The 58,429-nt window shown below is 34.1% G+C and overlaps 2 protein-coding genes and 1 pseudogene across 2 annotated transcripts; 1 reads left to right on the top strand and 2 right to left on the bottom strand.

Annotated features, from left to right (window-relative positions):
- Nucleotides 1-2,773: 2,773 nt before the first annotated feature.
- Nucleotides 2,774-19,916, top strand: LOC147072579 (myrosinase 1-like). The gene is made up of 7 exons (XM_085947339.1): nt 2,774-2,787; nt 8,162-8,238; nt 11,271-11,846; nt 14,491-14,585; nt 15,024-15,329; nt 19,455-19,693; nt 19,805-19,916. The coding sequence occupies exons 2-7, from the start codon at nt 8,166-8,168 to the stop codon at nt 19,914-19,916; spliced, it is 1,401 nt and encodes a 466-aa protein (XP_085803465.1). The 5' UTR covers nt 2,774-2,787; nt 8,162-8,165.
- Nucleotides 19,917-20,466: 550 nt separating this feature from the next.
- LOC147072578 (myrosinase 1-like) lies at nt 20,467-36,347 on the bottom strand. The gene is made up of 7 exons (XM_085947338.1): nt 36,334-36,347; nt 34,124-34,221; nt 31,358-31,930; nt 26,986-27,080; nt 25,343-25,594; nt 23,253-23,494; nt 20,467-20,578 (listed from the first exon to the last, which is right to left on the bottom strand). Exons 1-7 carry the CDS (start codon nt 36,345-36,347, stop codon nt 20,467-20,469), a joined length of 1,386 nt encoding a protein of 461 aa, XP_085803464.1.
- Nucleotides 36,348-42,854: 6,507 nt separating this feature from the next.
- LOC147072577 (myrosinase 1-like) lies at nt 42,855-52,607 on the bottom strand (annotated as a pseudogene).
- Nucleotides 52,608-58,429: the final 5,822 nt, after the last annotated feature.

Here is a 58,429-nt window from a genome sequence, read left to right as displayed (position 1 = left end):
TTTTCACGGTTCAGTATTAAGTATAAAAGTTTGATCATATTTAAATAGATAGATGTGAGTAATGTCAGTTTAAAAAAAAAGCCGACACGATTGTTCAACATGATAGAAGCTCTTGGTTGAACTTACCGCCGTCGCCGATGGGACTGCTAATATAATAATGTGATTATTTATTAGAGTTTTCTGTTATTGTTGTTAATTAAATAAACCGAAATCTAAGTACGAGTATTACCATATTATGAGGCTCATTGCCAGAAAGAAAATCTGAAGATGATAATACTTTAGTATCTAGCTACTTTACTGGTCCGCAAAAATATATTATGTATTATATATTTTATGACAAAATAAATAATAGTACCCGCAATAGAAAAGCAACCGCGTCTGAATCAGCGTTTGTTGTTTTTTTGTTGTTTGTTTCTTTCAATGCAAGTATGAATCCAAAGCATGCAACCATTGGGTTGATCAAATGGCTAACAAATACTTCTCGTGAATCTAAAGAAACATTCTTGGGGCTATAATAGAATTATAAATGACATAACTTCACTTACATTTTTTCACAACGTCGGTAACAATGAAGGAACCAAAAAAAAAATTCATCCACAGTAATTCAGATATGCATGTTATAATAATACATACCTAGTTAAAATATTGATAATCGCGTACATATATACATGTTTGGCTTTTTTTATTCACAGATCATTATCGGTTTACACAAATACTTCTTAAAATATTCCAATATTTATACCGGGTATTTAGGAGAATTGTGTCGCTAGATTTCAAAATCAGCCAAGTCCATAATAGATGAATAGGATGAAATACACAGTCACAAGGGTAAAAGTTTATATTATTTCTTGTATAGAATATTTAAAATTAATAAATTCCACATTTTGATAATGGATAAATGTTAGAAAGCACTAGTTCTTCAGCAATTCACAAACAAAGTAAAAAATACCTGAAGGTGGACTTGGCTGATTTTGAAATGCAGCGACACAATTCATATTTGTCCATAAAATGTAGAATTTAAAATAAAAGTCCAATGAATATAATACGGGATACGATACAGCGAGTATGTAAAACAACCACATAGATTTTTTTATGAGGGAAATGGATGGATGAAATTTATTATTCAGTGTTAACTTTGGTTAACTTTGATTTTTTAAGTAGATGCTACAGAATACTTTATCATTGACAATGAGCATATTGTGCTAAAAAATATTTAGTATAATATTAGTAAAAATATGCCAGGCGGGGAACATAGGAACAGTTCCTCGTGGAGTAACTGCCAAAAGTTGGTATGCCTCGAAATCATGTTATGGAGTAATTTCAATGCTATTTTTTTTGCTTTATGTGCATGTTCTATATATTGGATAACTTGGTTTTTTTCTAATATATATATATAGACACATAATCCGCTGACCACATAGTCATAACTAGCCGATCCAAACAAAGACTAATCGACCATGCCACAACATTGAAAAAGGAAGCGGAAAAGCTTGGATTAGAAATAAATGCCTGCAAAACAAAATACATGGTATCCACGCGAGAGCAGGGTCCACCTCGAAATATCTGTGTGGAGCAGCAGGTATGGGAAGAGGTGCAAAGCTTCACGTACCTGGGCTCTAACCTAAACACACTCAATAAAACAACAGAAGAGGTGAACATACGACTCATAGCTGCTAATAAGTGCTTCTACGCCTGTAAGGGTCTACTGAAATCGAAAATCCTAAGCAAGAATAGCAAACTGCTTATCTACAAAACAGTTATTCGACCAGTAGCTACCTTTGGCTGTGAGACATGGTGCCTCATTCAAAGGGAAGAACATAAACTGGCCATATTCGAAAGAAAGATCCTCAGGAGAATTTTCGGGCCCACATTGGAAAATGGAAGTTACAGGATAAAAATGAACCACGAGTTAGAAGTGTTAATAAAACATGAAACGGTGGTGAAATTCTGTCGATCCCAAAGACTAAGGTGTGCTGGACACGTTGAGAGAATGCCTGAGCACAGGACGCCAAAAATCATGACCAAGTGGATCCCACAGTGGAAACGGTCTAGGGGCAGACCAAAGAAGAGGTGGGCTGACTGTATCGAAGAGGACTGGAGAAAGATGGGGAGGGCTGGAGACTAGAGAGGAGCAGCCAGGGAAAGGAGCGTGTGGAGGACAATTGTAGAGGAGGCCAAATCCCGCCCCGGGATGTAGTGCCGAGAAAGAAGAAGAAGATACATAATCCATTGTTAACTCTAAATACCTAAATTATCGACTTTTGTGAGCAACCCCATAACTGATGCTGCTCGGCACTGTCTTGCCATCTTTTTCTATGCTGATTGTACAATAGTACAAAGTACCATATATTTAGTTTATATAAGTACAAAAGTTAAAAAAATATAGTGTTTTTGGCATATTTGGCGGTCATGTAAATTAAAATTATTCGTTGAGTCAAAATTATAGTCATCATCATCATCAGCCGGGGTCAATCCACTGCTGGATGAAGGCCTCCCCAAGCTTTCTCCAACTCTCTCGGTCCTGTGTCGTTCGCTGCCTCGTATTTCCGCCGAACTTTACCAGTTCATCAACCCAGCGGCTTTTAGGGCGACCCTGTGGCCGTTTCGTACCCCTTGGGTACCATTGGATGACGGCATTTGTCCAGCGGCCGTCCTTTCGGCGAGCAATGTGCCCCGCCCATCTCCATTTCAGCTGTTTGGCAACGTCTATTACATCGCGTACTCTTGTCTGCTTCCTAACCCATTCGTTTCTCTTGCGGTCCTTTCGCGTGATGCCCAACATGCACCTCTCCATGCCTCGCTGTGTGACTCTTAGCCTTTGGACATCTCTCGTGTTGAGGGTCCACGTCTCGCAGCCATATGTGAGCACGGGTAGCACACATTGGTTGAACACCCTACGCTTAAGACATAATGGTAGGTCACTCTTAAAGACACTATTCAGACGTCCGAAAGCACTCCATCCCAGCTTTGTTCTTCGAGCAATTTCATCGTGCATGCTTCCGTCTATGGACACCTGCTGTCCGAGATAGACGTAGCTGCTGACTTGCTCGAGTTGGGTGCCAGAAATACAGATAATCGCAGGGTCCGAAAAACAGTTCCTCATCACTTTTGTCTTTGAGACATTTATCTTTAGACCGACCGTTTGAGAGAGGGCAAATGGTTGGCTAGGGCCTCAATGAAATGCACTAATGCCAATAGGTACATTTCTATAAAGTGTTGAGACGCTACTCTACAGATGGCCAACAAATCCTATCTCTAGCCTCCACGCGGCGTCCCCTGGGCAATGCAGATGTGGTGTGTCTTGTGACGGTATAACTCATCTGTAGCTAATAGAGAAGGGTGAAAGGCGAAACTCTGGCGCCTTAAAACGAGAGACCCCTTGGCTACGGGAAGGAAAACCCAGACAGAAAACCACACACCAACCCGCTTGGACAGCGTGGTGTGTTATGTCCAAATACCCCCATGGAACAAGAACAAAAATCTCGGCCCTTATTCTCCGGAGGCCAACCTGACACTGATCACGGCAGCAATCAGCAAGGGAAGGCAGAGGGTGCTAAGAATCCCCGGAAAGACGGTAACGGCTGCCTACCGATGACCATTGCCACCTATAACGCGAGAACATTATCCAGCAACGCCAAACTTCTAGAGCTCGAAGAAGAACTCGAAAAAATCCATTGGGATGTTGTCGGGCTCAGCGAGGTAAGACGACAAGGAGACGATATCGTCAATCTCCACAGCGGACATGTACTCTGTTATAATGGGACTAAGACCGGACGCACAAGCGGTGTCGGATTTTTAATCCACAGACTCTGGAAAGATCGCATAGTTGAATTTGATTTCGCCTCAGATAGAGTAGCAAGTTTAACACTTCAGCTCAGCAAAAGATACCAGATTCTGCTTTTGCAAGTTTATGCGCCCACTCAAAACTCACTTGATGAAGAAGTGGAGGATGTATATGAAGAAATCAGTACGTTGAAAAATAAACGGAAATGTCACTTCACTATCATCATGGGGGACATTAATGCACGAATCGGATCTCAACACCAGGATGATGTAGTGGTCGGGCACTTCGGACATGGCTCCAGGGATGGCCGAGGAGACATGTTAGTAGAGTTTGCGGAAAACCACAATCTCTACATCATGAACTCATTCTTCAAAAAGAAGCCTTCCCGAAAATGGACATGGCGAAGCCCAGCAAAACGAACCAGCGAAATCGACTACATCCTCACTAACAAGAAGGATATTTTTCTAGACTGCACAGCCATTAACAGATTTAATACTGGCAGCGACCACCGAATGGTAAGGTGTAAAGTACGATTTAACATCAAACGTGAGAGATCCAAACTGATGCAGAAGCCCAGAGTCCGCAGAGGCTTGAGAAGCAGAGTCGAATTCCAACAAGAGCTGGAGAACAGGTTAGCGGCTTTCCAAGCTGAAAATGACCCAATCTCCCTACAAAACACCGAGGCAATAACAAAAATCATTATAGATTCTTCGGAAGAGACAGTTGCTGCTGTGGTTGAACGAGTAAGCAAACTTTCAAAGGAAACGTTGGATCTTATGAAGCTGCGTAGCAGTACAAAAAGCGAGCAACAAGTAGAAAATGATCTCGAGTACTCCACGCTGTGCAAAACTCTACGTAAAAACATACGAGAAGATCTTCGTAAGTTCAATATGAACCTTGTTGAATCAATTGTTGCGTCAGGAAGGAGCTTACATAAGAACAAGCAGCATCTGTCAATAGGGAGACGGCAGATCACGACACTAAAAGCGCAAGATGGAAGTATCGTGCGTAACTGGGATCATCTACTGGACACTGTTGTAGAGTTTTACAGCGCTCTATACAAAGATGACACTGACATCAATTCAGATCTTCCGGTGAACGGAGAATATGGAGATCCTCTTCCCGAGGTTACTACCACAGAGGTGGAATATGCTATAATGTGCATGAAGAGTGGGAAAGCCCCGGGAGAAGATGGGCTGACTATCGATGTTCTCAAACGGGCCGGGAGGACGGTGAGCGAAGTGCTCGCACGTCTGTTCACGTCTTGTCTGCACGAAGAGAACATCCCAGAGTCATGGAAAAATGCCTCCATTATTATTCTCCATAAGAAAGGAGACACTGAAGATCTGAAAAACTATCGACCAATTAGTCTACTGCCAATTCTGTATAAGGTTTTCACGAAAATACTCTCAAACCGTCTCGAAACAGTTCTAGACGAGAACCAACCAAGAGAGCAAGCCGGATTCAGAAGAGGCTACAGTACTATGGATCATATACAGGTCGTCAGGGAAATCATAGAGCGCTACCAGGAATACAAACTGCCATTATATCTTGGTTTTATAGACTATGAAAAGGCGTTTGATTCCATCAAAAAATTCTCAATTATAGACGCCCTTAGCAACCAAGGAATTTCCAGACGCTACATAAACATATTGAACAGTATATACAGTGATGCCACAGCATGCGTGAAACTCCACAAACGGTCGTGTAAATTCCCCATTAATAAAGGTGTCCGGCAAGGTGATACCATTTCACCTAAACTATTCACCGCTACTCTTGAGGACTTATTTAGGAGACTTGATTGGGAGGAAAAAGGTGTTCCAATTAATGGAGAGCACCTCAGTCACCTGCGCTTTGCAGATGATATTGTTGTACTCTCACAGGACCCGAAAGACCTCCAAGGTAGAATGCAAGAACTCGCGGATGTCAGTCAAAATTATAGTATTGTACTATAAATATATAATAATACAATAATAGTTGGCAACCCTAGCCATGATCGAATTCTTGATATTCAATATGCGGATACAGAGAACGCTTAATGTCACCGAGACTAGTTGAGCTAGTCCAACTCTTTTCTCTCTAAATTCTTTATTTAAGCACCACGAAACATGATAAGTACATCAGTCTCGTGCGGCTCCATATTGGGATAGCAGAGTGAGCACATACAATCTTTTCTTTCAGACACATTTTAAGCATCATTGAGGGCGGCACTGCATATTCACGACTGTATATACCTACATGATGGGTGGAGATTGGGAATCGAAATTCTTTGTGTAAAAAGTTGAAGCAACCACTTATTCATGATTTAAAGATGGCCGATAAAAGTAAGAAAACGTAGGTAGGTACATGGCCAACCAGGCACTTATTTTTGTATTCCGTTTTTTCGTTGACTTTTTCCTGAATCATCCGGTTTATTTACGTATTTTGAAGTATATTCTAATCAATTAATTACTATCTGATAACATCGATGACATCTTCACAAGTTTAGTTATCGTCTGTCAAGCGATAATGAAGCAACTACATGCAATAAATTAATGCACTACAGATGTAAAACATAATAAGTTTTCCATTGCTTGTCATGAAAACATTGATTTGTGGGATATTATTCCTAGCATGTGCCTTGAGGTAAGTAATATTTTATTTAATTTATTTACGTTATGTCATTGAAAGTAATGCATAAACTCAGTTATTAATCGTCGGTATAAATAACAGAGATAGTAATAGTATACTTTGTACACACAAGGTGACAACGTAGCTATAGGTATAGGATTTGGTGAACATCAAGTGACCATCGCCAAACCTACTCGAAAGGGTGGGTTTCCATTGTCCATCAAGATTTACGCGAAACCAAACTTTGTACCACGTCAGTCATAGCGATTCTAATTATGCACAAAATTCTTTTATTCGGCGGGCTTGTTTAAGTATTTCTCCACCGTTGATCCTTTTAATAATTATTCACCTGTTTCATTTAAACGCGCTATCTCCAAAATTTTGAATGAATAGATAGGTATATATATCTATTTTTTATGTTACTTTTTTGTATATAATTTAATTATTTATTATTCCTCCTCATTTTTCTCATGTAATTTTCTTATGTAATTTCTTTATATTTATGTTATTCTTACTCTCTATCTTGTTAGGCTTAACTATATTATAATGTATACATGGAAACTTTGCTGGTTGCAATAACTTTTCATTATTATATTTTAAATTTTTGTAATCAATATGTAACTGTTTGTTTCCTTAATAAATAAAATCAATAAAAATAAATCAATAATGCCATCTTATGGCGTGTCTACACTATGCCGCTATTTGCCAGTTGGCAAGGCCAATAAATTGGCAAAGCCGACACGATGTAGACGTGACCGTTGGCACGTGCCATAGTGCCAACAGTGTGCCAAGCAAAATCGCTCAAGTGTCGGTCTCCTTCATAGAAAGCCAATGAGAACAGTAAAGTGGGGACGTGCCAACCACTGGCCTGGAGCAATTAGTAAATCCTCCTTGGTGAACATTGTGCGACTAAACTAAATAAATGCCAACACAGATGTAGACGTTTTTACAGCCGCTGGCTTTGCCAATTTGGCTTTTCCAACTGGCATTGCCAAATGCAAACCGCGGTATAGTGTGGACACGCCTTTACGATTCTATTACGAGTACATTCAGGCAAATCGTAAAAATGAGTAACACGAGTCAATATATTTTGCTGTTATTTCCTTAAATAGGTTGTAAAAACTCAATAATCGCTCACATTATTATCATTATTATTATTACATAATCAGAGCCGTTTTACATGGGACACCTGTGGCAAGCCAGTGGCATGGCGAGCGGCTGCATTAACACACAACTGAATGGGCGCGTTCAGACGAGGACACACAAATGCTGCGTTCATTTATAATAATTATGTAAATGCTAAATCTCGCCACGCCGATGGCTTGCCACATGTGTCCCGTGTGAAACGGGTCTTATTCAGGCAATGGGCGACTACACAACAGGGTCTCTATCTCGCATTGTCATTCACATATAGTCACGCTCAGTCTTATTGCGTCCATATTGCTTCTTAAAATTCGATCAGGTTTTCAGATTTCCTCAGGGACGGCCAAAAGCTAGGTACCTACTTAACTGGCGTCCTTTACCTCATGTAACAACATGGTATACCCTGGAGGTATTAACTATAGCGTTCTTCAATGGTGTAGCTATTCAAAGAACTCAGCGTTCGTACGGATCTGTCAATTTTAAGTATTCTTCGAAGAATTTTATTTTCGAATAGATACCTACTAAGAAAGATTGTTTCTTCGTCAGGTTTCACACTCCTATAATTGCGTTGCACTAAAGATATTATTTATATTACAGTGGTGGATGCCATGGAAATGCAACACGTAGAATGTTTCCAAAAGGATTTCAATTTGGAGTGGCAACTGCGTCGTATCAAATCGAAGGAGGGTGGAATGCTGATGGTAAATATTAAATAATATAGCATAATCTTAAATAAATCCATATATATACATATATAACACGTCACTAGCTTAATATATTTAAATAACGGGTCCCTAAGCAAAGTTAACACTAGAACCCAGACACAGGGGCGTAGAAAATTATTTTAGCGCTCGGGGCAGTAACGAAAAATGCGCCCATTAAGGGGCCCGTAAACGAGCCACTTTTTACGGCAATTTGACACGGCAATTGTGTCGCCGTTAATAGTTCCCTAAAACACGACAATGTAGTCTACGTTGCCGAAACTTTACATCTATTACCCATGCTCTCTGGCATTTGTTTATGTGATTATTTAGGACGAGATATGGTGCAGAAATTTCATTGCCGGCCGTTGTTGTCACGTGTACGCACAAAATACATCAGCCTCACTTGCCCGACACTGATGACGGTTCATACATTGCCCAGCAACTGGGCAATAGTTACACAATTTTTTCGGCAATTGTACCGGCAATCTGCAATTTTTGATGCTCCTTTATGGGCCCCTTTACGCAATACAAAATTTGTAGGTGCCTATATACACCTACTACCAACATATACATACCTACTAAGTTATCGTATCGTTAACAGAACTACTTAATGCGGATTAAATAACTAATAAAAGGATTTTGAAAAATGTACGCCCTCCTAAAATTGAAAAAAAAAATTGAAATCCACATTTTTTAGTATAAAAATCATTGAACTTTTCATAATTTAAGTACTTGTAGAAAAACAGCGAATTTTCAACATTACATACAAACTTTATCCTTTCAAAAGACTAAACAATCGATACAACATAATCGACAACGTAAATATTCGTATTACTTACTTAATCACATTTAATCCACGAATTGCGCCGCAGGTGATTTTTTACCGTATGACCAACATTATTTTTTATCATATTCACAATAAAGGTTCGTTTCCGTATCGGTAATTTTGGGATGACATTTTCCGGGTCAAGGACGATTCGGCGCCGGGACAACTGGGCGGCACCTTAGACTATAGATACATCTAGAGGCCACCCATTGCATTGCTAAATGAAGCTGCGTGCCGTGCGTTTGGTTTGTGGGCGAGCGAACGCATTCTTATACACAAATGTTTGAGACCATAGACCATTTCGCTAGTGCTCGCCCAAAGTGATCGCACTAGACGCACAGAATTAAAATATAATTTTCTATTTTTTTTTACTATATATTATTTTTAAGCGGTCAAAATGCAACCATTAGGTAAAGATATCCATAAGTGAAGTTATTTTAAAGAAACATAAGGTCACTTGATGTTAAAATACATAATAATATACAAATAAATTATCACGAACATATTGTATAAAATTACATATGAAACGTAATTGTACGTACGTTCTTGCTTATCAATACGGCTACCACATTTTAATACGACAAACAGAACCATCTTTTCTACTTAATTAATTAAAAATATTTACCACTGACTTTAGGTTTAACACAAAAAATAGCAATTTTAGCAACACGGTTATCGACGCTTGGCGGCTACACCGTAGCAAACCATCTCCCACATTTGTAAACCTTGTATCTTACTCTAGCGCATGTCGCGGAGATTATAAGTCTGCCGAATACTTTCTCACTCGCACTTATGCATCGTTTTTGTTCAGATCTTTGGCGGCACGCAATCAAATGACATTCGAAAATAAATAGACGTTCGTGAATTATAGGTACTTTTAAAATATATATTTAATATTATTGTTCATATTTAAATTATATAATTATTTAAGTATGTACACGTAAATAATGATTTAATTGTGGATAATATGGAACTTAAACATATTATTATCATGTTTAAGTTCGAACGAGAATAGAGTTCTTTTATTTTTATATAAAGCCTCGGGTGTGATAATTCTCAATCCGTAATAAAAACATTATGTTAAAAGCAAAAATATTAAAACTACTAAGTATTAGATAGAAACTGTATAAAATTTCTCGTTTACTTTCTATATAAAACGTCTATTTATTTCATTCGACAGTGCAGCGCCCAATTGTCCTGGCGCCCAATTGTCCCATTCCGACATTTCCATTCATTTTTTTTCTTGCACGTTCAACGAAACTACACTTCTGCACCCTGAGCTGTGCCCAGTTCGGATATCTTGTTCGCACACCCTTTGTTACGCCACTGCCTAATTATTGTTTAATTGTCATAATTGAATGGAAACAAATATTATTAGTTTTTATGATTGCATCTATCGGATGCCGGTCAATTTGCTTTACCAATTAAGGAACCTGTCAAATATCTAACCACTCTGTGGCTTCGAATCAAGGTATTAACCGTTTTAACAATACGTACCTATCTCCTCCTAGACTGCTTCAGGATTAAGCATTCAGCAATTTTAGTTTTAACCCAGATTTTATTTTTTAATCCAATGCTTAAGATACGAGTCCTACATTATACAAGAACATTTTGCTACATACATAATTTGGAACATACTGTCCGACAACAAGATCTCGTCGATAACTTACTGGAAGTCGTTGTAGTCGCATATGGAAGACTTCTCAGTGACGTACCTGTCATGGCGGCAACACGTGCTTAAATAATATATCGGCTCTCTTTTTAGATGTGACTCCTTTACTTCTTCGCAATAAACCAAAAGTTTACTAATAATACTTTTAATATCACTCCTGGTCATTTTGTATATATTTTTAACCATCAAATTACGTAAATTGATAGATCCGTAAACCACGGAAGCGTACAATGTAATGATAAATTTAGAAGCATTCCTCATTTGAAACGAAAGAGCAATTAACTGCAAAGAAGGGGCTTGTTGTTTCACTGTTTTAACACGTGGACAAGAAGTTGTTGTTCAACAATACGTGCCAATGTTTTAAAATATGTATATAATTAATAATATTCCTGAAATATTATAAATATGTACTTACCTAATTTATATACATAATTAAGAAAAATAATTATTTTTCATGTTGCTTTTGAATCATTATAGTACTTACCTACCTATAATAAAATCTGTTTTGATTTATCTCGTTGAACTTTTAAGGCAAAGGCGAAAACATTTGGGACCATTTAGTCCATGAAAGACCGGACCTGATAGCTGATACGAGCACTGGAGACGTTGCATGTGACTCTTATAATCTTTACAAAAGAGACGTGGAGATGGTGAAGGAGTTAGGAGTAGACTATTACCGCTTCTCAATATCCTGGTCGAGGATCCTGCCGACCGGTTTCACCACCACAATCAACAAGCATGGCGTAGATTACTACAATAACTTGATAAATGAACTATTGAGTAATGGGATATCTCCAATTGTGACTATATACCATTGGGACTTACCTCAACCTTTGCAGCTTATAGGAGGCTGGACAAATTCTGAGATTATAGAAATTTATGAAGATTATTCGAGATTTGTTTTTGACGTTTTTGGGGATCGAGTCAAGGTTTGGTTGACATTCAATGAACCTGATATGGTCTGTTTGTCAGGGTATGGCGATATAATAACTGCACCGGCTGTTAATCTTACAGGAATCGGTGAATATATGTGTGCTCATAATTTGTTGAAATCTCATGCAAAAGCCTATCACCTGTACGATGAGCAGTTTAGACCAACGCAAGGAGGTAAGACTATTATGAGGTTAAGAGATAAGGTGACACAAGAAAGAAAACATACCATTTTTTATTAGTGCAACAAACTAATTTACTTAACAATTAAAATGCAAAGAAATTTTTGGAAATGTCTCTTGTTATACCGAAATAATATATTTCTTAATAATACGTAGGTACTATTGGTGAATGACGATGACAAAATTTGGTTTTCGTTTTGTCGAGACTAAAAAGGAAGTAAAATAAAAAGTCACCTAATTTCTCGTCTCCAAAATTTATGTTTAAGGGGGGACATGCTCGTCGAAGGTCAAAATTGAGTTTTTATTGTATTTTCAAACCATGATTCTGGACACTCCTTAAACGTTGTAGATAATCTATTTATATAATTTTGAAGCCTTATTATCTTTTATAGTTATTTTAAACATTTGATGACTGCATAAAGTATTTTTGTTACATAAAATAGTATTCTTTTAAACCTCTCGCTCTAATGTTTTAGAATATAGTCATATTTCGGTACATAACTGTGCAGTGGTGTTAAGATTTTTTACATTTATTAATTTTTAAACGAATTTATAAAATCATTAGTATAATTTATTACGAGATAATTTTTGTAAAATATTCACGATAAAAAATTATATTGATAATCTCTGTGATCCCAAATTTGACAAGAATTAGGCATTTTTTTATTCAAAAAAACGGCAAGATTAACACATTTGAAGATGATTCTAAAGATATTTATTATAAGCTATGTCTTTGACCATTCAAGTGTGATAAACATCTTATGAATAATTATTGCTTTATAATAATTATTGACCTAAGAATAAGGTAGTGTTTTTTTGAAATACGCCATTTCTTTTGTCATTCCCCAGTGGTTAAGCTACAACATACGGCCGTAGCCATAAATTGACAAACTATAATTGAAGTAGGGAGTAAAATGATATTGACGCGCGTGTTTGAACATGTACCGTTTAAAAACCTTATTCTTAGGTCAATAATTATTATAAAGCAAGTCTTACAGTCATCAAATTCTTAAAATAACTATAAAGGATAATAAGACTTCAAAATTATATAAATATATTATCTACAACGTTTAAGGAGTGTCCAGGATCATGGTTTGAAAATACAATAAAATTTAAATTTTGACCTTCGACGAGCACGTGGGCCGTTAACGTAGAACAATAAAAAAAAAAGTCTTTATAAAACACTAGATCTCTATTAATTATAGTACCTAGTAGCACCGCCGCATCGCTGTCGTTGTGTCACTCGCCATGTTGGAAAGGTTATAGTTCTGAAAATGCATGATGGTATCCTTTTAAAGCATTATAATACATATTATTACTTTTCCAGCATTTAATGTTTAATATTGATAGAAATTAACAGTGGCACCAGCTGTTAATAAAAACTATAACTATTTTGTCAGCACACTTTGTTCACTACAGAGATGCAAGTTTTAAAATAAATGTCGTCCATACAAAAAAATTAAATTAACAATAGGTTAGTAGCTTGTTGCTAAAAGGCAACATCATGCAATTAAGGATTAATGCAATGCAGTATCTGAAAAAAATTAAAACGTCCTCATAACAAATCTTGCTTATACATTTCCTATCGTTGAAAAAAAAAACCTTTTGTAATAGGTAAGGGTGTTTTTAAATTCACGTTCATGCTTTTGACATCTTATTTTACTTACCGTAAAACGGGGTGAATAGGAACATTTTCAGATTTCAAATTAAATTGAAACCCTATGCTGTATGACTGAAAAGCTAAATTCGCTTGCCAAAACTTGTGTCTGTCATTCAGCAGTATGGTTTGGGAACACTCAATATTCATTCGCCATCGATATTTTCCCAAAATTATGGTCTGTTCCTATTCACCAGCGAAACGGGGTCAATCGGAACGGGGAGTGAAAAACAGCAAATTTTATTGAAACACATGTTTAAATAAAGAAATGTTAATTTAGAAAACAGAAACTGTATTATTTCTTTAATCAGTGGATTAGCAGGAACAAAATTAGGTACCTATTTAATTGTGTTCTGTTCATTCATTGACATAGACACGTTCGACAAAGTTTTTCAGACCTGCAAAACATGCGAATCGCAACAAACTTTTTCACGTCTGATGAATAACAAACGGTCAAGTTTCCTGTCCTATCGGAGTTTCCATAAGGCAGAAAAATAAATTATCTGTCAAATAACATACACATTGGAATGCAAACGATAGCATTTTGGCGATTTCACTACTCTGAATCTTTTTACCGGGAACTGTTTCTATTCACCCCGTTATACGGTACGTCTTCACTTTAATATTGAGAAAGCTGTACGTCCGTTAAATTGAAACGTAACGATTTTGCGTTGTAACAATACGCTATCATAATGTGTTAAGATTTTTTCATTTTAGCAATATCGCTCAGTGTGGCTAGGCCCTAAATAAGATGAAATGAACATTTCAATATTTTATTATTTAATCCAATATCAGATCAACATGACCTACTGTTGAACTGTAGAATAGGTAACCATAATATTGTTCATTTGATAACATTATCAACATTTGACACCTATAATGTACATATAATAAATTACATGTGTACGCAGTCGGTATTACCTATATAATATAATATACATATATCTATTTAAGTGTTTAAATTATTATGATTATTTTTAAGGACAAGTTTCGATGGTTTTAAGCTCGGATTGGTATGAACCAGAGAATAATGCTACTGATAATGTGAGAGCTGCAAAGTTGGCTGTAGATTTCAATGTAAGTGTTAATGTATTATAGTACCTATAGTTATGAACATGATAACCCTATACTCAGTTTACACGTGCATGGATTTACTGGTATTATCACGGCCATAACAAGAAAAAGCACGTGTAAACACGTATTGTCATGCAAGTTGCAAGATTGCATGCATGAATCAAAAAAGTTCGGAAGCTTCTGAATTTTAATGTGACAGTTGGGTGATTTCAGTCTGCGCCTGCGCAGTACAATGACAGTGACGATATCGATATCTCAGATCTAATGATATTGTGTATCTATAATTTTATTTTTAATGATTTACGGGGATTACTAACGCGACGGAGTATATACTTTGATAACTACTGGCAGAAACTTTAGTCTAGTGGGTCACTGTTATAAGGGTTAATACGTAAATATACAATGTATTTAAAATAGTTCTCAAAATATGTTGTATTCTAGGTCGGTTGGTACGCCAATCCCGTATTCTCGAAAGACGGCGACTATCCTACTTCGATGAAGGAAGCAATAGCGAAACGTAGTAGGGAACAAGGATATAAAAAATCTCGCCTGCCAGCGTTTACGAGGGAGGAGATCGAATACATCACAGGAACTTACGACTTTTATGGGCTGAATCATTACACGACTCAGCTTATCAGAGCACTTCCTTCAAATGTAGTGCAAGATGGGCATTCGTTTGAAGATGATTTACATGTTGAGAGATATTTTGACCCAACTTGGGAAACTGGCCAAAGTCCATGGCTGAAGGTGAGTCATACAAAGATTTAAAATCGTATCTATTTAATAGTTTAATATCCATCATTCATGAATATGTACAATATGAATACTAAGCACTAATGAATCCAGGAGATGGTCAAGAAGGTGGCAATTAAACTTGAAAACGAAATTACTTACCTAACAAAAAAATATAAATGCAAAAGTGGGTTTTTTAAAATTATCTATGGTGTTCAATATAAATTAATGATATTTTGATCATCTGAAAGTCCTTAAAATAAACTTCTATAAATATTAAATTTAAAAAACATGAATCATATAGGTGGACTATATTTTTTGTTGTTTTATTAATCAAAATTATATATTTACTTTGACGTAGGTAGAGAGACAACTTTATTAAAAATATTACCCCATTATTACAAACAAAAATCGATAGTATTATGCCTTATGGCACATATGTTAAATCTAAATGACCACACTGACAAAATAAATATTTAAAAGTAGGTAACAAGAAGTAAATATTTAGTTAGCATTAATATTAACTCAGGTCTTAAAGTTTTCTGAACATTTTGTACTATTTTTGAGAAACAAAAATATTTTTTGAAAGTGTGAGACACAAACCAAAAAGTTGATGTATTGGAAGCATCCTGTAGACGAGGACTGACGGATAATGCATAATGTCCGCAGTTTCAAGTATGTAATTTTAGTAAAATGGCAAAGTATGGTAAAGGTAGGAGAAACCGTTGACGAATGACGAGTGGACCATATAAATTGGATAAACAGGACAGCAAGCGATTGGAAAAGCGGTAGAGCGATACATGAGAGGAGCCATTGCCGACTCAAGTAGAAAGCCGATACATTCACAACGACTGGTCCTACCTTTGCCGCCCCTCCCTTCGATGGATGACCTGTAATTGTTATATAGAGTGCTCATACTGACGCGTCTGTCGTGTTCACACAGGGAATGGTTTGATTTGGATAGATGAGTTACTGTTGCATGATAAATAATACACTAGCATTAACACACCTTCTACAAATTTAATGGATATATCAATGCTACATATTTTTTGGAAATCGATATTACCACCGGTTTTTGTGTGAAGGACTAGTCTGACTTTGACAGCTGATGAATAACAAGAATGTATATTATTTATTAATAACACTGATAGTTATATTTGATGTGAGAATTTTTTATAATTCAATTTGAAACGAGAAAGGGCGAATCAATATGTCAAGCAATCTGTGATCTGGTTTTGACAGCTGAAAAGTGGACCACTCGTTGCTTGTGCAAAAAGTTACGCTCAGGCTTTATTAATTTAAAAATGGCAGTGGAGGATCACATCGTAATGTATTTAGCGTTTTTGCAATTTGATTATTTATTTTTTTCAAAACCAATGACGACCTGATTTCGGGTTTACGTCGCGCATTTTTATTTATTTTATATTTACACAATTTTATATTAGGTATCTGTCAGATTTCAAAATTTCATTGATTTTGTATTAGGTACGTATTATGTATCGTTTAACCGTTGTTGGAAATATATTATTTTATATATGTTTCATAAGTACCCGTTATTTTACTGTTTTCTTAAGTTCAGAATCGTTTATGTTTACATTCCAATAGCCAGTCTTCCCCATTAGGATTTATGTACTATATGACATCAAATCAATGATTCTTTGAAATTACATAATTTTAATTAATCCCTAGAACAGCGGTTTCCAACCTTTATGCTACTACGCCTCCCCGAAGAATTTTTTTTTTCCCGCGCCTCCCTTACCTTTTATTGTTTTAATAGATTAAATAATATAGAAACGTTTTAAATAATAAAAACTTTATTATAAAAAAAAAACTGAAAACTACAATTAACAGAATAATAACAAGGTTTAACTATAACATACACATACGAGTAGATTTATTTTTTATAAAAAAATATTTTTAAACATTTAAACCAACTACATCTATCGCATAAAAATTTAATGCGAGGGTTGTTGTTGTTTATTGGCACAAAGTTCATCAAATCTTGGGGGCAATGAGGAGAGTGCCACTCGTAGCTCTTTTTCGACCACTAACCTAGCTCGATATTTGGTTTTGATTGCAGCCAGTGCCGAAAAGCCCGTTTCGCATAAATACGACGTTACAAACGGTAGAAGCACTTGCATTGCTTTGTAATACAAAATAATATTCATACTCTCCGCTAAGATTCATCCAAAATTGAATTAAGGTTTCATTTTGAAACTTTTGTTTTAGTAGGCTATCGCATGATAATTCTATCAGCTTTTCCTTTTCAATGGTTGTCAGCTCAAATTCGTCATCTTCATTGTCGATAAATGGATTCTGTACCCACAAAAACTTTGAGAAATCAAGGTCTTTAAAATAATTTTAAAAATGCAGCACTAAACCATCCAAGTGTTCAATAAATAGATTCTTGCTTGTTTCAATATTCTTTGAGTTCAAATACCCTTTGAATCTCTTTTGCACGAGATAGCCAGCGAACTTCACAATAATACAGAAGTGAGGTATAATTAGCTTCCATATCTACACACAACTTTGCGAACAGCCTAGATCTCAACGGACTGTTCTTAATGTAGTTTATAATTTTTGTAATTTTTGTAAAAATGTTGTTAAGTTCCTCGCTCATATTTTTTGACACTAGAGCTGCTCTATGAAGCATACAGTGCTTCCAGATAGCATGTGGTGCTTTCTTTTTAACTGATGCTTGAAGACCTGCTTTGTGTCCGGACATTGAGTGAGCACCGTCAGTACACAGTCCAATGCAATTATTCCACGTTATGTCGTTTTCTTCAAAAAAACTGTCCATTATATTAAACATTTCAATGGATGTGGTCCTTCCAGGAATGGGTTTGCAAAATAATATATCTTCTAATATATTATTTTCCCCAACATATCGAACATATGCAATTAAATGGGCATCTTTAGCTATATCAGTCGCCTCATCTACTTGTATGGCGAATTTCGAAGTACGCAACCGAGAAACTAATTGATCGCAAATATCTTCAGATATATCATTGATTCTTCTTCCGACTGTATTATCAGCAAGCGGAATTTGTCGCAACTGTTTTGCATATGAGTCGCCGAACATTATTCGAACCATATCAATAGCTGCTGGTAAAATTAGAGTTTCTCCTATTGTATGTGGTTTCTTACATTTTGCGATTCGTAAGAGTGAGGACGGTAAGAGACATGGTACGAAGCCAATAATAATGCAATTGGTGTTACAGAAAATATTTTTTTGAATGTTTGCTTTTGGTTAATTCAATTTTCTTTGAAAAAATTCTATGGGCTTATCAGCATATTCAGAATGTAGAGTTTCATGGTGCCGTTTTAATTTGACTGGTCTCATACTATCTGAAGCCAAAACTTTCGAACACAACAAACACATTGGTTTTTCCAAGCCATCTATACTAACACTAGTGAATCCTAATGATAAATAGGATGGACTGTATTGTCTTTTCTTGGGAGCTTTACTTCATTGTTCTATTTTGGTTTTATTCCCACTAGTATCAGCATCTTTTCTCTTACAACCGCTCAAAAATGTATCCATTCCACTAAAAAATATTTTATTATTATATTATATTAAAGAAATCACGTCAAAAACAATTTAAAAAAACAATATCACACCCTGCCTACACGCTTCAGTTGACACTTTAGCTACGAGTGACATTTAAATTTGAGGTTATTGTTTTCATGCAACCAGCGGTCGTTTTGTGCATTACCAAAACAGAGCGTTTGCAAAAGCGCCATTTTTAAATGTCTCCGCTCCAAATATTTTTTAATAGGATTTAGATATATGTATTATGTATTATATATTAAAATAAACATTCATGCACTGAATTTTCACTGTTACGTTAAGATATGAAGTTTTATTTATTTGTAGATATTATGGTATAAAAATTAATTTATTAAAAAATTTTGGCGCCCCAGGTTGGAAACCGCTGCCCTAGAATATAACACCATTAGAGAAAAATCTGTAACGAAAGTTGAACTGAGTGGCACTTGAACTCAGATTCGTTAATTTCCTGGTAAGTACTGTATTCATTAAGCTATAGATCTGTCCATAATAAAGAATTTAACACTCTTAAATCTTGTGTATATTCAGTATTTATTAAAGAAAATGATAACATCTCGTTGTTATTTCAGGTTGTACCATGGGGTATGAGAAAAATACTCAACTGGGTTAAAGAGAGCTTTGATGATCCTGAAATTATAATATCTGAGAATGGAATGTCAGATGAAAATAAATACGATGACCCCAAGAGAATTAATTATTTCAGAGAATATTTAAATGCAGTACTAGACGCCATTGAAGATGGATGTAGAGTTACTAGATATACCGCTTGGAGTCTGATGGACAATTTTGAATGGAGACAAGGCTATGTGTAAGGATCGTAATATATATATATATACGTTATCACAATTATTATGGAGAACTTGCTTGAAAATTTATTATGAAAACACAAAAAGTAACATTTTTTTTTTTTGATTTTTAGAGAACGTTTTGGGCTATACTACGTTGACTACAAGTCTGCAAATAAAACAAGGATCCCAAAGAAATCAGTGCAATATTATAGTGACATAATAAAATATCGATTTATTAATTGAAATTGTATAATATTATATTGTTTTATTATATATTATCTACTGTAACAATTATATTAGGAAATATGTGAAGAAATTCAAATAGAGAAATTTTTACATGGCATGTTCATTAAGGGCCCAAGTGAATTTTAATTTAAGATTATTTATTCAAAGTGGAAAAATACAAAAATTACAATGTTTTGTTACCTGTATTTGCCATGATATATTTTGTATTTTATAGTGGTTTAATATTATATTATCATAATATCCGTAATTGCCCATTAAAATAGTTCTAATGAAATGAAATCTAAATATAATATTACAAAATCTATTTAAACAAAATTTCAAAAGATACCCGAAAATCTTTTTGATCTTTACAGGATATTATGAAGACCATCAGAATTTTATAACAATGTACATGATAGAAAGCTACATTATTTATGTCGTTTGCAAAATCAATTTATTGAATACATTAAAATATATAAATACAAGTAAGCCTTTATAAAAATAACAATGTTTTATTAATTTTAAAAGTATTGAAATCCTGGCGATTGTCATTTTGTTTGTTGATATTTTATCGAATGTATTTATTTTTTATAAGTTTCTTGTAGAACTTTGCTGAAAGCCTTGGAGTTCGTGTTTGGTTGGAAGAGTCGAAATCGACGTGGTACAGTCCAAATCTTTGTCTGAAATTGTATTAAAATAAGGTAGTATCGCGAAATCGAAATATGATTAAATAGCGGTAAAATTCAAATTTATTTAAACGACAAAATTCCGGGTATAAAATGTGACTGTGAAACCAATCGCTCTGTATGGATATGAAACCTGGAGCCTGACAGAGAAACAAGAGAAAGCTATCCAATTATTACTGGAAAACAAAATTCTCCGAAAAATATTTGGAACAATTTAAAAAAAAAAAAAAAGGTGGCGTATTCGAACGAATGTTGAGCTATTCGAATAATTTAAACCCAATATAGAAAAAGTTTTCAGGGCTAGAAAACTCAGGTGAGTCGGTCACGTTGTTAGACGTGGTGAATTTAGAGTTCTCCATAAAGTTTATGATGCAACCCTTGTCGATGCAATCGGGCCGTGGAGGATAAAGTCAAGCAGTGGTGAAGGGCGGAGGTAGGATGTTAAGATCCGACATAAATAGTGCACACTAAACTTTATCAGTCAAACTTTTTTTTCATTTACCTAAGACTATAATGACGTATAGATAGTGTTTGTTAGTTTTTAAAATTCAATAAAACCATGCCTAATCCAAGCCATAGTAGATTATAGTATAACAAATATTCGTTTATATATTAAATATCTAAAATTATGTCATTAAACCATACATCATTTTAGATATTTTATAGATAAAAGAATATTTTTTTATCGATTATGGTTTAGTTTAGGCATGGTAAAGAATAAAAAAGTAACCACCACCATCTACCTGTACCTAATATCATGTATTCTTAATTCAACGAAAACATATACGTATAACTGACAAAGTGTGCTCTATTTTTGTCGGATCGCCCATAACATTCATAAACTATTATGGTGTGGTTTAGGCAGGGTTTAATTGAATTTTAAAAACTAACCAGCACCACCTGCAAATTGTATTCATAGTTCAATGAAAACAATTAAATATGACCGAAAAAAATTCAGTGTACATTATTTATGTCGAATCTTAACAGCCTATCTCCGTCCCCCGTCACTGCTACCTACTAGGTACTGATAAATCCAGGGTTCCGGTCTAGCTCAGACAAAGTTCAATTCGAACCCTGGTATCACAATTTTTGTTAGTAACTGGTAAACTGTCACTTTTTATTCTTAGTATGGTTTTTTTTAGGATTTGGGCTGGGTAAAATAACGCACCGGAATTAGTTTTATAACGGCAGGGTATATTTACGTCGATGTCATATAATTATTACATAGTTTTATAATTTGTTTTACGGACACAATATGTTTTTTTTAAAGAATTATTATAGGTTATTCATAACACACAATTTTTAAGCGCAATTGATTCCAAAATATTTATATCCCCGAGCTGGTTACTTATAATATACAATAGCCGCGAAATGCTATCGACACGCGATTTTTTTTTAATAGTTTATGTTACCGAGGACGAAAATGCGTGACCCGTGTATTACTGTTCCCGTCATACTCCCGCCATCTTGAAATTCATTCCCAACGGTTTTTTTTCTTGGGCGACGTTGCATATCTCCAACGGTCAAAGACAATGTTGCCGGCCGACTTTTAACATTATTTTCTATTAACTCTTTTTCTTCTCCTTGCGCTATCTAACATTCCTCTCTCTCAATTACAATACAAGTTATTTTTCCCATTCATTCTTTATACATGTTATTACAATTTATTGGCGTTTTGTCTACACATTCTACTGACATGTTTCATACATTATTGTTAGCGACAGTTGGTCACTTTTTATACTGTTTAAGTGGTGAAGCCCAATTGCATTCGTCGTCTCGCATACTTTCTTACTTATCCACATCTGGTCTTCCACGAACCGTGTCCTCAGTCTCAAAGACACGGGCCGTGGGACTTATTTCTGGAAAGAAACGTCCCTCTGGGTGGTCAAGGGTGCGGCTCGGTGCAGTTTATTTGACTACGAGGCCAAGGGCGTGTTCAGGCCACTCTACACCCCTAAAAGGTACTCTAGGTATAAGACCCAAAGTCCGAGGTCGTGACAGTACTTTATATATAAAAAAAAACTTTCGGGAAAACACAATTTAGGATATTTCTTGCCCTTAATCATAATGTAATTACGTTAATACTGTTTTAAGAATTTCGGTTTTCTATAATAATTATTGATGTTCGTTTCAAAAATCAATCCACGAAAACGTGGTAATAAATTTAATGTTCATGCAGCAGAAAAAATGCAATATAGGTACATACCTACTTAAATAAAATCGGTGACATTGTTAATGTGCCTTTTTCCATTTTTTAAATGTATATAATTATTTGGTATTTTAATGTAAGTAAGCAGCTTCGTATCCGGAAACTTGTACGTATGCAATTCGCCGTAACACACTTCACCGTGAAATGCTGTATCGGAAATATAATATGGCCGTATATTCCTCTTTGGGTCGTTTAGTACTGACATAAAATTAATGTTCAAATAAAACACGGCTCTTGTCGGTCTACACTTTACAGGAAGCCAGCAGCAAACAAATTTTGAAAATAGCCGTTATACTGGATTATTTGTTAGGTTAGGTTAGGTTTTCATTCGTCAATTAATGAATTTTGCCAAAATCAATTTTGACTCAAGTCGAATTCAAAAACAGTTTACATGTAACCAGGCAGCTTTCCCCAAAATTTAAACTATAATGTAGATAAGTAATTTAAAGAAGTACTCACGTATATCCGTGACGCCATTCGAAATTGTCCATAAGACTCCAAATGGTGTATTTAAAAACCTTGCAGCCTTCGTCGATAGCGTCGAGAACGCCATTCAAATATTCTCGTAAATAACTTACTCTATATTTGTCTTCTAACACACCCTTATAATCAGCATATCCGTTCTCAAAAATGGCTATTTTAGGAGCGTCGTATTTTTCCGTGATCCATTTTAGAATCCTGGTCATTCCCCATGGCACCGACTGAAAAGCCAATAAAATATACAGGGCGGCTCTCGTGGTGCAGTAAGGCTCTGGCCTATCATCCGGGATCTCCAGGTTCGATTCCCAGTGAGGACGCAATATACTTATGTGATTTTATGAATGCCTGGATGGTTGTGATTGCTCAAATTACTAACAACCACCTTGCATGAAAAAGCAAGGGCATGGTTAATAAAAAATATTATTATGTTTGGTTTTTTTGATAAAAATCGCCAGTTATTTGGGATAATATGGCATTTTTGATTGTTTGAAAATAACATATAGAATTTTGTATAAATACAGCGACATCGCAGCGTTAGCAATATACAATTTTTATATTAAATTTCATTGTTTTCCTTTTGTAAATAAATACCAATATAAACTAAAATCCTAATATGATTATTCAAATTAAATATTCGACTATGTTAAAGAATATTCGAATTTTAATCTATAATTTATAAAATTTTATTTTTTTGACTATGTCCGATCTTAATAACATTATATTAATATGGGCAGTGTTGCCAACTGTCGTTGACAAAAACATGCCAGACGTGGTACAAAAACAAGTTATTTGGCAGGAAAAAACACTACATTTTCTGAAAATAAAATTGCAAGTAAATTTACTTATTCTACCAAGAACGAAGTCAATACATACCTTTCCTTCGTTTCGGTAATCGTCAAACTGATGTCATATACCTAAGCACACATTAAATTATATGATACCATTTCACTATAATAAGGCTATGAATGAATATTGTTTCAACGTATTAAAAATTACGTTGTTTTATTTCTCACGCTGCTAAAGTAGGTATCTACCGACCTAGCTGCATTAATTAGTATGTACTTGATAGTCATAAATTTGATGTGCATGAGAAACTAAATATCTAGCGTATTTTCAGCACATTTAAAGCTGTTGGAGGGATCAAAAAAAGCTATTAAAAACGCCATAGTCCATATGCGTTTTTTGCAAGTTAGATGCATATCGAAAAATGCTAGATCTGGCACTAAAAACGGTAAATTGACAACGCTGCATATGGGCCTCCACTGAGTGGAGATTTGGATTAATTAACAGATTGTGTTTTTACGAGAAATCGATGTCAGCCACTTGCTCAACCTATTAGGTCCGTACTCTGACTCATACACAAAATGAAAAACAATATGTGTACTTGCCAGCATGGCCCCCACAAAGGGGGGCTGACAGGGCTCTAGCCTGGGGACCCGGCGTGGTGAGTCGACCAGATAAGTGATATAAATACACATCACAAATTCTCTCTTATTGTAAAAAAAGTCGCCTGCGGCGCTATTTTTCTTCACTAATGTTAATATTTTAAATTTTGTATTTGTACGATACAGTTTTTAATTGTGTATCGATACTCGACAACTCCATAATTATATTTTTTTTTTTTCGGTTAGGTACATGTTCAAACACGCGCGTTAACATCATTTTACTCCCTACTTCAATTATAGTTTGTCAATTTATGATTATCTACAGCGTTTAAGGTATGTCCAGGATCATGCTTTGAAAATAGAAAAAAGCTCCATTTTGACCCACGCTGAGCACGTCCGCCCTTAATTCTACTGCGTACACCATTTGCAAAACGCTACTGTGGAGCGTTACACTGCCTTTATCCTTAGCGATAGGTAGGGGAGGGGGGGCAAAGATTCTAGGCGGGGGCCATGCTTGCCAGGCCCAGGATTCGAACCTGGGACCCACGGCGTTATAGCCGCCGGGCGGCCATCTTGTATATAATATTATAAGTAATAATAATAAGTCATAAAATATAATTGAATGTTTTTTCTTACGTTCATAATTTCACCTTTTGGGAAATTAGGTATATCGCGATTGTATACGCGAACATCATCATTATAAGAAGGCTTGGTGAAATTATTGTCAGCAGGGGCCTGTTCCGTCATCACTGTGCTGTAATGGTTTAGGCCGAAGTAATCGAAGGTGCCTCTAATGTACTCGATTTCATCTTGGGTGAAAGCAGGTAGACGAGAAGACGTCAATCCATTTTCTTTACTCCTTAGTGCTATAGTTTCTTTCATTATGGAAGGCCAGTCACCTTCTTTTGAGAAAATTGGATTAGCATACCAGCCAATCTAAAAAATATTATGTATTTTTAATATTACTTATTTATTAATTATTAAACAGCTAAACAAATGCAGAACTATTCGGACTTACAATTGAAATTTTTGAGGAGATTTTTTTTAAACAACTTACTGAAGTTATTTATTATATTTATGGATATACCTACGCATCATATTTTAGCAGGATTATTGATGAAAAAAAAATGGTGCATACACTTGTCTATATAAATAATAAATAACTGAAGTAGGCTGTTCAAAAAACTCTTCTGGAAATCATTTCAAATGTGTGTTAGAATAGTTCTACATTCAGCTGAGGAAAAGTTTGTGCCTTCATTCGCGTGAAGTGAGGAAATAAAAGAGAGATATATTATATATTATTATATCAATAAAATTTGTGTGGATCTTGACCGTCTCATGAAGAGGTTTCTTAACATTACTTTGTACATGGAATGGATGTTAACCACTTCCTCAACCTATTAAGTATGCACCTATATGCTTTGGATTTATACACACATTGGAAAACAATATGCGAATGTTGCCAGACCTGGGATTTGAGCCCGAGATCCATGACTTACTAAGCGGATACGTTACGACTCGGCAGTGGCGGGTGCGGGCGCCAAAATAGAGAGATATATTATATAATATATAAAATAAAACAATATTTATTATTAAGATAAGGGGATAGACACGTACAGGTAGAAGACCCGCATCTGACCTCATCACTCCACCACTGCTATCTGACCACTTGCCTAATCCTTATGAATTGTTGCAAATGCGTTTTTTTTAATTTTATTTTGACTTTAGAACCTTTCAAAATTTCAATATATACCTAACTATAATAAACTGGTACCAACGATAATTGTCTATAAGCTATGCAAGTATCACTTATTTTGGTCCAGGAGTTTTTGAGTTATTGCGGTTTGAGGTAACAAAGAAAAAGACAACAATTAAAAAAAAGAATATTCTTAATTTAAATGTCATGGAAATAGTCAAGGCGCTGATCAAAAGGCACATATTTTGAAATCAGAGACATGTTCTTCTATCTATAAAATATTTACAATTATGTATGACTTAATGGCATCATTTTAGATGTTTTATTGATGGGCAAATATTCTTTCACTATTTTATCAATATGGCTTGGTTATGCAGGGTTTGATTGAATTTTAAAAATTAACCAACACTGTCTGCAATTTGTAGTATTATTTCAATGAAAATAAATACGTACGAATACAGCATGTACCTATGCATTGTTATGAGTTGAACCATATTATTTCAATTGCTAAAAATATGGCTGAACTCTGAAGTGTGCGGTTATCTTATATATATAGCGTGTTATCTTGTCCAAATGTCTAGAAAAATTATTTTTACATGAAATGAAAATCACAAAGTAAATTGACACACACTTCGAATTCCACTGCTCGCAGTGCAGCATCGATATTCATTTGTGAAGAATCTGCAGGTTCATGCCAATCCGTGTTGATAGTCATTGATATTAAACCTGAAAAAAATTGTATGCTTTAAAAAATAATCGTAACAGTTATACCTATCTATCTTTGAGTACATAAATAAATAAACTTGATATTATATTGTCAGGGGGCACTGAGGATATACAGCGTCATTTGTGTTAAACATTTGTGCGATTTACTACGGCGGTTGTTGGATACGTAGCTATTATCGAACAAGAACAGGGGGGACATGCTCGTCGAAGGTCAAAATTGAGTTTTTATTGTATTTTCAAACCATGATCCTGGACACTCCTTAAACGTTAAAGATAATCTATTTATATAATTTTGAAGCCTTATTATCCTTTATAGTTATTTTAAACATTTGATGACTGCATAAAGTATTTTTGTTACATAAAATAGTATTCTTTTAAACCTCTCGCTCTAATGTTTTAGAATATAGTCATATTTCAGTACATAACTGTGCAGTGGTGTTAAGATTTTTTACATTTATTAATTTTTAAACGCATTTATAAAACTATTAACATAATTTATTACGAGATAATTTTTGTAAAATATTCACGATAAAAAATTATATTGATAATCTCCGTGATCCCAAATTTGACAAGAATTAGGCATTTTATTATTCAAAAAATCGGCAAGATTAACACATTCGAAGATGATTCTAAAGATATTTATTATAAGCTATGTCCTTGACCATTCAAGTGTGATAAACATCTTATGAATAATGATTGCTTTATAATAATTATTGACCTAAGAATAAGGTAGTGTTTTTTTGAAATACGCGATTTCTTTTGTCATTCCCCAGTGGTTAAGCTACAACATACGGCCGTAGCCATAAATTGACAAACTATAATTAAAGTAGGGAATAAAATGATATTGACGCGCGTGTTTGAACATGTACTTAACCGAATTTTTTTTTATTTTTTTTTAAACGGTACATGTTCAAACACGCGCGTCAATATCATTTTACTCCCTACTTCAATTATAGTTTGTCAATTTATGGCTACGGCCGTATGTTGTAGCTTAACTACTGGGGAATGACAAAAGAAATAGCGTATTTCAAAAAAACACTACCTTATTCTTAGGTCAATAATTATTATAAAGCAATCATTATTCATAAGATGTTTATTGCACTTGAATGGTCAAGGACATAGCTTATAATAAATACCTTTAGAATCATCTTCAAATGTGTAAATCTTGCCGATTTTTTGAATAATAAAATGCCTAATTCTTGTCAAATTTGGGATCACAGAGATTATCAATATAATTTTTTATCGTGAATATTTTACAAAAATTATCTCGTAATAAATTATGTTAATGGTTTTATAAATGCGTTTAAAAATTAATAAAAGTAAAAAATCTTAACACCACTGCACAGTTATGTACCGAAATATGACTATATTCTAAAACATTAGAGCGAGAGGTTTAAAAGAATACTATTTTATGTAACAAAAATACTTTATGCAGTCATCAAATGTTTAAAATAACTATAAAGGATAATAAGGCTTCAAAATTATATAAATAGATTATCTACAACGTTTAAGGAGTGTCCAGGATCATGGTTTGAAAATACAATAAAAACTCAATTTTGACCTTCGACGAGCATGTCCCCCCTTAAAACTGTCAACTAACAATACTTCTCTCCAGTGCCGCTAATCCCGCTTCCATTTTCAAATGAGGAACGCTCCCAAATGTATCATTTCATCTTAGTGAGTGATGTTAGAATTATTATTTGTAATCTTTTGGTTGTTTGCATTGAATGGCAACGCAAAAAGAATGGCATTTTAAAGGAGATCCGGTACATTATTTAAACACGCCTCTAGGACGCGTTGCCGCCATGACAGGTACGTTACTAAGAAGTCTTCTATATGTGACAGTGTGATCAATCACCGATCTTTGCGTCCACACACACCCGTATCAGCTACATAAATAGTTTTGTAAGCACTAGGCGTAAAGTCGTAGATTGTCAATACGAATTCCATTTCTGGATTTTTCGATGTGAAACAATGAGTTGACGGAACGGCTCGATTACCTCCACAGTATGGAAGTCCGTTTGCTCCACATCGGAATAAGAATGATAATTTAAGTTTAGTTTATATTTATATGAAAGTCACATCGTCTCCTCACACTATCGATATATGTGTCACCTCCATGGAGAACCTGTGCGATCTAGAGTACGGCGATGATGCTGTCTCTTTGATAAATCAATCCGGATCGTTTATGTGTTTATGAGTCAATCAAGTGAATGCCTAACAATTTATATAACGTTGGTTTGGATTCAATCTTTAAAATCGATTAGGTAGATCAAAACTAATTAGTCTCGCAGTTATGAAGAGTAGAAGGCAGAAAGGAAGAATTCTTGAAAATTCTACTTGCCATGATGAGGTTTTAAATTCTAGTTTACCCTGTGTCCTACTTTTATCAAGTTTATTTTAGTTGGAATGTCAATCAACAACTTTTCGAGTTTATCACAAAATTTTATATTCAAAAGTAATACATGCTCTAGCCTAGTGGTCTCCAAACTCAATAAGGATGTGAGCTACGAGTACTTTCAGAAATTGAATTGAATTGAAAAAAAAATCGTTTTTTCGGTTAGGTACATGTTTAAACACGCGCGTTAACGTGATCTTACTCCCTACTTCAGTTATCGTTTGTAAATTTATGGCTACGGCCGTATGTTGTAGCTTAACCACTGGGAAATGCCAATAGAAATGGCGTATTTCAAAAAATACCACCTTATTCTTAGGTCAATAATTATTATAAAGCAATCATTATTCGTAGTATATTTTATAACATTTGAATGGTCAAAGACATGGCTTATAATCAATGTCTTTAGAATTATCTTCAAATATGTTAATCTTGCCCATTTTTTGAATAGTAAAATGCCTAATTCTCAATGACATTATTAATGGACGATGCACTCAATACAGTAGCTAGCAAGTAAATTCGCGCATTCGCATGTATAGGTAGACGTCACGCAATTTCCATTATGCGATATCACGCATCGGGAATTTATAGCAGTATGACCTTTAATGTAATGGCGTTAGAACAGTGTTTCTAATGTCAATGTTCATTTGAGCGAACCCGTTCGAACCGAACCATTCGGCAGACCCAAAAAAAAGCATCAGGAATTTATAGCAATATCATCTTTATTGTAATGGCGTTAGAACAGATTATGCCATTCGGCAGACCCGACAATAAAGTGAGTGTCATTTTCTTTTCCAGATGATTCGTCCATACTAATGTCATTGCTAATTCTTGTCAAATTTGGGATCACAGAGTATATAAATATAATTTTTTATCGTAAATATTTTTCACTATATAATATTTCTAAACAACAATTTTACTAATGGTTTTATAATTGCGTTTAAAAATTAATAAATCCGAAAAATTTTAACACCACTGCACATGGATGTACTGAAATATTACTATATTCTAAAACATTAGATCGAGAGGTTTAAAAGAATACCTTATGTATAGAATATTTTATGCAATAAAAATACTTTATGCAGTCATCAAATGTTTAAAATAAATATACAGGATAATAAAGCTTAAAAATTATAGAAATAGATTATCTACAACTTTTAAAATCGTGCTCTGAAAATACCATAAAATCTCAATTTTGACCTACGTGGCGCATTTGGGCCGTTAAAATAAATTATGTCATCGGACTTCTAATAGAAGATAATGCTTACTTTAATTATTTATTTATAAACAAAATAATAATTAAAAAATATCTTGAAATAAGTGTGAGTGAAAGAAAAAATAATTAGTGAAAAGAATGGCATTCACTTTCGTCCACATTTTTTTCAATTCTCGGTGAGTACCTTGTCACTCCCATCCGAATGCAATTATCAAGATGTACATCTGTGAATCTGTTTCTATATTTACTTTTAACCACCTTTATAGTGGAAAACGTTGATTCACATAAGTAGGTAGAACAAACAATGCCTTAATTTTATTTTGAGCGCACTATTTCGAACTCAAATTTGATACTTTTCTGTCGGGATGAAAGGCCATACAGATTCTACAGTTGAGGAAACACTCTTAAGTGGCAAATCACATTGAAATTCTATTTATGATGACGGGCCATCTTCTTGAATATTTTCGACGATAGTGCTGGAGAGTTTTTCAATGTCAAAATTTATAAAAGGAGCTGAAACGAATTGCCCACGTAATCGCAATTTTTTATTAACACGATAAAATATTCTACGCGAGCTATCGACAATGGCGCTGCGAGCTGCCGATTGGCAATCACTACTCTAGCATAAGGAGTGGGTATGGATTAAGAATAAAAAGGTGCATTTACCATTCTGTGTTACCTTAAAATCATCAATATACATATGGTAGGCCTTCGCGTGAGCTAAAATCAATGTATAGCTACAAAGATATTCTAGTCCACTTTGATTCAAAGCAGGTGCCCGTAAATCTCTGCCGTAACCACCAAGGCAGATCTCTTGAGGTTCATTAAACGTGATCCAACTTTTAACTTTGTCCCCAAATTCAGTAAATACAACTTTTGCATAATCGAGGTAATATTCTGCCAATACTGGATTTGCCCATCCACCTAAATCTTGCAGCGTCTGTGGCAAATCCCAATGGTAGATCGTGATAATTGGTTCAATTCCATTTTTCAATAATTCATCGATCAGGATGTTATAGTATTGAACTCCGGCTGCGTTAATTTGGTGTGAAAATCCCGTTGGAAGTATGCGAAGCCATGACAGCGAGAACCGGTAATAGTCAACCCCTAACTCCTTTAGCATCTCAACGTCTCGTTTATAATTGTGGTAAGAATCGCATGCTATGTCTGCTGTACTTCTATCTGAAATCATCTCTGGTCTCATGTGAGTCATGTGATCCCAAATACTCGGAGACTTACCTAAAATTAAATTATATATTAGTTAATAATTATTATTATAGTTAATTATCCACTATCCTAGTTAAAGCAACCTTCATATAATAATATGTTGGTTGATAAAAATAGTGGACTGTATTGAGAGAATGGGTTAGAACGAAATAATAGGAATGAGGGAGCACGGCCATTAACTGGTCTGTGGTGTGTCTGTGGCAGAGGAAGTGTAATTAAAAAAATTACGTAATGGGAATTACGTAATAAGGAACTTGGCGTAAACAATATTATATAAGTGTTGTATTGTAATATGAATATATGAATGAATATGGTTATCGGTTTATTATAACATATTTATTTATGTATTGGAACTATACTAGATTTGGTTTATTGATAGATTTGTATTTTGAAAGAACAATAATTGAACGTTGGAAAAGTATTTGGTTTATTGTACTAATAATAAATGCATATATTTGAAAATGTGTGTATTTCAATATTTTTGTTCAATGCAAATCAAGGCCTTATACCAAACCAAGAGTGCAAAATTTTTACTGATAATAATATGCCCAAAAAAACTAAAAAAATATGCAATCATGGTTTTTTTTGAAATTGGGTACATAAATTTTAGTTTCGTACCAGCGTTTTTCAATTAATTTTCCAAAATTTTCCGTCAGAGCACAAGGAAATTTTTTTTTCGCACATTTTTCCTCCCATCTTCTCCCATTTCTCAGCTCTTCCTCCTAAAATATTTTCCGTCCAAAATCCAAGTCGAGTTTTATAGCAATTCAGCTCAACATTGGATACACCTGCCTTAGAGCCATTTTTTAAACCTTTCTTTCAAAAAAATCACATCTATCACCAAAACTTATTATGCGTCCATAGTCATTAGATTTTCCACTTACCAGGTGCTCGGTGCTCTGTAAAATTACGGGACATTTTGGTTCGCCCGGTTGAGATTCTACAACAAAACGCGTGCCATAGGTTCGTCACCGCTCTCGCCTATACTATAGTTGTAGGTACACGGTCGTGTAATTACTATTTTTTGAGTGATTATTATTATAATACTTAACAGTAAAAAAGGGATTATTATTTATTCTGTTCCTATAAGATAATAGCTTTGTTATGTATAATTAAGTTTCACATATTAGTTTAGCGCTATTGATTATGTCTAATGAGTTGGTATTTACCAATGACATATTAAATGGACAACTCACTTCATACCGGCGCGCACGAGAAATTGTGCATGAAAGTCATTCACAGATGTATAGGTAGATGTCACGTGACCATATGACGTATCCATTTCCATTATGCGATACAAGCTTCGAGAATTTATAGTAATATAACCTTTATTGTAATGGCGTATTAGTGTCATGACTCATTGCGTTAGAAACAGATTCTCGGTTACTTACGACTTCTCGGAGATTAGACGCAAGTGAGCCCAGCGCATCACAGGCGACTGTCCAATGGTTTCTGTCATTCAATTGCATTGAATAAACATTATCTTAAAATGGCATTTTATAAATAATAAATAATACTAACACATGAAAAGTGATATCCCATCTTTCTTGAAGTGTTTAGTAGATTTTTTTTACAATTTTTAACTAGGCACATTGGCATTTTGTAATACAATAATAACGGTGGAGTCGAAAGTCATTGGTATTTACTTATTTTTAAGTTAAAATCCTTTTTGCAACAACATGTTCCCCATACCAATATGTCCTATCGTTTAAAAGTATTAAATGTTAAGTTTTATTTTTACTTAATCTTTAGTTGTTAATAAACACAAATAATAAATTACGTGTTTTTTTCTCTGAGCCCTAAAGTTAAAAATAAGCTAAAAAGTATAGTTTAAACTCTCCCGTATATAATAGCTATTTTTCCATATTGCTAGGTCACCATCGATATGAAGGTAACTGCTTTACAGCTGACGGTGACGCCAATATACTGGATTCTTAGCAATTTACAACAAAGGTGAATTTTCGCCGGGCCAGCAATCAAACTTCTTCTTCTTCGATGGTGCTACAGCTCAAGTCGAGCCATGGCCTCCTCCACCGCTGTCCTCCAGCCGAAACGGTCCTCCGCACGTCTTTTCCAGTTCCTGATTTTTAGTATCTGGTTGGCATCTTTTGTAACATTATCAACCCATCGTGTGCGTGGCCGGGCGTGGTCCGGGCCAGCAATCAAACTAGTTACCTATATTAATAATATAACTATAATATTCACCATCCTCGTTCCATGCCCCTTCTATTTGATATGAAGATGTGGCGACTCCGAATTGGAATCCATCTGGAAACTTTCGTTTCACTTTGGCTGTGTATATCCTGAAAGTCAAGGAGTACGAAGTACAGTAAGTACCTACCAATCTACCAATAGTTCGTGATATTGTGATCGTTTGAATATTAAAATAAGTTTAAAATGTACTTAAGCCACGTGTAGGCACGATTCCTAACTACAGGAAACTGTGGTTGCTATATGTTCACACACACAGCGTTCGATGCGTTGAACACAATATGCAACTTGCTGCAGCAGTGCCTAGGTATGCAGTTAGACACTTTCAACGCCTGCAGATCTACCGGTACATACAGAACCACAAGCATAGATCTATAAGCTGAGCGTTAGTGATATAAGGGTGTCTATAGTTAGGCCACCACACTAAATGGCAAGATTCTAGGGTAATCCTAGTTATTACATAACTTCAAATGCACACGTTGAAGAATTCAATGTAAATAAACTAGAAGGGGTCGTTAACATGAACAGAGAATAAACTTCCTTAGAGTTACTTTGGTTGTAAATAGCTCATAATAAATTAATCGATTATTTAAACTCAGTTACATGCTATCCCTTACGATTTAAAATGTTCAAGTAAAATGTTCGTAACGTATGTAGTGTATTTTTTTGTTTTTCTCATATTAAGCAAACAATTGCAATACAAATATTAACATTTATGACATACAATATACATAATATACACTGATATTTAAAATTCGCTCAATTTGTAAGCATTACAGGAAAAAAATATTATCTTTATGAAAAATACTCTCAAAAGTATTAACGTTCCTATTAGTGCAGGATCCCATAGACTTTTCGTATACATAATATGCGGAACGCATTTTGACAATTAGAATAGGTTTTAGGGGTCACCAAGATATATTATATCGATGTTGCCGGGCGATATTAGTGGTCAATTTTTTAAATTTTTTTTCTTATAACGCACCAAAAATTGTTCTGAATTCTTCAATAAAACCAATACCGAATCGGGGATTGATTGAAAATGCAATAATTGTACCATGCCATCGGCATGGTCGTAGAACGGTTCGTCCCAGTTGAAAAAATAAAAATAGCGGGTAGTGCAATGTGATCAAAATTATCGATTCTTAGGATCCTCCTTGGCTTAAATTATTTTATTTAGTAGCATTTTTGTATAAAATCACCCAGATTGGTTTCTTTACTATATCTATGCATATGACATTAGTTTTAGTATTATGGTTAATCCAGAAACAGTGTAGGTTGCATATCGAGGTAGGTGAATAAATGAAATAACGATAACCACTAACCACACTAAGTACACATTTATTAAAAAAAAGAAACAACACGTCAAGTGTTCAAACTGCTTTAAGTAAAGTATCATGATCACAGTTTATACAAACACTACGTACACATTTGCACAATGATATACATGTCAAAGCCGATTTTTTATAACTACATAATATTGTACGGCAGTTAGAATTACATATGCATGGTTTAACTAAATAATTTGGTAGAGGTTCATTCGTCATTTGTCTAATCTATCTATCTAATATACTTCACTGACTTTAAATTTGAATAAACGTTACAAATAAAAATTTGAGTATTTTTTCGGCATTGAATGATTGAACGCATTATCGTAGTTTACATTACTTTATATGGGGAAAATTGTTTCACATAACGAGTGTTTCACATTACGAGTAAGATTCTGGAACGAATTATGCTCGCTATGAGAGGTTCCACTGTACTTACCTGTATGCAGTAAATAAAGATTTTGGATTACATATTTCGGTCATATTAATTAACGTAGGTACTGCAATTATATTTTTTAATATGAAACTATCGTCATTTTCTACAAGCAATTTACCATATTGCATTCTAAGTATAAGCAATAACTAGAACTACAATATAAATTACTAGTTTCGTGCCACAGCCATAGTAGGTATAGTGTATTTGTAGTATAATAACAAAAACCGGCATTCATAAGAGCTATGTACGCATGTACGTGACTATATTTTTGCGTCATGCGAGATTGTTTTAAGGTTATTCTATTATTATTATAATACCGATTAAAAATATATTTTGATTTTTAAATCTTCATCATCCTCCTAGATAACACCACATGGATCTTGTGGAGATCGCGATCTTCGGGTTGGGCACCCGTGCTCGAGATATTGCATAGTACCCACTTGTATTGTGACATTTTTCATTCTCCGGATTTCCATAATATTTTGTATTAAAACATAAACATTCTTATCGAACAATTGCATTTAAATGGTGCCAATATCAAACAAAATATTATGACGATATTGGTGGGGAAAGAAATAATCAATGCGGGGATCTAGAAACAATTTGGAATTACAAAAATCGCAAAAGAAAAGATTCCTTCATACTTAAAACAATAAACGACAATGGAGATAATCTTTTATCGGCGGTATTTTATCATGTTTTGAAAATGCAGTACCTATTATAGTTTTATTTTTATACGTTTCTGAACGAAAATTTCTGAACCACACGTGTCTACCAAATCGTCGGTCCCTATTAAAAAGTTGGATCTGCAAAATGCTATTTTTCAGTACGAGCAATCAAAGATGTTTCATCAAATATCCTTTGTGACCTATTGCTTGCCATAATGAATAAAAATACGGGTTATAGAAACTTTTTTAAATGTTTATAAAAACATCCGTCTGTCCGGTGAACATAGCAGCAACTGTCAGATCCGACGCATCTTACTCTCGGTAGATCCGTCATTTTTAACTTGAATATCTCGAAATTTTTCAAACAAACAAAAAAAACTGTGATTGTGGTATAAATGTTTAAAGTGTTTAAATAACTTTTACGTAATAATCCGAAAATGACAAAATTTCAGATCCGACTTTTTTAATAGGGACCAACGAAATAGTCACATATTACAAGCGATGCGCAGTTCGTTGAGCATTGCATTAGCTTAGTGTAATCACTACAGAATATGGGCTTGTTTTACACGGGCTTAGTACTATGTCCTTGCTTTTTCGTACAAGGTGGTTGTTAGTAATTTTCAACAATCACAAACACGCAGGCTTTGAGAAAAACACATCAATATTGTGTCCTTACCGGGAATCGAACCCAGAACTCTCGGGTGAAAGGCAAGCGCCTTACGCACTGCACCACGAGAGCCGCCGGACATATCGAATAGTTATGCTTATTATAATACTCATTCGGATTGTTTACACGTGGCGGTATTAGTGCGAATATTGAGTACTAATGATTACCACTAAATCAGAGTAAAAAAGCCTTATGGCTAAGTAAACATTTAATTGTTTCACAATAATTTTGTTTCCAGTTAATCTATTGCGTATCCCTCGCTGAATATACAATAAGTATTCCCGAAATTATGAAATATAAAATTAAATTTTATTTTATTTAAATATTTAGATAAATTATATGAACTCTGCAATAACGCTTTGGATGTTGATAATACTAATAAAATTCAACCTGCGTGAAGATGAGTACTTATAAGGTAGGCGTTGTTTATAAATTCTTAAAATAGGGTACACTTAGCTCATTCGGTGTGGTTCCATGTTTTATAATTTTTATAATTTTCATAATTCTTGTACCTATTTACTTTCAGTATCTATTTATTTTCTTATTACTACATATTATATTAATACAAATGAATATTATTTGATCTAATTTTATGCGAGGTAATCAGGGACAGATGCGTATCAGTGTAGTAAAAGGTGCAAAAAAGTGCAAAGTTATAAAACGTATACTCTACGTCTACCCTATGTAATTCGTGCGCAGTAGAAGAAATCGCAATCTGCGCAATTTCAAAATTAAGTTCCACTATAACATATGTTCAGGCAGGTATTCGGGCGACTCGTCACTCTGTTCGTTTTCTTTTGAATCGTACTTGACCATAAACTGCACGAAATTCAAAATATAATAAAAAATACATTTATACCTTGATATGAGACAGGTACACAGAAGAACGACACGTATCGATAAAATCATTATAAATGGAGAATTAATTATAACAGTTTCATATCATAGTAATACCATAATATATTATTTATTCAATAATAATTTATTTTACCACACACGAGGAGCCAAATAAAACGACTATACCGTCGTACAATCAAATAAGTACTGGATACAGTACGACTTCTATATGGTGGACAAATCAAAAATTTTTTTTTCGATCATCTCCGATCCTAATAAGGTCATAAATGGGCCTCCACAGAGTAGAGGTTTTGTATTAACAGATTTTGTTTTTACGAGAAATGGATGTCAGCCACTTGCTCAACCTGTTAGGTCCATACTCTGACTCATACACAAATTGAAAAACAATACTTGACAGGCCCAGGATTCGAACCTGGGACCGACGACGCTATAGGCCAACGCTTAAGCCGCGCGGGCATCGTGGTCATAAGTCATAACCATGGGAATGATTTAAGTATCTGCAAAGCCTCTCTAAACTCGAAATCGATATGAAGGACTCCCTAGCATATAAGTCGATTCTTGATAATAAATATTTTTTTAATAATGCATTACTGTAATAACAGCCATTATATAAGCAGAAATAAACGTACCTATATAAATCGCATGTATATAAGTACAGTACTTCATTACAACGAACGGCTTTAGACAGGGAGACGTACTTGCCTGCCTTCTATTTAATGTGACTTGAAAAGATTATCCGTGAAGCAAAATTAGAAGCCAATGGCATAATATTCCATAAGTCAATCTAAGTATTGGCATATGTGGATGCTACTGATGTCATTACACATTTTTAGGACAACAATTTATTAATAAAAAAACATCCGGAGCAGTGGAGCCCTTCAAATTTTAGGTGATCCGGCTCCGCTCCTGCTCCGGGATAAGCCTCATTGCTCCACTACTCCGTGATCCTGCTCCAAGCTCCGCTCCAACGCTCTGATTCATAATTATTATTAACGTGTCGGCCACTGTATAGAAGTCGTGCTATAGTAAACTGATAGGAAAAATGGTGATATAGTTCTATTAAGTATAAATAATTAGTGATGTCGTATCGAAAGAAAATTATTATAACGTATATGGTATCGGTATTGGAAGAAAAGTGTCAAAATAATTAGAAGTATCGATAGGTATTGAATAATTTTACTTGTGATAACTTTTTCGATAACCCTATCGAAAGAAAATTATCGATACCTAACTACCAAAGTATCAACTAAAAAATATAAAAACTTGAAATACGAATCAATACTTTTTCGACATCTCTAGTTCGTATAACTATTCAATATAAGCATAACGTAAGATTGATTGCGACGTAGTTTTATCAGGTGATTGATTATTCAGACGTGAAAATTTCATATAAGGTTAACCAACCAAGATATTAAAAGGTGATTGTATTTATGTCTTATGGATACATATTATGTAAATTATGATAGAATAAAAATGAAGCTCTTTAGATATAACCATTTTATACGTAGAAGTACCCATGATTATTGGATATACGATTGATTAGCACAGACTATAACGGAACATTATTTTCATTATCAAATTTTTATGACGATTCAAATTTATGATGTTCTTCCATGGTCCGATTCGAAGTTCGGATGGCGGATATTTTTTATTCAGATTCAGGGCTCGAAATGGACCACAGCGCACCGGAGCGCCGTTCCGGTTCGTGTAGTCTGTAAAATTATCGCCCCGTCTCGTGGAAAAAATATTTTAACGGTCTGAGCAAGATAGGTCATAATATAGAATATGTAACACACTTATTTTTATAAAATATACATAAAATTTGATAACTATGTAAATATCTTCAGAAAATTGTCGAGCGCTCCGGTTCGTAAACTTTTCCATTTCGAGCGCTGTCAGATTACATTAATTCGGACATCGGAAAATCAGCAATTATAGACTAATCAATGTTGCCATCTTTGTCTGTGCTGATTATAGTATTCAGGTCTAAAAAATATAGCATTTATGAAAACATTGTCAGCTGATTTTTACCAATGCCTGTTACCACCATCATTTCGGGATGGTTCTTAGCCTTTTCCAGCAACTTTCCACGTGATTTTGTGATTATCATTTAATTTAAGATGCCTACCTAGTTTAAAATTAAACCGTTTTTACTTAAGTACTTCATACCAAATCGAGATTCAGCACTGTGGCCATCGTAAAGCAATTATTTATGCAAAAATTTTACCTTGATCGGTAGCTTAATTGGTAAAGAGTATTTACACGGTAAGTGAAAGATGTGTGCTTGAATTTCGCTTGGACCAAAATTTTCCTAATAATATTATATACCTACCAATGTTTCTCAGGTTTTTCAAAATTATGTATTTTCATATGGGATTAAATCGCACGTTTCGTACTTCCGCCACTAGATGTCTCTAGTAGCACTTACTTCCCTCAACACAATTAAAGTAAAATATATTAAACAATTTGTAGGTAAACATAATTATTTAATTTGTTTCATGAATCTTCAAATTTTTCTTAATCATTAGTAAGTACAATAAATGTTTAATAATCTTCAGGGATAGATCTGGTTTCGATAAGCTTCTTGAAAAAATAAGCAGAAGCTTTTGGAGTCCTGGTTTTGTTTGGAGAACTAAAATCAACCAAGAAAAGTCCAAAATGCGCCCTGAAACATTTTAATTAATTTTTAATTCATACACAATGTTTAAAAGTTAGGTAGGTAGGTACTAAAAGAATGACAATTGTAAATAAAATATTTTTTTGAAATACAGTATAACATCGATATAACGGACTTTTGATATAACTGACCAAATATCCGGTCAAATGTGAAAATGTTAAACATATTAAAATCTTAATGTTGCCACTAATTGTAGACAATGTTCTGTGCATGACAATCACGTCATAAACCTCTCGCACTTCAATTTGAGTCATAATGCCGTACTTGCATTTTTACAAATGCTTATTAGTAGGGCCCGGATTTATATGCTAGTGCATGTTTTGTTAGGGTGTATGCACAGCTATGAGAGTTGCACAGAAATCTGTTTTGAAAGACATAGAATCCAAAAATAAAATTTTATTGTGTATATAAATGCATATTTGAGACGTTAGAGCATATTTGAGATATTAGTGCATATTTCATAAATAAATGCATATTTTAGAGCTTTTGAATGTTTAATTTTAGTTTTTTTTTAATTATTTTATCGAAATGTAACTAAGTTAGGAAGGAAGATAGTTTAGATGCACTTGCATTTTAATGCCATCTCCGAGCTGTGGATTTATCAGTGGAAAAAGTGAAGTCAACTCGAGCACTATTATTTAAAGTTTGCCCAAGTGGACGTTGAGAAGTAGTTTTCCGCATATAAACAAAATACTGACAGCGAAGGAAAAATTTAATGCCAGAGCATAATATTGAAAAAAAAATAATGTAATTATTTTCGGGAAAAACACAGAAAATAGTATTTAGGAATAGTTAAGTGTGTCGTTTTTGTTTTTTAAGTTTTGTTTGGTTTACATTGCATTTATTATTCAATTATTTGTAGGTACTTGTGAAAAAACTATTTTGAAAATTGTAATTGATTAACTTTATATTTTTTGATTGTGTTTTTTGTCCTGATATCGTATTATGTTGGAAAATTATAAACTAGTTATTCGATTTTTTGTCAGTAATATTGGGTAAAGTGGGTATTTACAATTTTTTCCCACAAAAAAACTTAATTTTTGACTGCATATTTCTTCGGTTTTAGTGCATATTTTATTGATTTTAAGTGCATACGTGCATGCATATAACCATGTTTTTTGTTGCATACAAATCCGGGCCATACTTATTAGTATTCGGCCTGTTTACACGTGTCAGTTTTAGTGCGAGTAGGAAGTATTAATGATTAGTACTACGCCCATATAAACAATCTTTAAAAGCGTGTTCAACCCATATGTGCTATCAATGCTAACGCATGCACGTGCAATGTCAACCATTAATGTAATATGAGAGATAGTAGCGTAATGTGTCATATGCATGTTAGGCATAACGCTGGTTAACCACAGTATACATGGGTGGATAATTAGACAGAGATGAGTACTCGATGTGGTAGATGTCGTCAAATTAATGAAGTGACAGTAGGGTTGACAGGTCGTTACATGAGCCGATAACCGCTTTAGTCATCCAGCTATACTCACACAAGAGTACTAGACGGTCGCAAGTCTTTTCTAAGACCCGCCAGAAGTATACGGTAGCCGAGTTGGTAATGCGACCGTATACGAAGTCGTGGGTCGTGAGTTTGACCCCTCGACTGGATATATTATTATATTATTTTTCAAGTTTGTTGCATAACCTCAAGGGTTTCGTTGCCGTGGGCGACCCTCCCTCACCATGTAGCGGTGCTACAAAAGCGATCTACGCATTGCAGGTATGACACGGAGGGGCGCGTGAGACGTGGCTTTAGAGTGCCTTGTGCTTGCCCTATGCTCCAACAATTGGGCGTGACAGGGTGAAGTAGTAAGTAGTATTTTTTCAATGTGTGTATGAAGTTCGAAGACCCAGAGCCGGAATAATACCCTCAGGGGCCCTGATTTCTTAGAATATTGTTGCCCCTATATAATAAATAAAAAAAATAAATGAATTATTTATAGGTATTTATGAGGACTATTTGTATTGTATTGCAAATGCTTCATAGTCGGTCATATAATTTAGATTGTTATCTAGAGTAGGTAAATGACGTTTTAGATTTTTGTGACCGGGAAAAGTGGCCTACTATTTATAAACAGTCAAGGCTTACGTATATCCGAGTCTCCATTCGTAATTGTCCATGAGACTTCACGCCGTGTATTTGATGACATTGCAGCCGTCTTCGATGGCGTCGAGGACCGCATTCAAATATCCGCGGTAAAAGTCAATGCGGTCGGTGTCGTTCTCCAATCTATATCCGGAATAGCCATTTTCCAAAATTGCTATCTTAGGGTTGCCATATGACTTTGTAATCCATTTCAAAAGCTTTGTCATGCCCCATGGCACATTCTATTAAAGACAAAAAATTGAAGATATAAACTTTTATAGAAATATAAGAAAATAAACTCTGCTCATTGTGACTTGTGGAGATTAAAGCATTATACTGATATCTTGCGGTGTAAAATACAAGTTATCGATCGTTTTGATAATATAATACACTACATGATATTATATTATATGAGTGGGTCGGAATAATATTATTGATCAACAAGTCCATCAACATAGATTAAGACCTAAAGTTAAAACCATTTTGTAAAATCGATCGAAGTTTCATGATACGTATTTTGATAGTAGGTATATGAATAAATTTTAATAAATAGTTGAAACAGAAAGCAAATTAAGTTTTATTTATATTAGAAAACAATGGCTGAGTTAACATTTTATAACGTTTTTTTAATTGTAAGTTTATCTTTTAATTTAAATAAGACATACTTTTCTTTTTAATGTTTCTATAATATGTATTTATTACACAATTTAAACAAAAATGTTAATTATCAAAATATCTCAAATTTCAAAATTCATATTATTAGCTTAGTGCATGTAGGAATTCCATGCATGATATTTATATTTAGTTGCATAATAATGTTTGTCAATAATAAAATAAATAAATCTTTGTGACAATTCTGATTTTTAATATAAAAGCGCTACATGTGGTAAAATCCTCATTTCAGAGACCAACTACAACAAAAACTAAGAGGCCAATATCGGCAACCTAGATTGCGTCGCCTACAGTATCCATACATAATAATACGTCATATAGCATGTAGTAATTCTATGGAAAAAGGCAGTGGCACAGAACGAAACCATTTAAAATACGGTTAAGACACACCTAACTAATTCGAGTTATATTAGCAGCTCTGGGTGGTGCTTATTTCTAAGTGAATCCAGAAAGTTCTCTAGATCTCTCTTCTGTATGCCTAAGTAAGCGGGGTGGCAGCTGAGGACCAGTTTCAAAGTAATGATTAGCTTGAATTCGTTAGTGTCTTGGGTGACGTGATAGATAGTCCCATGGCTCCCACAGCGAGTCCCCCTACCTATCGTTAATGTGAAGGGCTGTGTGATTTTTTACATTAGTCACCCAAATGATGTTTCGCGGAACCCCAGGGGTCTTTGAGGTCAAATTAAGGGATTTTCGTGTAGTCCCCTAAATAGTTTGTTTTTATTATGTTCACTAAATTGAATTAATGTTCATATTGAATCTAATAAAATTGGATACAGTATAGTAAGCGGTCATCTCTTTCCGATAAGAAAGCTCGCGGCGAATTGTGCTACGGTGAAATGTTTTACGTACAATTTACATGTAACCGAATTTACCATTAACCGAGTACTGTTTTCTGTTTTCCAGGAGTCACCAAAATACATATGAGCACCGTTGTCATCATCGTAAGAAGGCGCCGCGAAGTTGTCTTCAGCAGACATTGGCCTCACCAAGTCTGTCGTGTAATGGTTTATGCCGAAATAGTCAGCGGTTCCTTTAATATAATCCACTTCTTCTGGGGTGAACACTGGCAAACGAGAAGTGTTGAATCCTTGCGCTTTGCTATTCTCGTCGATAGCTTTTTTTAACTCGTCAGGATAACCACCCTTTTCACTGAATATTGGGTGAGCAAACCACCCCACCTAAAACATTAATAATTAATTTATGTATTTTAAAAAGATACGTTGAGTACCTGCATAACAAATTATTAATTCAGGACGTTCAAAACATGACATTTAGAATAAAAATTACAAGTAATCAAGAAAAAACGAAACGAAAAAAGAAAAAACAAGGTAGAGAAAAAAAACAAAGCAAAAATAGTTTTATACAAAAGAAATAAATTAAAAAAACAGCAGTAATTAAAAAAAAATACAAATTTAACAATAAAATAGAATTAAAAAAACAGAATATAAAATGGATCGCCAAAAATATCTACAACTCTAGGGAGTGCATTGACCAGCCGCACAGCCCTCGCTATTGGTGCCTGGTGAGCCTGACACGAGGAAACAGCTTTCACCGAAAATAGGTCATGGCTACAACCACGCATGTAATTGACGGGTGCGTAACAATTCAAAATTTCTAGAATATCGGGATTGAAAACTATACCACGTGAGAGCAGGGAAAAAAGAGCTTTAATAATGGATTATTCACATACAGGCTAGCGCTTTTCGCAGAAAAGTTATTGACAAGGTTTTTGCAAATCGCCAAATAATTCATTTTTCAAATATCTGAAATGGAAAACCGAGGACCGATGCAAGGACCGGAAAAAGCATTAGTATATAGTCCTGGAATGGGTATACATGAGGTCAACGAGAGCCACATTCTGGATTTTCATAATATATATATATATATAAAGAGCCACGCCATAGTCACGTGCTCACGTAGTATTAATACACAAATTCAAATTTAAGACGCGCATCTTGTCACTTCCAACATTTAGAAAAGAAAACTCAAAAGCAAAAATACAAGTGTAATGGGAAATAAAATACCTATATGTTTATGGGGGCCGTACTTAATCCAACGTAGAGCCGCATTTGTCCACGTCTGGTAGGTATATACATTAGTTACATAATATTAATGAATATTATTTATTAATCATTAGTAACAGAAACCTAGGTGAAAGTATATTCACCTACCTAATAATAATTGTCAATATGTCACGGGTTCTTTGTCACTATTAAAAAATATGAAACTCTGTTTTATTTGTATATTCACTGGTTGATTTTCAGTAAAGGCTTTACGTTTGTATTAAATATTATCATTCAAACTAGCAGGGGTGGCTCTATCTTAATGGTTCGGAGGGATCATCCCCACGCATCTATTTTTCGCTGACCGGGATGACTCGGTCCCATCCAGTCGCCGTCATACAAATCTCGTTCCATAAATGATGCGAACGTTTTAGCGTTAGTATACGCACACTGGGGACCGATTCAAATAACCCATAGGCGAGTAAAAAGTTCACTGTATGTCGTTCTTCAAAACTGATTATGATAAGTCTATACTAATAATTATTATTACTTAAGTTAATTTTTAACACTTAGATTAATTAAGAAACAACTCAGATAACGATATTATTTATTCTGAAAATTGACTCATTTACCATTAATAAAATCATATTATTATAAGTACATTGAAACATAATGTATAATATGAGAAAGTAGGTAGGTGTGTATATTAATTAAAGACTAAACCTCATCACCTAGAGCCGCCACTGAAAACTACGCTAAAAGATACGCGAACTTTCGCACGAAAGGAGGCTTATTCTGGGTTGGAGTCGCGCCTCTGCAGCAGTATTGGGGACTAATCCACTACTAGTTGTTAACTTTGTCCTCAAACCGATGCAAGAGTTGAAGTAACTGCAATTACTCCGTTATGTTAAAATTCCTATACGTACATCTTTATTTTGTTTTAAATTATGTTGTTAGTTAATTGTTTATTTTTCTAACTCTGTCGATTATAGGATGTCTGATGGGGGATTTAGGCATTTATAAAGTTAATTTGTATCAATTGGTAGGTAAGCTATAATTTTATTCCCATGTGGTTAATCTACGGGAACTATATTATGTATAAAATTATAGGTACTGTTTTATTTTGACTTGTTTTACACGCACTAAAGATATTTATAAACATGAAGGAATATTACAGGATAATAAGACAATAACGTTTTCACAAGACCTTTTTTCCAATTTATAATTAAGGTGACGCATCAGTGAAATGCCAAATAATTTTTAACTGTAGGCGCGACGAAATTTTGGACTCGCTCGCATTCAGTGAGAGAATGTAGAGCCAGATACACGTCACTTTGCTGCGTGATGGCGACGGGCCAATTAATTCTAAAATCGTGTAAAGATGACTAAAAACGTTACCCATTTACTTTAAAAAGAAAACATGTCAATGAATATATTATTATTGTTACTAATAGAACAATAAACAGAACATAAAATGGTCGTATGTTGGATTTATATGACAAATAATATTTTTCGTTTGACAGGCGTCATTTGCACCCGCGACCCGCAATCCGCGCATCGCCTAGCAACGATCTTTTTAGACCGTGCCTCAACTAATGCACGGCCTTAAGTTGATTTACTCAACTTCGTCAATAGTACCTATTCATTAAATTATCAACATCTCGTTAATAATTATGCCTCTACCTACGTTATCTCGTAGAGTTCATATATTGTAATGATGTATTAAATATATATATATATATAATATATATTATAAAAACATACTAACCTCAAATTGCATTGCTTTCTCAGCCAATATTTTGTGCTCTTCTGTTTCTTCAGCAGGTTCATGCCACCGGGCCTTCAGAGAGAGAGTTATCACTCCTATGATTTTTTTAAAACATATTTACATAAAGTAATATTATGGGATTATAAAGACTGCATTCAATATGACATAGAATTCGAGGTTCAATATTATATTATATATTATGTATTATAGTTTGTATAAATTTATACAATATTATGGTTTAGTTTAAAGTTCTTTTGTTGCAACTTCGTTAATGCATGATGCAGGTACATTTTGCAATAATAAATTGAATGTCACTAAAACATATCATAATAATTATACGCGCATATAGGAACATGGTATGAGGGCACCAATTTCTAAAAATTATCCATAATTGTTTATTACTGAGGGGGCCAGTTTCTCAAAATCTAGCAAGTGCCACTGTCTTCCTCATTTAACACGCAAACCCCTCACTTTTCCAGGTACATACCCCATACTCAGACACTCCGCACTTTCAGTCTAACGATAAAACTACGGGTGCTCAAATACAAGTTATCGAAACCTGTCGATTTGACAAATGGTTATCTAATGCGCGTGGTCTAACGAACGGTAAAATTGGTTAGGATCGTTGTGTCAAACATTGGATGTCCCAAATGGTTGAAAAAAATCGTGAGGCCACGTGTTTTCCACTGATACTGGTCTTGCATGTCGTAGAACGCCGATATAAGTAGGGTCAACCCGTAGATAATGCTGATCGACAGCCAAATTATACGGGTCATAATCCTATCATGATGTCCTGACGAGAAGAAATAGTATACATACCATTCACGTATTTCGTATTTTTTTCGTCGTCATGTATGCGCCTATGCATATATTATATGCATGAGGTTGCTTATCGGCGGCTATCGAGGGTAATTTATCATATTTATGCATTGACGGGGACGCAATTTAATTCTTACAATAGGTTAGCCGTCTAAACTGCTGAAACTGTTTATCTCGTTCTAAAAGTTATCACAGTCAAGAGAGGTGATGTTAAAACATAACACTTTTAGACAGTTCAGACGGTTCACTTATTGTAACAATTAACCGCGTCAATACATAAATATGATAAACTACCCTCGGTAGTTACCGATAGCCACCGATAGCAGCCTTGTGTATAGAATAGATACGCAGAATTATATCTTCTGATATAATCATATTATTTTGTTTTATTCAAAGACGTATTTTGTAAAATAGTACCTATAGGTCTCAAAGCTTTGCGATGTATTTGTGTTTCAGTCATTGATATACTACTAGATGAGCAGTTCCCATACAAGTGTCATTTTAAAAATGTACCACAAAAGATATTACGAATATCGTCTTATAATATTTCCTTGTAGGTATAATGCGTTAAGATCGTTAACATGGATTCCCGAATTTCACCCGTATTGCCCTGGCTGTAAAACTAAATTTGCGTTCTTGGAATAGTGAACCTAAGGGTGGCTGCAACGCAAAACAGACAGAGCAAGTCGTCATGCGCTGACTATTAGTTAGAGTAAGATGCAAGCTAGATCGGGCTTACTCAGTAAGTTTTAACAAAGGCCAAGTCGCTGAAAATCGGGCGTCATTTTAAGAAGCATATGATTCATCCAGTAGTATATCAATGGTTTCAGTGGAGATTATCTTATAGGTCTATTCAAAATGATTATCTTACCTTTCTGTTCATTTCTAAACTCATCCGCATACATATGATAGACTTTGGCGTGAGCTAGAATTACATTGTGACCACAGAGGTAATCAGCAATTCCAGAAAAGTTGACGGCCGGGGCATGAACTGCACCTCCATAACCATCTACGCAAATTTCACGTGGTTGATTGAAAGTAATCCAATATTTGACCCTGTCTCCATAATGCTTAAAAAGAACCCTGGCATAATCCGCGAAGTAGTTGACGAATTTCGGATTAGCGAATCCTCCAAATTCTTGCAAATACTGCGGTATATCCCAGTGATTCATTGTTAATACTGGAGTGATACCATTCCCGATAACTTCGTCGATCACATTGCTGTAGTGTTCGATTCCTTTCTGATTTATGTTGTTGATCACTCCTGTTGGAAGGATCCTCGTCCAGGATATGGAGAAGCGATAGTATTGAACTTTCAGTTCCTTAACCATCTGAATGTCTCTTTTATAGTTGTGGTAGGAGTCGCAGGATACGTCTCCAGTACTGCGATCCGTTATTTCATTAGACTGGGTATGGGTGAAGCGGTCCCAGATATTCTCACCTTTTCCTTACATAAAAGAAAGATATCATAAACAGAATGTGGGGAAATCTCAAATGGTATTTATGTTGTGTTCGGATATAACTACGTGAGTCAAAAATTTTAAGATACAAGGGAACTTTCAAACGTTCCTTTAAGATTAAATAACACTGAATTTATAACATCAATAAATCACTATTACCCTCTTATTAGTTTGTTTATGTATAATATAAGTACTTTTTCTGTAAATAATTTCCCTAAAGAGGAGACGTGTTATAGCACTAGTGCCTAGTAATAATATACTAAACATCAACAATCATTAGTCATATTAGAGTGATAATATAGACTATAGAGTCTGTTTTGTAGCTATGCGAAGTCGTGTTTCTTGCGTATAACGCACAGTAGAACTTCAACGTTCTACCATCATGTTGCTTCTTAGTACGGCTACAAAATTGAACGTAGTTATGCAGAATGTAGCCAGTCTACAATAATGTCGAGCTGAGATAATGGCATATTAGCAAAAACATGGTATTGAAAATGTATGTAAAATTGTAAATAGTATTTTATTTCAAGAATAATTTGTTTGCGGCTTGGCTATTTTCAGCAGAACGTAGAGAAAACCTTCTCGCATCTGATTTATATCATATTATCTCAATTTTTTTATTTTTTGTGGACTGGCTACTTTCGGCATAACTATGTCCAATTTAAATACAACAAACCATATTTGACTACTAAATTAACTTAAAATAATTACCACTAACTTTATATTTAACACAAAAACAATAAATTTAAATGACTGTAGTCATCCAAATCAATATATACTGGCGACGTGTACAAAAAATATTTAATTCAGTCGTATAAATTCTATCTTACGGAGATATAAGCGTGACGAATGCTTTCTCACTCATACTTATGTTTCGTTTTTGTTAAGGCTATGGTTATAATATCTCATTTACGGCTGAAAATACAGAAAAATATTTTCAATACAAGTCAAAGAAAATTAAAAAAAAAACACTAAAACTATTATTTTTTATAATAATATCTGTATTTTTTTCGAGCTTTAAGCTAGGTATTTAAAAACATGACTGAACATTTAAAATTGGCCGCTGTATTCCAAGATAGCGGCAGTACCTATCATTTACTGGAAACTAGTGCTATCCATACCAGCTTTAGAAAGATTACGGGTTACTTACGAGGCATTAATTTGAATAAAAATAAATGCATGAAATATAACTAAAACATAACTTTTTTACTTTTAAAACATAATACCTAGTCAGTATGCTCTAGTTTTTACTTTTCTGATTATTTCTTTGATCTTTTTCATCCAAGACGTCAACGGCGACATTCGCAACTTTATATTCTAGCTGATACAGAGCATGCGTCTGTACACCCATAATGTTAAAACCTTTATGTTTTCTGAACGCTGTGTCTTTGAGTGTCAACGCCTCCATTCCACATTATAACAGGACCGAAAAAACATATTCTTATTCTGAATATTAGCTGGTTTAGGTCGTGGCTACATAGTGTTTTCATGAGTTGTGTACAAGCAGTCTTCTCGACTTAGAATTTTTGGTTCCAGTCATCGTTCGGACTATATAACAGAATATGCTCTATCCAAGAGCACTCATTCACTTCACAAAATCTGTCATCTATAAGGGACTCTTATACTTAGACCGGTGGACAGTGGGTATGAGGATACATAATATGAGGGACGCAGTTACTCTTCTGATTCGTGTACCTGAGACGATAGTATACACGAAAATTCAAGATGCCAAGTGATCGTGCCTCCCACTCCGCACCTCCATAACTTGGTACTTCAACTATAATATAGTCATAATAATTTGTTTAACATTCTTACCATCTATGTTCCAAGCACCTTCAGTTTGATATGCCGATGTGGCGATCCCAAATTCTAAATATTCTGGAAACTTTCGCTGAGCTTCTTTTACGGTGAAACTGTAATAGGAAAATTGGACTTAAAAACAAATTGTATATTTTATTAGATAACATATTAATGTTTTATTGACGATACAAAGTGAAAATAAGGATTATATAAGACTGTATAAAGCTGAATACAAATAATAATTCTAAAATAAAAACTGATAAATAAGCTTAAAATTAAATCATATATAATAAACTATTTCTTTTATTCAACGAATAATTCTCAAGATGTAAGAATGTACCATTTTGGTTATTGAACATACATAATTTTGAAAAACACTTTTTGAGGATTTTTTCTATTGGTTATAATATATTTTCTCAGAAAGTGTTTTTCAAAATTGTGTATGTTCAATAAATCATATATATTCGAGTCCGCTCTTTAGATGGATCATATGGACAACACGTAGTACCTACGAGTATCCTCTTCAAGTATTAGTCTTCTTGCGTCTTTATAGGTCGTAACAGCATTCTGCGACTCCACCATAAACACATGTGGGAATACAATTTAACGGCTTCACATGATGAAGGAATCCGTGTGGCATAAAAAGGGCAGGCCAGGTTGATAGTCTTTTGAGATAACCGCAGTAGATGTTCGATCCAGGTCTAACATCGCATTTTCATCTTATCTCAGATGGCTACTTGGTCTGCTCTTTAATCTCATAATTTCTGCGTCATACTGTATTTGTTATATTTCTTGAAGTTTTGTAATGTGTCAAGTGGCACCGTCAGAATTCAGCAGAGCTTCGAACCGTTATTTTTTTGTTACGGTTTTTGTTTCAGTTCAAGTATAAAAATATAAGTATATCGGTTCGGTCTCGGTTTTGTTTCGAAAAAAACGATTTTTCCGGTTTTCGGTTAGCTTCGAGTACTTAATTTTTAAATGTTTTTATTTGTATTACAACAATTGAAGTGGGGGGTAAGATCACGTCAACGCAAAAATTTGAACATGTGCCGAACTGACAAAAGCCGACATTTTTTCGGTTTGGTTCCGGTTTTCGGTTCAGTTCCGGTTCGAAGCCTTGGAATTCAGGCATTAAGAACAAAGTGTTACTTCGGTCGATTAAGAAAAGTATGATTTACAAAAAAATCGTAAAGCCCGTGCTCACCTACGTCTCGGACACCTGGGCATTAAGGGTCTAGGACGATCTGGCACCGCGAACTGGCCTCCGCCGATTGGCCTCCGGTTATTGGCCGCCGGTACAATCGGACACCGACCCAGTTGGCCTCCGGGACGATCGGACGCCGGTACAATCGGGCGCCGGCCCAATTTGACACCGGCCCAACTGGCCGCCGGGAGATTGGACGCCGCACCGATGAATAAAATGCGCAAAGGAAAAGACCTACGTAACGACTTCGTAGAGAAAGTAGACACGACACTTTAATAAATGCTTCTATCTACTTAGTGGTTGTACCTAATACATTTTGCGCTTAATATATTTTTATTATGATAGATAATAATTATTATTCATGCTTTATGCTGTTTATAAAAGAAAAGAATTCTTTTCTCGCCAGAACTTGAAGATGTGCATAATTAAGTAATTTTTGTGTATACCTACCTATTCATATTAAAAACAACAAACATTAATAATGAATTGGTTAGTTAAAATATTGTCTTTCGGCGTTTTCTCGATTTCATTTCATTATAATTGAACTTTATATGGGTATATCACCCGTAAATAAGTATTTTGAAGATTATGAAATTACAAACAATATAAGTAGGTAAAATACTTGAAAGGTATATACATATTACATTAGATATTATGTTGACAAAGCGAATTTGTAACTTTATTGGAAGTTATAGTCATTTTTATTTAAGTATAGTATATATATGATGTTTATAAAAATAATGGAATTCTTTCCTCGTCTTTTAAAGATGTGCACAATTAAATCTACATATTTTTATTTATATTTACGAATCTGTAGGTGTCCCTATAAAGAGGATAATTAAGTATATGTTATGCGAAACTCAACTTTACAGAAAGCGAGGAAAAACACCAAATAAAAACAGTAAGTAACCAAAATATATGTATTCGTATATGGTATTTTTTTTAAGTTTATTAAATGTATATGATTTAAAATACAACCATTAAACACTAAAGCTATTGTTATTTATTTCGTCGTGTGTTTTTTATTTTTTTTTGCCTGTTTCTAGTTTATTAGTTAAATTGAGCCAGTTTGAATGAAAATAATATTCTTTCAGACTTTTCTTAAATTAAAACAATACATTTAAAAGTGTGTTTTAGGGAAAATAAAAATATCTTTAAATATTTAGGAAAATAATCTGCTGTAAATATTTCAATAGGTATATGATATTATAATGATGATACTTATGATATTTAAATAACATAATATACGTACATATTCATCTCAAAAAACCTCATAACAAAATAACATAAGAAAACTACACAAAATATTTATTACTTTCCATAAAAATAAAGGAATAAATGGAGGAACCTAATAATACAATATTAGGTACCTTCCTACCTATCTACCTAAAACTTGTAATGTAAATACACTTTTAATAATATATTCTACCTAACCGAATATTTCGCTACTTTTCTTAATAACCTCTCAAAAATTCAACATACCTATATATTTGAATGTAAGTAAACTAAACGAATAAATTTTAATGGATTGAAGTTTTGTACTTTTCCATTTGAGTCGTTTTTTGCGACCCGAGTTTCGCCTTTCGGCACCTTCGGGCACTATGTGCATTTACCAAAAGGTAAATACACACTGTCGATGAATACAGTTAATAATTCTAACTTATATAATAAAGTAATACAATAAATTAGGTTAAACTTTATCACCTACCATTAAATTCACAATAAAAATATAACAAACAAATTATGAATAGTTGAAGTATTTGTAAAAAAACCCTACCTTCTCACTAATAATACATTTGATATGAGTATTAATCGTCAAAACATAATAATAAATCATTAGTAAATGTAATCAATAAAAATACTTACTACACTCAAGAGGTGTAAAATTGTCAATTCTGGGAACATAGCAACGTATTGGGAATTTAATGGAGGTTACTAATGAGATAGCTATATCAATGATATCAATCTTGTGAAACAAATATTCGATATTATTCTTACATGCTACTTTTTTCCACTTCACTTCAACACTTCACAATACTTCAACTAATCATAATTTATTTGTTAATTTTTTATTATTATTTATTGTTATATTTTTTATTGTGATCATTGACCAAATAGGTAGGTGATAAAGTTTTTACCTACTTTATTGTATGAATTTGTTATATAAGTTAAAATTGACTGCATTTGTTGTCAGTGTGTGTTTACCATTGGTGAGTGCGCATAGTGCTTGAAGATGCCGAAAGGCGAAACTAGGGTCGCAAAAACGACTCCCTTGATACGTACCCTCGATCGATAGTAATAATATTATAAAGAGATAAAGTACAAAGATTAATCTTGAATAACAAATGATTATCAAACAAAACTTAAGTTCAAATCTCAGAATTATCGACTTAAGTTTATTGCAGAATCAAAGAAATAATATTATCTGTCCTATGTAATATTACTAATAACAGAACCATACTATAGGAAAAAGCGTATGACACAAAATAATTTTAATAATAGAAAAATAGGTACATAATACAAGTTGAGATATAATATGCCTGCACATAGTGAATGATGGAAGTTGTCTTATACATTTTTTTACTTCGGTTCTTCGGTTTTTAATTCGGTTATCAGCACCTTTAAATGATTGTATTTCTGAGGCCTTTCTTTGTTCATTACATTAGAATCTACTAAATAAATAATATCTATACCTTAGAAGCAGATGGGCGCAACTGCCATATTCTCAATTTTTGTCAAAGAGCAAAAAAACAATTTATATTTTTGATGAATGTCTATAACTAATAAGAACTAAAACATAAACAAAAGGCGATCAACTTTTCTGTAAATTTAATTCATTAAAGCACTGTTAGAAAAAAAATTAAACGTTTAATTAAATTTAGAATATAAACTAAATTATTATTAAAATAAGCAGTAAGGATTTGCATCATATTGCCACTTACAATGATCAAAGAAAATGTCTATGACGAGGATTATACATTTTTTTATTCTACCATATTTAGCTGTTATGAAAATTTGCCCCGAAAATATACTCCGAAATTATGGTCTATGTATACAAAGGTAAATAATCATTAGGTATTTTTTAAACATCTCAAAATACTAATACTAAGTAGATAATGCAAAAGTTAAAAGCATTAACCCTACAGCTGAATGAATCTAGATCAGTGATGGCGAACCTGTGACACTAGTGTCACGCGAGATGATTTTTCATGGCACGCGAATGTTTTATTATGAAAAGAGAAAAAACCTACAATAATTTAATAATATACAAGAAAGTTTTGCAAATAAATTAATGTTCTTATAAGTAAGTATATAATATTAAAAAATGATGACGACAGAGCAATGTTTTTTTCGGTTTTTAATATTATTTTTACCAATCAACGAAAGTCAGGAAAATGACAGATTAAAAATAAAAATATTCATCCAACAATGATGACAACTTGGTGAAATTTATCGGCAGTCATTCAAATATAAACAGCTGCTTATTATTATACCTCAAATATAATCGCTAAAAACGGAAAACCGCTTAATTAGTGATAGGGAATATAATAATATGAAAGAAGCGTTGCTAAAATTCTTCCACGATCTCCTTGAAATTTTGAAAACAAGGAAAAAAATATTGAACGAATAAAAGATTAGCCTTCGGCTAGAAACACAGTGAAAATAGAATCTCAAGAACTCAATTATAATCTTTAAACTTTTTCAAAAGCATTCTTAAAAACTATTTTTCATTTTTTTCTCATGAATCTCGGTATGTCAGACAGTCGAACAATAATAGGGAAATTTTGGCCCACGTACGTAAAAAGGTTCGCCAACCCTGATCGAAATAATACTATTAAACCTATTTTTTCTCAAAAAAAGGGGTTTTCAAACTGTGTTCACTCGTATAATTCTGTTTAATATAATATTTCTTTTATTAATTATGTTAACTGTAAATTCATGGTGGAAATGAATTCTATTATTGATTTAATTTAATAAAACGCAATTTTTATCGTACTGACTAGACTAGCCTCTGGGTGGACGAAACCGGTTGCAGTTAAAAAAGGTTCATGTGATTGGGTCATCGATATATTTAATAATATGTTTACTGTTCAATTCTACTTATTAAGTCATAATTTGTGTTATACTAATTATTTAATTTATAAATACGTGCTGCTATATAATCAGTCAATGTCGATTTAATGATTTATTTTCTTGCAAACTCAATAATTACCCAGTATTATTTAACCTTACTAAAAAAATACGACATCCAACAGGATTCGCGTCCAGATGCGTGCTCTGGCCACTAAGCTATACGAGTCCTATCTACTTGTATCGAAGTGAGCTAATGCTTTTATAATTCTCTCTGAAGCACTTTCTAAATTGCGTTACTTATTGGCAATCGGCTTTTGTATTTTAAATCAAAGTAGGTATTGAATTATCGATTTCAGGATCACTCCAATGTTTTATATTATATTTTGCTGATATTTTTGGACGAATTCACTGGACAGCCGGCTCTTAGACTGTTAACCGATGAGTTAGACATTTTTCGAAATTTTTGTCCTATTAAAAATATTTTTAAAGCTATTATAAAATTTTGTATAATTCTCATGACAAAAGCCAATCATTTTTTAACCCCTGATCGAGCTAATGAGGTAGTTAGATCAGATTATTTTTAAATATCTGGGGCTTTCCCACGTACCCAGGTATTTCCACAGATAAATTAAAAATAATTCCCTATTACAAACATCGGCTTCCTAATGATTAATATAATAGGTATTATATATTTCGACGTAGTTACACAAAACAATACAACTCATAAAATATAAATCCATGCTTGGTGAAATGTTTCACCAGTCAATATAATTTTTTTTCCTAGATTATTTATTTTCTTATTATCTTCCCAAGTCATGTCACCATTCTGTATCCACCATATATATAATATGTGGATGGTTTTTAGTAGCCTTGGTCAGGTGACAGTTTGTTGTCAAAGAGGATATATAATTATTAAGTTTACACTGCTACTTATTACTATTTTGTTTTACTGTTTTTGTTATATTATACGTATTCATATTCCAACAGTGAATTTTCCATTTGTGAGATTTTCTTCAGAAATAAATATTTATCTTCTTCTTCTTATTGTGCCATCCCCTAGCGGAGGTCGGACACCATCAAGGCAATATTAGCTTTGTCGTCTGCTACCTGGAATAGTTCAGTGGAGCTGCACTCGTACTAATCACGGAGGTTTTTAAGCCACGAAATGCGACGCCGTCCTCTGCTACGCTTACCATTGATCTTTCCTTGAATGATAAGTTGGGGAATACTGTACTTTTGTCCTCTCATAATGTAGCCGAGGTACTGTAGTTTCCTGGTTTTAATACTACGTAGAACTTCTTGGTCCTTTCTCATTCGATTGAGAATTTCAACATTTGTCACCCTGTCAGTTCAAGAAATTTTGAGGATGCATCTATATAGCCACATCTCGAAAGCTTCAAGTCTTTGTAACATCTCTTGGTTTAGCGTCCATAATAATGTTTATAATAATGTATTAATGTTAGCCATACTATTTATCTTTCAACAAAAATATGTGTACACACTTTAAATTCAAGGTAAAATTTTTAACATATGAACATATCGACTTAAATTAATATCTAGCACACTCAACTCCAGTTATTTTAAAAATAATGTAAAAAAATATACCACACTATGAAAAAATATTCATTTACCTATGCACCGTGCTGAATTTTTTGAGTCAACTTTTCTTGAAATTTATCTAATGTGAGTTAGCGCGTTTTTTATAAAATACGTTTAGTAATAAAAATGGAATAAGCAATTTTAAGCCGAAGATACCTAACACCTATTTCAA

The sequence above is a fragment of the Rhyacophila brunnea genome, unplaced genomic scaffold (genome assembly GCF_057557595.1).
Source record: "Rhyacophila brunnea isolate RB1 unplaced genomic scaffold, BYU_Rbru_1.0 scaffold_2, whole genome shotgun sequence".
NCBI lineage: Eukaryota > Metazoa > Arthropoda > Insecta > Trichoptera > Rhyacophilidae > Rhyacophila > Rhyacophila brunnea.
The sequence above is the reverse complement of the archived record's forward strand: the minus strand, read 5'-3'. Positions and strand labels throughout refer to the sequence as shown.

Excerpts from the sequence above, each read along its gene's own strand:
- LOC147072579 (XM_085947339.1), top strand. The coding sequence starts at position 8,166 with ATGTTTCCAAAAGGATTTCAATTTGGAGTGGCAACTGCGTCGTATCAA. Across the intron at positions 11,847-14,490 it reads GTTTAGACCAACGCAAGGAG|GACAAGTTTCGATGGTTTTA; the intron begins GTAAGACTATTA and ends ATTATTTTTAAG. Across the intron at positions 15,330-19,454 it reads GCCAAAGTCCATGGCTGAAG|GTTGTACCATGGGGTATGAG; the intron begins GTGAGTCATACA and ends TTGTTATTTCAG.
- LOC147072578 (XM_085947338.1), bottom strand. Across the intron at positions 27,081-31,357 it reads TTTTAAGGTAACACAGAATG|GTTTAATATCAATGACTATC; the intron begins GTAAATGCACCT and ends AATTTTTTTCAG. Across the intron at positions 25,595-26,985 it reads TGCGAGCAGTGGAATTCGAA|ATTGGCTGGTATGCTAATCC; the intron begins GTGTGTGTCAAT and ends AATATTTTTTAG.